Source organism: Xyrauchen texanus, chromosome 38, assembly GCF_025860055.1.
Source record: "Xyrauchen texanus isolate HMW12.3.18 chromosome 38, RBS_HiC_50CHRs, whole genome shotgun sequence".
NCBI lineage: Eukaryota > Metazoa > Chordata > Actinopteri > Cypriniformes > Catostomidae > Xyrauchen > Xyrauchen texanus.
In genome coordinates this window covers 14,853,562-14,925,650 of record NC_068313.1, presented here as the reverse complement: position 1 = coordinate 14,925,650, position 72,089 = coordinate 14,853,562, and the positions used below count along the sequence as shown (strand labels likewise).

The window sequence follows — 72,089 nt, the reverse complement described above, 5'->3', positions numbered from 1 at the left end:
TACATGGGGAGTTGGTATGTTCTCTCCAAGAGTTCCAGTACCCTAGGATAAGCCACATTAGGCCGACTCTCTGACAAGCGGCATCTCCTATCCAACTTTTTTGCTTTTGCTAAAATATATTTATTTTCCCCTGCGGCGTGACCGGAAGCGTGTTGTGTGAGCAGCATGGGACTGATGGTTTTATTCCACTAATGGTTAGGTTCAGGTTTGGGTTGGGTGTATAGTTATGAAAATATACATTCCTCTTCACTCTATTAAAGTCTGGACAGCTGAAAAGACCTCACTTCACAACTCGCTTTTTGCGGCCCTCCGTGGATGCATTTGGTATATATACTCAGTGACCACTTTATCACTTTATCTAATCAGCCAATTGTGTGGCAGCAGTGCAGTGCATAAAATCTTGCAGATACGGGTCTGGAGAATCAGTTAATTTTCACATTATTCATCAGAATGGGGGAAAGAATTATCTCAGTGATTTCGACCGTGGCATGATTGTTGTTGCCAGACGGCTGGTTTGATTATTTAACTAAGTTTACTCAGAATGGTGCCAAAAATAATAAAAAAAATTCAGCTCTGTGGACGGAAATGCCTTGTTGATGGCAGAGGTCATTGGAGAATGGCCAGACTGGTTCGAGCTGACTGAAAGGCTCAGATAACCGCTCTGTACAATTCAAGTGAGCAGAATAGCCACTCAAACCTTGAGGCGGATGGGCTACAACCAGGGACGTACTGGGACTGAAATTCAGCCCGGGACTTTAAGATGGAGAGGCCTTTTACGCAAGTGCCCTTGGTGCACGAGCAGAAGGATTTTTTGCAGTTATTTTAATTCTAATAGTGTTTTTATGGTATAAAGAGAATCAGATTACACTGAAGACCTTCAAGACATTTTAGGATGACACCTGCCTCTTCAGGTTGTATAAGCAAGTCACCACTGCACTGAACACAACCAGGTCAGCAAAACCTAATCTCGAACACATAAGTCACAGTATAGTTAGTATACTGCTAACTACCAGCATGTCATGTGTACAGTCAGTCGGAGTGATAAAATGGTTACAAATACTAACAAATACCCACTAAGATACTCAAAAACCACAATGCAGTCCCATAAAATAGAGATTTGTGTGTGTGTGTGTGTGTGTGTGTGTGTGTGTGTGTGTGTGTGTGTGTGTGTGTGTGTGTGTGTCCTCACTTTCAACTCTCCCTGGCTCAGTTTCCCCTGTGCTGGACCCTGCCTCTGCTTACTGATTGTACAGCTGAGAAGAACATGAGAAGAACATTAGTAATAAATATGACTAAGAATAATACATTTTCTAATTCAATCTGTGCTTCAGTCAGGTTATTATCTAGTATGTGGAACTATTGGCATTTTATCCTATATGTAAATATGTAATATTGTGCTGTATTTTTCTATTTTGTGTGTGTGTGTGTGTGTGTGTGTCCTTAATAAAGCTTTGATTGATTGATTGATTGATATGCCTAATATGATTGCCTACCCAGCCTTGCACACTGCCCCTCTACCTGTCTGTTTCCTGGTTTCTGCTGCTCCTCCGCCTCCTCCTCCTCCTCCTCCTCTCTCCTCCTGCTCCTCCTCTTCTCTCTTCCTACATTGGAATTCTACCAAGCCATGTAATAAATGCCTATATTTAAATGCAAATATAAACAATTTCAGTGTATAATAAATCACTAATATATCCCTAATCGTGCACCTGTCCTGTCCATGCTGCTGGGTCCTTCCTCATCTGCACCTCCGGCTGCCACAGCACTCTTTCCACTACGGAAAAGGTCTGTTAATTTAGGCATTTAGCTGCCTCTTGTGCCAAAATTTTTTTCTTTTTAATTCTTATTTTTTCAGCCCCACCCATTTCTTTCTCTTCTTTCCTTCTTTTTGCCATTTTTACCATTCAGTATCTGTTGCATTCACACAAACCCGCCAAACATGACCAAAAGTAAACTCCTTTGATCGGCGCCTAGTTTGAGCCAATCGGATGTCAGGAAAAGCGAGGATCAGTCCAAGTTGGGAGGGGCCGCTCAGTATCCCCTCAGATTGAAAGTATTGGTCTGGCCCGGTCTGAATCACACACACACAGCGTTCCGCTGCAGCTGAGAGGCCGGTTAGGCCGGTCGCGTATCATTAAAAAAAAAAAACTCTTTGACCACCGGCCGGTCTTCGGCCTGAAATGGACCGGCCGTTCGGGATTGTTCCCGGTATTCCCGATGGCCAGTCCGCCCCTGGCTACAACAGCAGAAGACCATGTCGGGTTCCACTTCTGTCAGCCAATAACAGAAAGCTGAGGCTGCAGTGGGCCTCACATTTATTTCTTCATTCTGATGGTTGATGTGAACATTAACTGAAGCTCCTGACCCATATCTGAATGATTTTATGCACTGCACTGCTGCCACACGATTAGCTGATTAGAATATGTAGATGTACCTAATAAATAAAGTAGTCACTGAGTGTATATACAGTATGTACAGTATACTATATACACACATTACTTGCAGTAACGGAGACTGGAGGAAATTTTAATGCACTACATTTCTTTAGCTAAAACATAATTTGAGAACATTTTGTTGTGCTGTACTTTCCCTTTGCTGTCTAAATGTTTTGCTTTTGAATATCATCTATAGCCATTTCATCTCTAGATTGTTGGTAACAAGTTAAAAGTTAAAACAAGAATGACAGATTTATACACTGTAGCTGGCAGCTACCATATAAAATGTTATATTTGCTGAGTGGTCAGGAACAATTGAAACAGTGGTATGAAATAAAAATGGTAACATACATTTAAAAAAATGTGTAATGAGTATAAGATATGTGCTTTTATGTGAAATACATTCTGTCAATGTAATTTATTTTTATGTAAAAATGTTTCCTAAAATTAAACTAAAATACAAATGTTTTGTTAGATTTAGCTAACTTCTGGGCACAAATTTGTAACTAAACTATAGTTAAGAAACATCCACACTCTGTTTTTGTACTCACAAATTTTGTAATTATCCACTATATCCTTCACCCTTGCATAATACTCATTCTAAGATGTGTGTATTGCGAAATCCTTCTCAGTATGTCTTGTCTTGAGGTTCTCACCTGCTTTTGTCCACCTGCCATTCAGTGTATGCAGCAAAACCGGTGGGAAAAACACATAAAAATGGCTTGGTGACACAAAGCATTCTTCAAAAGGAAACTTTGAAATGCTTTACTGGCAAAATAAATTAAATGAGCAACAGATGGTTGTGTCCACAGTATCTCATACATTCATCCAATTTCTGTTTGAAACAACAAATCAAAAACAAGGCCAAACCATGAACTTAATTGATCTCTCTCAGGAATGGGGGTTTATAAATTGTTGCAACATGATTTAAATTTATGTAGGATTATATCTACTTTAGGACTGGAAACACTGTGGGGCATTTACAGTGTCAGTTTTCAACAAAATCGTTGCCCACCCAAAGTGTTCACTGGGCTTACATGCCACGATCCCAATTAAAGCTCAGGTCATGAGAGAAGCTGTAAATCACACATTCTCATTGCCAAAACCACAAACTACAGAACTATATTTTTTAGGTTTGGTTCACAACAGATTCCAATATGGGTTGAATGGATGATATTGAACTATTAATCTTCGAAATATACAGTATTTTACCCTACAGAATAAACACTAAAAAGCCTCCAGTATTCAATGCAATGATGAAACATGTCCCTTTCATTGTCTTTGCACTTATTTCCAGTAGAGTTCAAACACAAACAGGCTTTTGTTTCTTTGGCTTCATTAAGAGTTTCTGCTTATAAAATGCCAATTAGTGAAAACAATTAGTGTCCACTGGTTCATTCTAACATACTGTATCATGTATAGGTTGTATACTGTATAGGTTCATTCTTAACAAAATGTTGGTTATAATTATTGTAATTTTCACAAAGAAATATTAACAACAATGCTGCAGTAGAAACGTTTTAATTGGTTTGTCAACATACCAGATACAGTTGGGAAAGCATCTAATTTTTTATCAAGACAAAACATACATTTTACCATAAAACATTGACAAAAAATTATGTTTTTAGAAGATAAAGTTTGAATTACCCAACCAGGTCTCAAGGAATAATAGTATGAATTTTGTTTTTTTTACTCTCATTTTTTAAAATGTATTTACAGATTGCATTTTTGCATCTTTTTATTATATTTTTTATATTTATTTATTTAAAATCTATATAGAAACAACTTTGTAATGCTTTGGCAATACTGTTATAAAACTGTCATACCAATAAAGCTGAAATGATATTGACAGAAAAAATAAAAAAATTAAAACCAAACTTCTAAAACGAACAACTTTTACTCACATAGAGAAAAAAAAAAAAAAAATATATATATATATATATATATATATATATATATATATATATATATATATATATATATATATATATATAACAGTATAAGGTAACTCTAAATAACAAACAGTTGTGGGAGTCATTTAGGGAGAGCAATTGAGCACCCAGACCTGTCCTCCTCAATGACTTGCCCCCCTTTAAAGAGTGCAGCAAGCCAAGTTTCTATGGAGACAGCATATTTCAGCTGATGAAAGAGGAAACTCTTCAAACCCCCTACATTCTCCCTGTTCCCACCAAAGTCACATAGACATGAAGCATTGACCCAAAACTGGTGAGAGAACACCGTTTCAAAACAGCACTTGAGTGTAACTCAAGTCTAACAACTTTGACACCCAATGATATTGTTATCTGGTTGAACTTTCCAGCCAAAGTCACAAAACAAGAAAAGGCATTTCTTCACAGGACATCACTTTGTGTTTGAACTAAGCACCATCTCACCCTCTGAAGCATTTCATAATTTCCAAATCCATGAGCTCAAACAATTTGTTTGTTCTGCTGTATTAGTCGTGGCCTTTGATGTGAACTCCCGATGCTAGGGTTGTGTTCATTAGCCAACAATGGTGTGATCTCTATTTTTTTTTTTTCTAGGAAGAACAAGAGAATGGCGAAGGACTCCACTATAACCTATAAGCTACTGGAATCCAGCAGGAGTTCTCATTTCTGACCTGAGGAAATTTGAACAACACTTGAGTAGTTACAGGAGTGCATGGTGCAAAACATCCTGGTATTAAATGGGTCTACTCATCTTTTGAGAACATATAGAGTGGGGTCCAAAAGCCTGAGTTCTGGGATTTAAAATCAAACTTAAAAAGGGCTGCACGATTAATCAAATAAATAATTGATATACAATTATAGCTGCCACAATTAACTAATCATGTGAAGTGTCAATTATTGCAGTCCACGTAGATTACGTCTAGGTTGAGTCAACATTTTCTATTTATTTTCTATTTAACATGTTTTTGTATAGAGGGTGAGCATTCAATCACTGAAAAATCCTTTGCTCACTTCTGTGTAAAATGTATTCAAAATCTGAACAACAGCTTTGTTGTTTTTGGGCCAGTGTGAAGTTGACCATTTTGGTTGCAACTTTTTACTGATGTAAAATATACAGTCATACAGGAACACAGTTCTCAGCTTGTTTTGGATGTGTAGCCAACATAAAGAAGAATACGCAAGAGAAATTAGTATTTCAATGTAAATACTCTTAATTAAAATGAATCACAATTAAAAATATTTAGCAAAACTATCATCAGTGATATGGAATAAGCAGAAAGTTAAGGATTTTGAACATTAAATTGTTTTTGACGTAAAATACACTGCAAAAAAAAATATATATATATTTTCAAGACAAGTATTTGTGTCTTGTTTTCCAGTAAAAATATCGAAACATTCTTAATATGTGATTTATTTACTTGACAAGTGTCACGATTCCCTTGTTGTCTGCCCTGGGTCTCACTTGTCTTTGTCAGAAACTACACTTCCCATGATCCTCGGCCCTCATCACTGCCAGCCCTGTGTCATTGTGCTCACCTGATTGTAGTTTGTCTTCATCATGTCTCCAGTGTATATAAACCCTGTTTGTTCTCCATTCCCTTGTCGATCGCCGATGTATATGGATGCTTGTTTCCGTGGTCTTTAATGTTCATCCTGCCAGTTTTACCTTTGTATGTTTTTCGTGTTTTTGTTGTGTTTCCCCATTGCGGGTGTTTCCTTTGTTTTTGTTTTGTCTCTTTAGTTGTCCAATAAAGCCTACCCTGCATTTAGATCCTCGCCCCTCGTCTGCCTTCCTGTTCATCGTAACAACAAGAAAATGTGCATAAGATTTTAAGTCTTTTTAAATCGAAGTGAATTTGGTGAGATTTCTGCTTAATACAAGAAAAAACTGTTTGCCAATGGGGTAAAAAAATAAACTTAATTCTAAGGGAAAACAAGTAGATTTTTCTTAATCCATTGGCAGATTTTATTTTATTTTATGTCTTTTCTTGTTTGAAGTTCATGAAATTTGGTCAGATTTCTCTTAAAACAAGACATAATATCTTATGCCATTTTGTCTGACAAGTGAAAATGAATCAAGTTTTATGGAGTGGTGGTGGTGGTGGTGGTGTAGTGGGCCAAAGCACATATCTGTTAATCAGAAGGTCACTGGTTTGATCCCCACGGCCACCACCATTGTGTCCTTGAGCAAGGCACGTTGCTCTGGGGGGATTGTCCCTGTAATAAGTGCACTGTAAGTTGCTTTGGATATAAGCGTCTGCCAAATGCATTTAAATATAAGTTTTAAGAATGTTTAGATATTTTTATAGGAAATCAACACAAAAATACCCGTTTCGAAAAATAATTTCAAATTTTGTTTTGCGGTCTAAATAAAATGTCAAGATTCTGCACAATATCGCCAATCAAACGCAAGAAAATTAGTGACATTGACCATGCTCACTGCTTTGTACAAAAGGCCAGATTTCCTTTATTTCATTGAAGCAGACAAGATGCTCTTTGAATCATTCTCAAATCATGCTGGGAACATCAAGTTTTGCACACAATTGTGTGGCGTCAATGCCTGTTTGAGTGCATGCTGTCATTAAAGCGAAGGGGGGCATAAGATATTCTAAAATTCATGTTCATTTTTCAATTCAACTTGTCACTCAAATTGTTTTGAGAACACATTCTCAAAACGATACGTCCCCATAGTGACTTTTTGCCTGCACCACCAAAATGTCACTCTGATGGCCTATTCAATTCATTTCAATGGAATGATGAATTTTGCTGATAATATTATTTGTAATGACAAAATGAGTATTACATTTGCCATGTAATAAATCTAGTCTAATCTCAGACCTTTGGACCTCACTATAGACAGATGAGGGAACATAAGGAAAAGAGTAAGAATGATAGAATAGAATAGAATTACTTAAAGATTTTTAAACCAATTGAATATGGAATAGGAGGTGAAGCTTTTGCAAGATAAATTAGAGAAGTAATGAGAAGTTAACACAAGCCCACCAGCAGAGATATTTTTACACAAAGTGGACGAAACTGTGGCTGAAAGCAGAGATGGATGGGATTGGGGCCACTGAGGTGAGGCAACAAGACAGCACAAAAGCTGTCCCGCTGTAGAGAAGACACTAAAGCCACTTAAGTGTTGAAAGCATGACAGCGGATAGGACATGAAGGGTAACTGAGAGTCCGGTTGTCTCCTGTAGCTTTCCTTGGACAAAAACTGGAAAGTTTCTGATTAACTTCAAGAATTAATTTAATGTGAAAGTGTCCTTTCCCATATCCATTCTCATATTCTGTTGAGACCAACTTTACTGATTTTAGGTTTGGGTTCCCAGAGTGCTGTAAACACACATAATAATAATAATAATAGTAATTTCTAAATTATTCTCTTATTTTCTCTCCTTTTACAATTAAAGTTTGGTTTAGGGTTATGTTAATGAATGATCTCGCTGGACTGTCCATGTAAATGCTGATGATGTACGATAAGCAAGCTCCATCCAATGATGTTCTTAACAAAACAGATAATTGATTCTTACAAAATATATATAAATGGAAATTATAAGAATAATTTGATTCCTTCAAAAACAATTAACACACACACGCACACACATGTTGGTGCAGCTATCCTTATGAGGACTCCCCACAGACATAATAATATTTATACTGTAAGAATTATAGATTCTGTCCCCTAACACAAACCCTACCCCTAAACCTCACCCTCACAAAAAAAGTTCTGCATTTTTACATAAGAAAACATCGTTTAGTATGTTTTTTAAAGACATTTCAATAATAGGGACACTACAAATGTCCTCATAAACCACATTTATAGCATAATTCCCTTGAAATTACCAGTTTTTAACCTAAAAAAAGAAAGTCCAACGGGGTTGAAACGGCATGATGGTGAGTAGCCTAAATATTTGGGCAGTCTATCTCATTAAGGTGGTTGTTATTCACATATGACTCTGTATGACTCCTATTGTAGGTCCTGAAGTTTAGCAAATCATTAGTTCTTGATTAGTGCATGCCTTCATTCATCATTAGTTCTTGTTGTAAGTAAAAGTTCAGATATTATTTAGTAGTTATATAAAATTTTATATATAGGGTATATAAAATTAGATCATAAATACTTTGATAAGTAGATCGCATTTATGTAGCCAAGCCTCATTTTAAAGTGTTACCACTAATGTTATCAGAGATGTTGTTCAAGAATGTGTCTTTTAAAACACTGTCAAATGTCAAATGGAACACGACTGAAGCTTCTCGTTCACAATATCCAGAGGGGGTCTCAATTTACTAGGATCACATTGCAAGATCACTCAACAGCTGAGAGAATTACTCAAGACTGTATTAGTTGGGTGGATCCATAGCTGACTTGGTGTGTGTGTGTGTGTGTGTGTGTGTGTGTTTGTTATGTCTGTGTTTTGTGTGGATGGAAGAATAGACAGTATGATGTATCAGGGCTGTGCTGATGTGATCGATGACCTCCCATTGCCAAAAATCTATTTTCCCTTGCAGTGATGGAAAGGGTGCTGAGTTAGAACTAACGGAGGGTGATGCGTTGGGTCAGTAGCCAATAATCGCAGGTGTTAGGAGTGCTTATACATGGAGAATTTGGAGACGTGACTAATGGGGACTATTTTATGGTAAAGTTCAGTTTTTGAATCTAGTCAGCTCCATTGAATGGCCTTCAGAACAAATACTTGATGCACTGTAAAAAGTGAAAATGTGTAGTTGCTGCCTTAAGTATTAGTTCACCCAAAAATGAAAAGTCTCTCGTCATTTACTAACCCTCATGACATCCCAGATGTGCATGACTTCCTTTTTTCTGTAAAACACAAAGATTTTTAGAAACATATCTCTGCTCTGTAGGTCCATACAATGCATGTGAATGCACTTCGAAGCTCTAAAAATCACATAAAGCCAGCATAAAAGTAATCCATAAGACTCAAGTGGTTAAAACCACGTTTTCTGAAATGATATGAAAGGTGATAGGTGAGAAACAGATTAATATTTAATCGTTTTTTTTTTTTTTTTTTACTACAAATCTCCACTGCATGCATATCACCTCCCACTGGGCAGGAAAGATAATTTATAGTAAAAAAGGACTTAAATATTATTCTTTTTCTTACCGACACTTATCATATCACTTCAGAAGACTTGGAGTAAACCACTGGAGAAGTATGTATTACTTTTATTTCTCCTTTATGTGCTTTTTGGAGCTTCAAAGTTTTGGTCACCACTGTATGGACCTACAGAGCTGAAATATACTTAAAAAAATCTTTGTTTGTGTTCAGCAGAAGAAACAAAATCATACACATCTGGGATGTCATAAGGGTAAGTAAATGACGAGAATTTGCATTTTTGGCTAAACTATTCCTTTAAGGAGTTGTTTCTCTCTGATGTGATTTTTAAAGCTGATTTTTGTTTTTCAGCTTGATATGAGGAGTCAACTATAAGTAAACCTGTATATGTTGATTTCACTTAAAAGTGTAACACTGTGGCTCTGTGGTGATATTAAAACATTTGTCTGTTTGTTTGAGCGACACGTCAAACCCAGTACAGCACAAATGGCTCAGCCTGTGGTGTGAGTTTAGGGTGGGACTATGTGCTTGTACAACCTATGGAAGATGGGGTGAGTTTTCAAGAATCTGTTTGAAAACAGAGACTTCAGCTTTAAAAATCACTTTCACTGGTGTAAACTAGTGCAGTCAGGTTGATTCTGTCAGGTTAAACAGTATTTTTGACTTAAAAAAGAAAACTAGCTAATGTAGATGTTACCACATGAAGCACATTTTTAGGTAACCTGAAAAAACACTTTTAATTTGTACATATCTTTGCAATGAAGAAATAGAATTCACAGTTCACAGGCATCAGGGTTTTCCTTTGTTGATATTCCAAAGCACAAATATCTGTAATCCTTTTAGGGGTCCTTACAGTTTTTTTTATTCGCTTTGGTACTATTTTCACAAGTAAGGTGTACATTTTCAAAACTCTTAGTACAAAAATCCAAACTGATCACACTTGTAACACAGCTAGTCATTCTTTCAAAACATGATCCCATGCTTTCATTACAGTTATACATTTTTCAGTCCACATAATCATTGTTTCAAAAGCAAGATTATTGTAATATGTAATGAGAACATTTGGTTTAATCACATAAACACAACAGTATGATCTTCTTTCAACTTAGTACTTTTAACAATCAGTTCATCCAAAAGCAAAGAATGCAAGATACATGTTTCAAATCGGCCTTAGAAGTGCTGAAATTAATATGCTACAGTACTATAAAAGACAGATTACACAGTTTTCACATTAGGCAATACACTTACATTACCCAACATTTACATAATCTATAATTTCCAAAATATCCATCATATGTGTAATCAAGTGAAGGATCAATGAAGACATCCTCTACAATCATTTGGGCAAATTACTGTAGTTTTTATTTTTCAGATATAATTGTAACATAGGTATACTTTCTATAATGAAATGTAACTAAATGAGAACAAAACATAACATTTAATGCACACATTAAATTAATTTGGATCAAGCCTGTCTTGAGCATTTGGCCATAGATTCTCGTCCACATCACAATGAATGTTATCATTGTTCATGCACCTTGGGAAAAACCTTTTGGCGTGACGAATCCATGCTTGACATTGGTCTACACTGATGTCATCACATGCATCATCCATGGCTTGAAGGAGGGTGGCACGCTCAAGGGGTTGGCGATCATAGACCTTCCACCTCCATGCTGAAAAAAATTCCTCAATAGGGTTGAGGAAAGGAGATTATGGAGGCAGGTAGAGGGTCATGAATCGGGGATGGGCTTCAAACCATGCTTGAACTACCTCTGCGTGGTGGAACCTCACATTGTCCCACACAATTACATAGGTGACCCCTTCACCTTGACAGGCCGGCTCAATTTCATTGAGAAACTCAATAAGATGTGCAGCATTATAGGAGCCAAGTAATGGCCTACATCCTACGACACCATCTTCAGAGCTGCGCACATGGAGATGTTTCCTCCACGTTGTCCAGGCACTTGGACAGTGGCCCGTTGGCCGATGATGTTCCGTCCACGGCGACGAGTTTTGGCCAGGTTAAAGCCCGCTTCATCAACAAAAATGTACTTGTGATGGTTCACATCAGCGTCAAGCACCATAACCCTCTAAAAAATATATTTTGGTTAGTTCTTTTTACAGTGTTGTTCCAATATACATATGACGAAGCATCAAATAGTAACAGTAATACAATATATAGTGCTGTACCTGAACATACTCAGCCCTTAGTTGTTTCACCCTGTCATTGTTTCTCTCAAAAGGCACCAGGTAAATTTGTTTCATTGATACCTGGTGCCTCTTTAAAAGGTGGCCTACTGTTGGTAGGCTGATGGATGCCACATTGGCAAAGGTGTCATTGTTCTCCTCAATTGCCTGCTTTATTTCTGACAGCCGTATATCATTCCTGGCCCTCACCAATTCCACCACTGCCCTCTCTTGCTGGTCGGTCAGCACACGGCTACGGCCACCACTATGGGGTTTTCTGTCAATTCTAAGCATAAAAGAGTATACTGTCAATAAATCATACTGTACCAATACTGTAACATGTCTGATGAATTTACATGCATTACAATTTACTGTAAATTTAATATAGTATACATCCTCCACACTTACCGGTTTTCCTGGCGAAAAGTTCGGATGATAGAATTGACAGTTGATCTTTTTAGATTTGGATCAACTAATCTGGCAGCCTCTGCCATAGTAAGGCCTCGGTTCACCACATGATCAACGATGATGGCCCGGACTTCATTAGAGACAACAGTTCTGCCTCCCTCTCTCTGATGACCAACCCTTTGATGGGCCCCATGCCCACCTCTCTGACCTAGCCCATGCCCACCTCTCTGACCTAGCCCATGCCCACCTCTCTGACCTAACCCATGCCCACCTCTCTGACCTAGCCCATGCCCACCTCTCTGACCTCTCTGATGGATCCCTTGTCCACGAGCTCTTCCTATTCCTTGCTGTCTATCCTGCTCCATGTTGAAAGAAAATGCCAGTGTTTACACCCCCACTTTTACAGTATATAGTGGCCAATTGTGGTTACCACTATGTGAAATCAATTAGCAATAACGAGTATTCATCATGTGTGGTTACACGTAATTTACGTAAATGTTCATACAAACACACATTTTATTTCTGTAGTTCTCAAAATCCATATACTGTATATTGCTGAAATGAAAATCTATAGGTTTACCAAATGATTAATTGATTAATCATTAAGATCAGTTGGATTAAATAATAGACAAATGTATTAAACTGAACAAAAAGAGATGCAAATCAAAAGTTTGATAGTAAGAGCTATATGAAAGGCAGTTACTGTGAATGAAACAATAATGTAGATGAAACACTTATTTTGTGTTGTGAAAAGGATACTTTGTGATTTTGTGAATTGTATTAACACAATTGAAAACATGATGAAATATTTGAAAAAAGTGCACTTTTGATGATCTGTTGTGATATTAGCACTAAGAGTTTTAAAAATCTACACCTTACTTGTGAAAATAGTACCAAAGCGAATAAAAAAAACTGTAACATTCTGCTGACTCAAAAGGTACAAATCAATGACAACCGGTACTAAAACAAAAGTCTTTTCCAGGGGGAAATGTGTCTGAAGGTGAATAGATCTGTGAACCTCCAAGAAGCACCAATAAAATGCATAAAAACAGAACCTACAACTTGTGTTATATATTACAAGTTGTGGCAGGGGGCGGAGGGCGGGGCCGGGTCGTAATCCTACACACCCGGTCCCACCCTTGCCCTCCGCCCTGCCACACAAGTCTTTTAAAACCATACAATCGCTTTGTGTGAGGAAAAGGCAGAATTTAAGATTAGTTGTGCCAGGTTTAACATCAAACATCATTGATTCTCGCATGTCTCATTACCAGCGAATGGAATGCAATGCATTTTAGTGCTTTGAATTGAACAGCAGGGCAAATTTTAAGAGCGAAAAATAACTGAAAACGTGAAAAAGCTGGAAGAAAGTGCACAAGTCATATGGAATGACACCATCATGTTTGGTATGACATAAAGGATAAACAATGAATATTTAAATTTTTGGGTGAACTATTTATTTTAAAGTAGAACTCCATAGAGCAACTTAATTTCAGTGCTTTCAAATATAAACAATTGCCAGGATGAATCAAACTGCAAATACGTGGTATAAAATATGTTACTGTATTAGTGTGTTATGCCACATGGTCTAAATCACAAGCTAGTTAACATGTTCAAAGAATGTTTTTTTATTTATTATAATTATAAACAGAAGGCATTAAAAACAATGTCTGTCCCTCATTTTCAAAATAATTTACAAGTCATCAATCATTTGTATACTTCTAATATGTACAAAATAATCTTTCAAACTCCTGAGAACTAAATAGAAAAGAAAAACATGAGAAGAAAAAGCACATTTTAACAAATTGTGAACATTCTCTGCTCAATGTTGTCTGGCCTCATATAAAAATATGTATATTCCATAGACAAATATCTCCCACCAGAATATATACAACAAAAAAATAAAATAATATATGTACTGCAACTGGTCAACGTAACACTTACAAGTGCGACTGTTCTAAATTTCCAATGAGATTTCACCATTTCAGGTGCTTTCAAACTTAAAAGACAAAAGAAATTACAAATAAAATAACAATTCCAAAAGACAATTAATAGCAAAAACAAATAACACTTTGGGAGCAAAGTGTGTCTTCATTGAATCTTGACAGTCTAAGCATCTGATGCATATCTATACTGCCAATGGTGCGTTTCTTGTAAATATTATAAACACCGATGCACAAAAGTTTGGAATAATGTACAGATTTTGTTCTTATGGAAAGCGATTGGTACTTTTATTCACCAAAGTGGCATTCAACTAATCACAATGTAGCTGTCAGTTTTTCCAGATACTCGCATGACATTTCATCCCACACTTCCTGTAGCACTTGCCATCTTGTCAGGCACTTCTCACACACCTTACAGTCTAGCTGATCCCACAAAAGCTCAATGGGTTTAAGATCCATAACACTCTTTTCCAATTATCTGTTGTTCAATGTCTGTGTTTCTTTGCCCACTCAAACCTTTTTTTTTTATTTTCTGTCTCAAAAGTGGCTTTTCTTAGCAATTCTTCCCATAAGGCTGCACCCCTGAGTCTTCTCTATACTGTTGTACATGAAACTGGTGTTGAGCGGGTAGAATTCAATGAAGCTGTCAGCTGAGGACATGTGAGGTGTCTATTTCTCAAACTAGAGACTCTGATGTACTTATCATCTTGTTTAGTTGTACATCTGGTCTTCCACATCTCTTTCTGTCCTTGTTAGAGCCAGTTGTCCTTTTCTTTGAAGACTGTAGTGTACACCTTTGTATGAATTCTTCAGTTTTTTGGCAATTTCAAGCATTATATAGCCTTTAATCCTCAAAACAATGATTGACTGACGAGTTTCTAGAGAAAGCTGTTTCATTTTTGCCATTTTTGACCTTATTGATCTTAAGACATGCCAGTCTATTGCATACAGTGGCAACTCAAAAACAAACACAAAGACAATGTTAAGCTTCAATTAATGAACCAAATAGCTTTCAACTGTGTTTGATATAATGGCAAGTGATTTTCTAGAACCAAATTAACAATTTAGCATGATTACTCAAGAGTAAGGTGTTGGGAGTTATTGCTGCTGGAAATTGGGCCTAGATTTGATAAAAAAAGTATTTTTTCAAATAGTGATGATGCTGTTTTACATCAGTAATGTCCTGACTATACTTTGTGATCAGTTGAATGCCACTTTGGTGAATTAAAGTACCAATTTCCTTTCGAAACAGCAAAATCTGGACATTATTCCAAACTTTTGGCCACCAGTGTATATATAAAAAGGAAGTAGGGTAGTCTTTAACACTATAACCAAAATGTGTCAACATTCACTCAGATTTTGACAGTTTCTGAAAATGTATCAACTCATAACATCTAACTTAATTTCCATGGATATGCATGAAAGAATCTGAACTGTCTGATATCAACAGTATTTTTTTTTGTTGTCTTTTAAGAACGCATTCTGGACGAAATAAGAAAAGCATGCAATGATAATGTAGATGCTAAGATGTCCTACAGATATGGCCTTTTTAACAAGAGTTAAGACTACCTTTATGATAATTGTTAGTGATACAATCTAAAGAAGAGAAACAGAGCAATATGTTAAAAAAAATGTCCTGAAAAATTAATATTGACAGGAACACAGCTGTATCAACAGTGCTGCAGATTTATGAACAATGAATCAAACTGCAACTGCTGTATCTTTTTCAACAGGCGCGCCTGACCGTTGAGACCTACAAAGAAAAACAACCTTGTATGCTTGCAAACAGATGCTCAGCACATCTCTAAGATCGAATGAAATGAGGTCTATTTGCAGGAGGGCAGAAAATATTAATGACAATGTTCGATCTTTGTGCAGCATGCTAAAGGAAGCACATGCAGCAGATGTACTGCTTGCCAGACAGTTTATTCTAGGAAATCTGTATGTCTCGCACAGGGATGGATGTGCATGAGTAGCAAGGGTGGAGAGAGGGAAAGAAAAAAGAAATCAAAACGAAATTAAAAGGAGTGCACTAAATTGGCAAATGCCACAAGGCTTTGGTGAAACCTCAGGGGCAGACCATGGTCCTTTTGATCTGTCAAATTAAACGTCAACCCCCAAATTCCCCTTATGACAGGTCTTCAATACAGCCACATGAAATCGCTCTTTCAGGACTACTCTGATTGCTCACTAACTTGTTCATTTATGAAAAAGAGATATGCTGAAAGAAGGGTGTGTGTTGAAATGTCAAAATATAGACCAGCTGGGTTAAAAAATAATACACATTTGCAAAAAAATATTTTCTAAAGCAGTATTGTTGCCTTATTTGTCAGTAAAAATGTCTATAAATATTTTTCATTGAGAGGAAAAAATTGTGTATTATAATAAGACTTGCTTTCAGAGAATATATCTAGGATTACCTTTTTTTCTCACCCAACTAGCAACATGTCTCTTGTTTTGTGTTGGCTGAGGATTAAAACAAAAAAACATATATCCCAATGAAACTCATCTTAAACAATTTTGTTTAAGAAAAAGTTAATTTATCTTGTTTTAAGTAGGTTTAGATATTTGTATCAGAAAAAAAAAAAGTATTTTCAAGATGTTGAATGTTAATGTATTTTTGCGCGCGCACACACACACACACACACACACACACACACACACACACACACACACACACACACACACACACACACATATACACACACATATTCCCTGCAGTCAAAACATAAGACTTTCAAACTCTGCTCTCTCAGCTATTAATGGAGAAGTCATATAACTAAAAAAAGCTACACCTGGTTTTAGTTGCTACTGTAACAATCATGTAATTAATTGTAGCTTAATTTTACCAGACTTGTTTTCTTTGTGTAAGTCCATCTGTGATCTTAAACCACGTACACCTCTCCCTTTACATCCTGGAGTCTCACAGCAGTCCACTGAACGAAAACCCATCCCAAACAGATTTGCAGTAAATTACAGGCATTCGCTACATACAAATCGTGACGATGAAATCGAAAACTGAGCTAGAAGCATACATATTTACAATGTATAATTTCTCAACCTCTGCTGATTTAAATAATACTTTCTCCATAGATTTTTTAATTATTGTTGTCCAGTAAAGTTCCCCTGCTTTTTTTCTCATTCAAACATACCATTCCCTGCGTGAAATCACGGATCCATCCACATGGGACACATAATCACTGTCTGTGCCATTCTCATAGCAGTCATCCTGCAGGTAGGGGGAGCCATTGAGTAGTGGAGGCCCGCTTGGGTTTACGTTGTGATGGTTGTGGTGGTCAGAATAATATGTGCCCACTCTCTGAAGGCTAAGATTGTCACACCAGCCCTCCATGTCTTTATGGTCATTGTCATAATCGGGATAGATAATGTCTCCTTCGGGTTTGGGCTTCAAATCCTGGCTGCCATTGCCCGAGTCGTCTCTGTACACATCCTGCAGCTCATGGGGTTGAATTACGTCCAGTTGCGACTCTTTCTGCATGTCGGAGGGGCCCATGTATTGCTTGGTGTAGTAGTCGCCTCGAAATGTTCTCCTTTGACGCATGTAGAAAACTCCCGCCAATGCCATAAGCAACACAAGAACAAGGGTCCCACCAACAACGCCACCTACAATGGTTCCCAGGCTGCTATCAGGTGAAGGAGCCTGAGTCGGGGAGGTGAAGTGAGCACGTCGCTTGATAGGAGCCGAAATGGTTACGCTGGTGTCAGGAAGAAAGTTCATGGTGGTAGTGGGTACTGCAGTGGTAGGTGGTGGCTCTGAAAGGTAGAGGGCAAAAATGAAACAAGACAGATATAAATATAAGCATTTGGAACATTTATGATTGTCATCGCATTAAATAAAAAATATCAAACCAAATGGAATCCATTTTAAAGAGTACACTTTTCAAGCAAAATGTTCATAAATGTTTAAATGTGACTTAAATGTCCAGATATATTTTGGGGCCTCTGTAGAGACAATCAGTGTTTTTTTTTTAAATATATATAAACATATCAATCTTCCATTAAATCTAACAGAATAATCATTCAAGATATTTGCTGTTTGCATCCTGATGTGATGTTGTACTTTTCAGGGGACGTTCAAAATATTGCTCCTTCTGCTGATATCAATTTGGAACTGACTGGTGTATCCATTGTATGAGATGTATACTGCAAACAAAATATGCTTTTCAAAAAGTCATTCTAAATTTCCCTTTAGAACAGGAGCTTCCTTGCTCGCACATGCTTTTTCAAAGGTCAGGGCTTTGTGGTGGCCACTCCAATACCTTGACTTTGTTGTCCTTAAGCCACTTTGCAACAACTTTGGAGGTGCTTGGGGTCATTGTCCATTTGGAAGACCCATTTGTATATACATCCACATCATTTATCAGATGTTTGGAAATTGCTCTGCTCCCAAGAATGAACCAGACCTGTGGAGGTCCACAATTTTTCTTTGAGAACTTTGGTGATTTCTTTTGACTTTTCCATGATGTCAAGCCTTAAAATACATCCACAGATGTACACCTCCTATCAAAAGCTAATTGGCTAATTGTCTAAAGTCTTGACAAAAAATGTTTGGCATTTTCCAAGCTGCTTAAAGGCCAGTTAAATTAGTGTATGTAAACTTCTGACCCGCTGGAATTGTGATATAGACAATTCAAAGTGAAACAATCTGTTTGTAAACAATTGTTGGAAAAATTATTATTGTCATGCACAAAGTAGACGTCCTAAATGACTTGCCAAAACTATAGTTTCCTAATCTTAAATCTGTGGAGTGGTTAAAAACATGAGTTTGAATGACTTCAACCTAAGTGTATGTAACTTCTGACTTCAACTGTATTTCGCAACTAACTTGCAATTTTATGTTTCAATCACATCTGTTGATAGAGAGCCCAGAATTAAGTAGAAAACATTTAACTAAAATGTTGTCATTTAGTTTTCCTTGGTAAAAACGCATGGTAAAAAGCACAGCTGCAAATAACTGGTTGAATGGAAACACTTGTGAGAGTGAGCGTTGCTCCAAACTTTATTTACGTCATTCCAGAAACCTCACGGGCCAAGTGTGGACAGTTTGCCGTGTTCAGCCAGCTCTCAAAAAGGCATCATGTTAATTGTTTTCAGCATGGGACTCATGAATGCAAATATTCAGTAACAGGAAATGTAGAGACAACAAACACACACCTGACACACACTTAAAACAACACAACGATAAACACAGCAAAACATCCTGTAACTAATTTCACATAAGAGACGACTATAATGCTTGTAAAAAAGTATTTGTAACAAACACTGTCTAGTGCGAGATTGCATCATTTGTGGAAAAATTTTTAAATGTTATGTTCTCATGAACTAAACCTTCAACTCACTGTGGACGTCCAGCTGGACAGAATGTTAAAAAGTCAAAATAACAAAAAAAGGAAACAAAATGTGCTCTAATAGTAACCATACTATACAGTGTGTTTAATTCTTGAATGAGTGTCTAACCTGTGCTAGATGATCTTTTGAAAAACGTCATGTTGAATGAAAACATTTTGTCACATTATATGGGCTTCAGTCCCCCATGGAGTAAACATCATCACTGCTATCTATGAATTTCTAAGTTTAAAAGAGACCTCTTACCTACTATCAAGATTCTTACATCCTGAAAGTGCTGCCCAATATCGTTTTGAACGTCACACCTGTATTGTCCAGAGTCACTCTGCTCTACAGGACGAGTAAACACTAGACTGCCATTAGATGAATCCACACCTGCAGGCATTGGTGCGTCCAGCCTGGGAGATGATAAAAGACAGGATGATCAGTTTAAAATTGGTTGACAAGGTTGTTTTTTTGCTGTTGCAGGTAGCTACTCTGAAGCAACCTGGGGTTTTGTACCTTGCTCATAGAAGTATGACACAGAATGATTCAGAGTCTCTGTAACTTCCCAGTTCACATAGGCTTTGCTCACATTTTTTTAATCCAAACTTTAGCACTAACAATCTGCACTATGTTTAGCAAGTTATGAAATCAGGTAAAGGTATATTAGTTGCCATTGTAATGACCTTATACAACAAATTATGAAAAACTTGCATTCTAAAGCCAGGCCTACATTAATACATTTTAGTGTGAACAAAAAAGCATGTCAGGCTGTCAGTGTAAACGAACCCATACTGACCCAACAAGCGATCAAATCTGCAACCTATTATCCTAAATTAAAGAGAGTTTACCCTCATGCCATCCCAGATGTGTATGACTTCGTTTCTTCTGCTGAACATACACAGATTTTTTGAAAAATCTTTCAGCTCTGTTGGACCTCATAATACAAGTGAATGGTGGCCAGAAATGTAAAGCTCCTAAATGCACATAAAGACAGCACAAAAGGAATCCACAAGACTCCATTGGTTAAATCCATATATTCAGAAGTGATATGATACAGTAGGTGTGGGTGAGATACAGGTCAATATTTGAGTAATTTTTTACTATAAATTCCTTCCTGCCCAGTAGGTGGCGACATGCACAAATAATATGAATCACCAACACCAAAAGAAGAAGAATGTGTAAGTTAAAAAGGACTTAACTATTTATCTGATTCTCCCCCTCACTTATCATATCACTTAATACGTAGTCTTTTGGATTACGTTTATGCTGCCTTTATGTGCTTTTGAAGCTTCAAAATGTCTCCATTCACTTGAATTGTATGGATTTACAGGACTGAAATATTCTTCTAAAAGTATTTGTTTGTATTCTGAAAAAGAAAGAAAGCCATACACATCTGGAATGCCATCGCGGTGAGTAAATGATGAGAGCATTTTTAGTTTTGGGTGAACTATCTCTTTAAGGGCCATTTTCACATGAAGTGCTATTTTTAATGACCCCTGATCCAGACATTGCTTTACTACCACCCATAATGCCCACTAAATCTGCTGGATCATCCATACATCCTCAATACCTGCCAAACCTCTAGATATCCTGCTTTCCCAATTGTAACACCCCTGTTCTTTAGTATTACTGAGTTAGTACTTAATATGAATACACTTTTGGTCTTCTCAGTGTATTTGAAGGATGCAGAGATGAATGGACATCTTACCTATTATCATTATGTGCAGTAAACCTTAGTGTAAGTGGGAGCACATACCTGGTCCAGAGGAATAAATGAGCAGGTGGGTTGGCGTTGGCTATACAGTCCAGCTTTACATTTTCTTGTCCCACATACCACACCTCCTCCTGGCCCAACACCATAACATCTGGAGCAACTGTAACAGAATTTAAATAATTGTTCCATTTAGCTTAAAACAAAATAAAAAATCTGAATATTCCCTGGCTATTCACCATTATATTGTTTGAAACCTTTTTCACTCTGAAAGGAATCTGTGTTATGATAAATAGAGGACCCAGATGCAGGAAACAGTTCAAATTATATTTAATGGAATATAGAGGGGTTTAACAGCAGACAATCCAACAGCAAGAGTAATCCAAATGTTGATGATGATGATGATGATGAAGATGACAACGAAGCTTGGCAGGCAATGAAAGTAGTGATGTGGGATGAAGAAGGCAGAGATGACCAAATTCAGGGGGTACTGAGAGAGCTATATGACTGGAGCACAGGAAAACAGGTAAAGGCAAATCCAACTAAACACAAGAAAAGACCGTAAGCATGAGAGAGACAAAGCACAACACACAAGAACGATCCGACAAACACAACTCACACAAAGGGCTGCTTGTAAAGGGGAAAGGCAGAGGCTGGTAATAAGCATTACTGAGCAATGCCTCCGCGTAATTAACGCCACACCGGGGCTGAATAATCCCATGATAATACCCCCTCCCTACGTACGGCCCCAGGCACACTCAGGGCTGGTGACCTGGCGTTGGTGGAAACTGTCAATGAGGGAATGATCAAGTATGTCCCGTGCAGGGATGTAACATCTCTCCTCTGGTCCGTAACCTTCCCAGTCCACCAAATACTGGAACCTACACCCCCTCCGCCTGGAATCCAGAATACGCTTGACCAAATAAGTGGGTTCCCCATCTACGAGACATGGTGGTGGAGGAACAGGAATGGGCGGATTTATCAGAGAGTAAAAAACGGGCTTAATTTTAGAGACGTGGAAATTGTGGAAATTCAAAAGACGTTGTCAATGACAGCAGTCGCTGTCTCTCTAGAAGAAGGTAATTTAGGTAGAGGAATTAAATGTGCTACATCGAGAACCAGTCCACTAAGGTCAAAACGAGTGTAAATCCCTGGGAGTGAGGGCAGTAACAAAATCGAGGGAAATATGGGACCAGGGTCACGAAGACAGCAGCTAAAGATGTCCCGCTGGGGACAAACTGGAAGTCTTAGAACAAGCATAGACGAAAAGGTGACCACAAACTGACAAACATCACAGGCCATACATGACCACCAAAATCTCTGTCAGACCAGAGCCAGGGTGTGCCCAAATCCAGGGTGACAGGGTACTTTAGAGGAATGACACCAACGGATAACATCTGGACGGACAGACCCTGGCACATAAAAACAGCCCAGTTTTAAGTAGGGGCGTTACCCCTTGTCAGGCCATGTGGACCTTCAACTCAATCTCCTAGGACACTGCCACCACCACCAACTTGGCAGGAAAGATCCAGAAAGCTTGGTCGCTTGGAACGATCAAAAATACGAGACATTGACTAATGCCTGGAAGACTGCAGGGGCATTGACTAAGCTGAAAGGCATCACCAGAAACTGAAAGTGCCCCCTAGGGGTGTTAAAAGCAGTCTTCCACTCATCTCCCTCTCTGATGTGGACCACATCAGTGAAATAGTTGGCAGCCCGCAGATGCTCGAAGGCTGATGACATCAATGGGAAAGTGTACTGCCCTACAAAGGCAAAACGCCGTAACATCATGTTTGGTCAAAAATGAGTTAATGTCATTTCTGGGGTATTCAAGACCTCCTTTATCATGTGAATAAATATCGTGAGTCAATTTGATTGTTTTAACGAGAAATTAAAGGGCTATGACAACCGTAACATCCAAAACCATACGAGAAACCACAGCAGAATGCCGTAACAGTTGTTACGGCTCTTAGCCTTTGTTCCGGCACGCTTAAGTTGAGTTAAGGTGTTCTGACTTTGTTTCGCCTGGCATCAAGAGAGATGTTACGGTGCCGCTGTGATGATACTGTACTGTGGCTTTGTCATACTGTAAAAGATTACCGCTGTTTTATTGTCACCAAACCGCGTAACATACACACGACACATCTTTGAAATAAACTGTCAATGTCAGTGACAGCCTGGAGCTAGCTAAATTTAATCTGTATCACGTAAATTAGCGCTAACGTTGACGCTGACACTCGCCTCACATCAGATGCTGAAAACCAAATATTAAATACAGAGGCATCCTACCTTTCATGCAATTCGATATAATCCATAGAAGATATAATCCATAGCAATGCATGTCATCTGCTGTATCCACAACAATCCATACGTGTTTGAGCCATATTTCCTTCTTGCAGGTGTTCACGTCAGATTTTACAGCTGGTTAACGCTAACGTCCGAACAAAGTAGGCTAACCTAAATAGTAAAAGTAATTCCAACTTTTTTTCTGTATACTCTGTCTATATTATCTCAGAATTAAAAAGTAGTAATCCAAGTCGAGTTCGTTGACTGAGCATCTTGAGCAGTTTGGTGGCCCTTAACCCTTAACCCTTTAACTGTCATCTCTCCCCCTTTTTTCGCATAGACATGAAAATCACTATCCAAACTTAAATGGTTGTATTTCAAGAATGCTTTGTCATATATACCTATGGACAAGTTGTGTTCCAAATTTTAGGTTGATATCTCAAAAAATTAGCTTTCAGTAAGATTTTATTTGAGCAGTAAAAAACTTGGAATGAGCAGTCTCTAATCTCTAATGTATTGGTCCAATGTTTAATTAATTATTACTCTATATCTTGCATTTAAATACATATACCTTTGTATTCAGTTATAATTAAATTATCTTTATTGTGAAAATATGTATTGTATTTATTCATACTGTACATACTGTACTGCAAAGTAACTTATCTGTTATACTGTTTAACTGTGTTAGTGTTGCCGCACTATCCTGATCATTATAGCACTAAATAGGAACAACCAAAGGTCTTCTATATAATTTAAAACAAAACCATGATGACTAGACCTTGGTTAGGTGTTCTTATAATGGATGTAAGTATGGTGAACAGCAAGTAAATATTGATTATATGTCAGTTACGGCCTTTTGCCTTTGCATGACTCCTGATTTTTGGCACATGATACAAAGGCAGAGTACAGTAACTGCCAAACAAGGGTCAAAGGTCAATTTTGAGCTCAAGCTTTTTGCATACAAACATTTCTTCAGTATAGCAACTAGTTGTGAAATTTTGGGAGTCCTACCTATAATACTTTTGTCTGGACAAAACAGAAACTTTAAAGTCATTTTTCTCAGTTTCACACTCTAGTGAGTTAAGGTCTTTTGCTTTTGCAGGGCAGTGTAGGTGTTCTTAATGGTGAAGTAATTCAGCCTCCGATAGTCAATACAGGGCCGTAGGGAGTCATCATTTTTTTTCACGAAAAAGAATCCCACAATTGCAGGAAAGAAGAGGGCCAAATGATCTTGGCTGCCAGAGAATCAGAAATGTATTTCTCCATGGCCTCCCTTTCAGGGGTCGTGAGCGAGCATAAACCACCCTTGGGGGGAAATGTACCTGATTTAAGCTCTATAGCACAATCATAGGCACGATGATGAGGAAGAGATGTAGCCCAAGACTTACTGAGCACCCCTCTCAGGTCGTGGTACTCCATGGGCACACTGGAAACATTGATGAGTTCATCCTGCAACACAGAACAAGAAAAAGGGGAAGGCGCAGACAAAATTCAAGAAGCATGACAGAAAGTACTCCAAGCCAATATCGTGTTACCAGACCAGCAAATGTGAGGATTGTGTGTGGATAACCATGAATGTCCTAGGATGACTGGGGTGAGCAGAGACTCAGTTATGTAAAATGAGGTGAGTTCAGAAGGATTACTTGAGACTGTAATGTTTAAGGCGGTGGTGCAGTGAGTTATTTCCATAAAGTGAGTGCTTCATCGAGTATTGACCAGAATATTGACATTGAGAGTAGAAGTTGGGATCTTGAGAGCCTTGGCCAGGGAAGTATCAATGAGATTGGCCTCAGGACCACAGTCGACAAGGGCTTGACAGGAGTGATGCAGAGAACCCCACTGCAGTCGTACTGGGAGGAGAGTCGAAGATGAGGAAGATCCACAGTAGAGACACAGACCTTGTGTGCATTCCTTGTGTGTATTGGGTTCTTCTCCTCGTGGAACAACTGAGCCCACCTGCATGGGTTCTCCCTCAGATAACTGGCTGACCGCAACCTGACTCAAAACTCACCTGGAAGTTGACAAAGCATATGGCAGATGCTCATGAGCTCCAGTAGATCATAGACATGAGTGACGCTGAAGACGTGCATCCACTCTAATAGCAAAATCAACCAGTCCATCAAGAGTCTTTGGTAGATCCAGAGCAGATCTAAGCGTCCGAAACTCTCTGCCATGAGCTGCATGGTCGAAGACCTTCCAAAGTTCCTCAGTGAAGGACTGGAACAAGGAGCAACATGGATGTTTCTATTCCCACACTGCCATCCCCTACAGACATGCCCAACCAGTCAGCAGTGAAATAACATAGCCACCTTTTATTGCTTGGTGGGAAATGCAGACGGCTGCAAGGACAAAAGACAGAGAGGATAAAAAAACTCTGCAATAGCTAGGCTCCCGAATAGGATGCTGGAGGGTTGATCCAAGGCTAAGATCATGGAGCAGTGGGTGGTGCTGACGCCGGCGGGGGTTGCAGTGTCAGTGTGGGCACAGTGGACTCATCTTGAGATGAGTCACCGGACGAGGGAGGAGAGCTCGGTGAATTGCGCTACCAAAACTTAGATGGCTCTTACGTGGATCTTGTGGCCTCCTCTTGCTGAGCGAGACGGGAATTCTTACAAGAGAGAAACTGCTATATCATGGTGAGTCCTGCTGGGTCCATGATGTTGGTCGGATTATTATGTTTTGATAAATAGAGTACCCAGATGCAGGAAACAGTTCAAATTATATTTAATGGAATATAGAGTGGTTTAACAGCAGACAATCCAACAGCAAGAGTAATCCAAATGGTGATGATGATGAAGATGACAACGAAGCTTGTCAGGCAATGAATGTAGTGAGGTGGGATGAAGAAGGCAGAGATGACCAAATGCAGAGGGTACTGAGAGAGATAAATGACTGGAGCACAGGAAAACAGGTAAAAGCAAATCCAACTAAAAACAAGAAAAGAGTGTGAACATGAGAGAGACAAAGCACAACACACAAGAATGATCCGACAAACACAACTCAAACAAAGGGCTGCTTATAAAGGCAGGCAGCAGATGGTAACACACAAAACAACAAAACAAAAAAATAAACCGGGGCTGAATAATCACATTACAATCTGGGCCTGTCAAGCTCCTCTTTTCTTTCCTATGATAATTTATGTCTATGCAGTTAAACTTAAAATGTATTATTTTAATATGATATTGTTTAATGTTAGACAATACAAACACTGTGCATTAAAAACAGTGTTACATTAAAATTTTATCATATCACAATAAGACCAAACCACAATAACACAGAAACCTGAAAATGACACGATGAAAACAATACTGTAGAGTCCCAGAGACTGCAAGGGGAGATGTGACTGACTAACCGAATTTAACAGAAACATCAGGATACTGATGCATAGCTGGGGCTGAGAAAATAAAATGAAGAGTGAGATGGAAGAAATATCCAGGAGTGAAACAGGGAGTGCTGAGATCCAACCCCAGCAGTCTATACAAAACAATATCATCAAATTCTTATCAACATGGGAAGTGTTCATCTTATTATTGAACCATGCAAACCACAGTATCTGCAATTACCTGAACTCCTCAATATGTCCAGAAGTTTCAAACTTACAATGTTTGAAGCAGTCAGCGTTTTATTTAATCTTGAACAATAAAAATAAGGAATAGTTCAACCAAAAAGAAAATGATCTCATCATTTACTCACCCTCATGCCATCCCAGATGTGTATGTCTTTCTTCTGCAGAACACAAATTAAGATTTTTAAAAGAATATCTCAGCTCTGCAGGTCAATACAATGTAAGTGTATGGTGACTAAAACTTTGAAGCTCCAAAAAGCACATCCACAAATGTAATCCATACACTCCAGTGGTTTAATTCACGTCTTCTGAAGTTATCCAATCAGTTTTGGGTGAGAACCGACCCAGTGTAATCAAGCTTGAAATCATGATCACCAAGGAAGTCAAGATTTATTGTAAAAAGGAGTTATATTTGGCCTGTTCTCTCCCAAAATCCATTGGATCACTTCTGAAGACATTGATTTAACTATTGGAGTCTTATGGATAACGTTTATGCTGCCTTTATGTGCTTTTGGAGCTTCAAAGTGCTGGTCACCATTCACTTGCAGATGATACGAGAATTTTCATTTTTAGGTGAACTATTCCTTTAAAAACTTTTCCTCCTCAAAAAACGCTACAAACCTTTTAATTCTGAAATGACATCAGCTAAATGGATACATTCAACACATGACAGCCCATATTTGAACATTATCAAGGCCTATTTGGTATTAAGACACCCAGTTACGACATCAATCTTGAGTAAAATAATTAATTGATATAATAATTGTATGACATGACCCCTTTAAAGAAACAATAGGTATTGATACAAGAATGGGGTTTACAGGCTTAAAAAAACGTTTTCTCACTTTTAAACATTTTGTTAGGCAGTCTGTGATTTATTGAGAACTAAAGCCTCTGTCTGTCAGAATGGACCTCTCCCACTTGTGTTTCCACTCTTGTAGCTGCCCTTGCTGTGCTCAGATCAATATTTCATAAAGCACCTCCATTAAGCAGTGCTCCGTTCAAACAGAGAGCAGCCAACAGTTCAAAATGCCAAGAGAAAGCATATTGAGGATTAAGATGTTAAAACGACTCCTAAATTAAGGTTTCATGAGAGTTTGAGGGTCACAAATGTGAGCTCATAAGCTATCTGTGCTTCTCGTTTCATTCAGGCCACCATTTAAAAAAAAAAAATATTTGATAGAAATTGCACTCACAGAGAGAACTTTCAAGTGATGAAATATTTTACAGCTACAAAAAACAAACAAAAAAACAGGAACAAAACAAACAAATAACATAATTGGAAATAACAGACATTTACATGACCTCTAAATTATGTCATAATTTACTCACCCTCATGTTGTTCCAAACCTGTATGACTTTCTTTCTTATTTGGAACACAACATTTGTTTAAATGAATAATTAAGTTCTCTGTAGGTCTACACAATGCAAGTTCTCACATGAACATGCGAGCCCCTCTAAACGAGCATCTCTAATGGCGCTCGTGAATGTGCAACGGACAAGATATTCACTGCAAAATGGTTTCAGTTTGTATGCCTTCAGAAGAATTGGAATATGACTACTTTTACAATACTTTTGGGTCCCTCTTAAAGCTTTAAATTTAGTTCCTATCAACTGTTGTTGTACTGAAGAGATGAGCCGTGATATTTATTCAAACATCTCCTTTGTGTTCAGCATAAGACAGTACTGTAAGTCATACGTGTTTGGAACAATATAAGTGTTACGTCCCAAACATGTGTCTGTGTTTTGGTTTGTTGTTGTGTTGTATTATGTTCTCTCTCTCTCTCTCTCTCTCTCTCTCTCTCTCGCTCTGTCTCCTTCTATCGTGCTCACAGACACTCGCTACTGGATCAAAGAAGCATCCATAATTTTTACTAGTCTGACTTCATCACCAAATATTGCCAATTCGCCTGTTTAAAAAACAGTTAAAAACTCAATGTCGACAGTCTGTTGTTGGCTCTGCTTTGTTTCACACCATTGTAAGATATCTGCTCATGTAAAAATGTTAACTTTAACTGTATATCATTGTGCCGTAACACAATGATATACTAGAAACACTGGGTAAGGAGTAAGTGTCACCCTTTGTAAGTTTTGTGTTTGTGTTAGAGCAGATTAGTAAGGTGTCTTGAATGCTGAAGATTGATTTTGTTTCACTTTTTCTTTTGTTACTTAGTCTAGAGCAGTGTTTCCCAACCTTTTTCCAGCCACGGCAAACTTTTTATGACTACAAAATGATATGGCACACCACTATCCCACATAGGCTAACCATCGTCAATATTTTTCCTTTTCAAGAACATGTCCGTGTTTTCTGTCCATCTTAGTAGCAAGTTTACTTTACTGTAATGTTTGAAATACGGGCATGCAAAAAAAAACACACACAAGTCACGTAGGTAGGCTATGCTGTGTGAGGTCACAGGTGGCAAGAGCGCTAAATGGGTTATGAAAAAACGACATTTGCTTCTTTTCAAAAATTTTTATTTATTCTTGCAATGCCACAACAATTTACAGGGATGCAAACTCATCAGGGGTGAAAACGTTAAGACAATCACTGGTTCATGGAGTTTTTTTATGGGGATATTTCTTTTAAAGAATAAGCTAAAAGCACCAATTCAAGCTATTTTAGTCACTAGGTGTCACCACCTAGTGACTTATTTGTCACTAAGTGGTGACAAATAAGCATCTTATGTGCTATGAGGGAGTCAGTGAATCATTTTGAGTCATTCATGACCGAAATCCACCAAGAGACTTTATAGTGTTCAAGCATTAAAAGAACAAAGCAGATCTATAGTCTTGATTCAGTCTGAGCATTATTTTTCATCCATAAATTCAACAATAATAGTCTAATATTGAGTTTCAATAACGTCCTTACCTTCTCCTTTATTAAAACTTGCATGGCTACAAATCTACTGACTTCAGTATAAGAATTATAAACCCAAAGCTTATTTCAACTGCTGAGCATGGCTTATTTCAGATAAGACCACAATAATAGACAAATAATAATAATTTAGAGTTTCAATAATGTTCTTTCATCATTGTAAAGCGAATTTCACAGGAGTTGTGTCGAGGTGTCAACGCTCAATGCCGTTCAATGCCAGAGTCAAGTGCCACATTGCCCTCCACATGACAAGAGTTACAGAAAGCGTCACAGAGGGGTGATTTTACAAGTTTGCCATGTAAAAAAGCAGGAGGTGTGCACAATTGATATTGAAAACATTTATTTTCAAGAGAGAAAAAAAAGCTTGCAGTTGCTTTGATAGCAGAAAGTAATAAAAGGACTCGTTTATGTTTAGATCTAAGCGTTTTCTTGGTGAATTTAAATTAGTTCAATAACCGGGGTCTCCGATATTCATAAAAGATAAGATAATATTTAATTAAAAGAACTTATGACACATTCAATGTCTCTTCACAAATTTGGACAGTTTTTAAATATTTCTTGTTGCTTAGTAGCCTAATCTCAAAGACATTATTAGTAAAGCAAAAACATGTGTGTGAAAAACACTTTGGTGTAAAGTGACGTCACTTCATAGACTTCAATGTATTCTGCAGCGCTGACGCGAGTCATGTGAAAGACCCTTAATGCGTATAAATATCAGTCACTTTTGCACATTAATCGTTGCTCTTCACAATCACATAAGTGACCGATTATGGTTTCAAAATGACAAATTTCTCCGAAAGGTGAGGAGTTTGGATCCCTGAAATTATAATTTTTTTTCATGCATTTATTTATTTTGTGGAGTTTTATAATATTGCACGGCACACCTGAAATTCTTTCACGGCACACTAGTGTGCCTCGGCACAGTAGTTGGGAAACACTGGTCTAGAGGAATTTGGGTAAATATAGTGGATGGTTTTTGTTTTGTTTTGTTCTTTGATTTGGCTCACATCCCTTGTCTCCCTTTGTCCATGTGTAATGTACAGTTGAAGTCATAAATTTACATACACTTAGGCTGAACTCATTTTTAATCACTCCACAGATTTAATATTAGCAAACTGGCAAGTCATTTAGGACATCTACTTTGTGCGTGACACAAGTATTTTTTTCCAACAATTGTTGACAGACAGATCGTTTCACTTTTAACTGACTATATCACAATTCCAGTGGGTCAGAAGTTTACATACACTAAGTTAACTGTGCTTTTAAGAAGCTTGGAAAATTCCAGAAAATGATGTCAAGCCTTTAAACAATGAACTTCTGATAGGAGGTGTACTGAATTAGAGGTGTTAAGGCCTACCTTCAGTGCCTCTTTACTTGACATCATGGGAAAATCAAAAGAAATAAGCCTCTTGGGAGCAATTTCAAAATGCCTGAAGGTACCACATTCATCTGTACAAACAATAGTTCACAAGTATAAACACCATGGGACCATGCAGCCATCATACCGTTCAGGAGGCAGATGCAACACATTCTGTCTCCTAAAAATTAAAGTAGTTTGGTGGGAAAAGTGCAAATCAATCCCAGAACAACAGCAAAGACCTTGTGAAGATGCTAGAGGAAACAGTTAGACAAGTATCTATATATGCAGTAGAACGAGTCCTATATTGACAACCTGAATGGCTGTGCAGCAAGGAAGAAGCCACTGCTCCAAAACCACCATAAAAAAGACAGAATACAGTTTGCAAGTGCACAGGGGGGAAAAGATCTTACTTTTTGGTCCCCTGGTCAAAGGAAACAAAAATGTAACTATTTGGCAATAACGACCATCATTGTGTTTCAGTCAAATCACAGGCTAATGTAATCTCTCAGTAAGGATAGCATAAACATATGTGGCTTGCTGTCCCTGGCGGAGGGCTCGAGGCTTGACCTGAGCTTGAATGCACCACTGAACTGGATTAGTATTGATGGAATAGATAGGAGGAGATGGGGAGGTGTTGGGATGCCAGAAGCTCTCAATTCTACGTAGAGGTAAGCTGTTGTATATATACTCTTACTCTGGCTGTGTGATTGGTCGGATTAAATGAACTTGCTCTGAACTTTGTTAATAAAACACCATTTCAGTAGTTTGCAAGTTAAAGTATTACTGAGGATAGTGTAAACATATGTGGCTTGCTGTCCCTGGTGGAGGCCTCGAGGCTCGATACTTGACCTGAGCTCGAATGCCCCCCCAAAAGAAACCAAGAAACGGAACAGCAAGTCACTTGCGTTGTAGCCTCGTGAGACGCGGAAGTGATGTTTTGGAAGAATAAGAGGAACTGATTGATTGTAATGACAATACCCCCCTCCCACACACACACACACACACACACAAAAGAATGGAATCTGAAACGATGTACTGAAAGGAAAGGGGTGCGCTTGCCTAGACCTGTGTGCAGGAGTGGGCAGAGTTGACAAGAAAGATAGAATGAACGGAGCTGCTTGAGAAAGCAGCCTTATGCTAGGGTCCGCATGGGGGTTAGAAAACCAATAGGTGTAGAATAGGGAGGAATTGGGGAGTGAAATTTTGTATGAAACACTGAAAGACAGAGGAGGTATCGGCAGCAGAGAAATTAGCTCATGGAGAGCTATTGTGCACAGGAGGGATCCTTACACCTTAATGCATGAATCCTGGCCGCCCAGGCTGACCTTAAGTCTCCCTACTGGGTTGGTTCGACGGAAGGGCTTAAGTGGTGAATGGTTCGAGCCCAGAGTACATAACTACTATCTAGATTAAGTGTTGGTAACACAGCAAATTGGATAAATAGTGCTCCGAAGGGTGCTTTGAAGGGAGAACAATCATGATATTCATGTTGAAAGATGACTTCAAAATGGAATCACGAAGGGATCACGCCCTAAACGAGCTGTGCGACGAGGTAATGAGGCTGATAGGAATCACCTGTATGGGAAAACCAAATTAAAATGCTGGGGAGCGTTGGCATGATGGTTGAATTAAATAGTTAATCTTTCTTTAGGAGGTTTAGACAAGAGAACATATGAACAGTCGTAGAGAGTGGTTTCATGTGTACGAGTCACCAAAGTAGCCGGATTGCAGAAGCAGCTTCACGTGAATGAACCACTCTGCATGGAAAAAATAGATTAGGAGGAAAGACAGAAAAAGTAGTATCAGTCGATGTTGAAGTTGATGAGCTGCTGTGGCAGCTTCTGTAGAAACACCCCAAGACTTGTCCAGGTCTGTAATAGCAATTTTTTTTTATTCCCAGATACTGTATTTCCAGGTTTTACATGTCTGTGGAAAGCCTGAATCTAAATACAAAATCTAACAGTGGTGGCAACCGGAGAAAAGTTCTTCTACAAGGTGACCTTTGATGAAAACAATTCATATTCATACTCACAAAGCACATTGAGCCGATAGGGAATGCGGAATTCCATGGACAGTGCCGGGTGACGAACAATGCAGCTGAGGGCGTGGTTAAACGCATCACGGGTGGGGGCCCATGTGTAGCGCACTGAAGTGGTGGAGGTGCCATCAGGCTCCTTCTGTGTAATGACCTCCGTGCTACCCAACAGGTCTGATTCCCAGACCACCTCTGCTGCTGGGCGACCCCTCTCTGCTGTACATGTGGCCACCAGAGTTTCATCATCTCCATCCAGCAGGGACAAGGAGCCAGGAGACACATATACTTTTGGCTCCACTGAAGAAGAAACCAAGAAATAGAAAAGAACAGAATTAAACAGAGGAAAAATTAAATAAAAATATATATGAAAGTCTTCGCATTATACAACAAAATATCAATTCAAGAGTCATTTATTTAAAACATGGCAAACACCTTTTCAAAACATTTTGCAACAAAATGTTTATAAGGTTTTAGACTATTAATACAATTGATAGGCTATGCGGTGCAAAATTCTGACTAAAAAGTGCAGTATTTGTGCACTCACTCTGCTAGAATACCTGTGTAAACTTGAGGTGAATTACTTTATACAAACACTAAAATCGCCTTGGGACCAGTTGGTTAAAACTTGTTGCAATATTTGCTCAGAAAAAAAAAAAAGAAAAAAAGCATAACTTAGCATAACTAAGTGTTCTAATACTTCTTGGGGCCAATGTATATTACAAAATTAGTTATTGATATTTAATCTGCAGGATATTGCACTAGTCAAATAAATAAAAAACATGGATCTTGGTATACTCAGGAAAAAGGAGAATTTGATTGATTAAACCAACTGTACGAATTCACATTTAAAATGGATGATGCCAACACTCTGAAACTACTGTTTGCTGAGATAGAAGTTCAACCAGCCTGAGTGTGTCTGAGTGGCATCGGTCAAAAAAAAAAGACATATAAGAGTCTTAATATCGTTGTGAAACTCTACATGGGTTTTAAAGAGAACAAAGACAAGATCCATTATGTATTACAGATGAAGCAATCATTGTGATATGTCAGTTTTGTTGCCATAATTTGTTCAGCTGCCTTGAGCAACAAAACCCAACACTGATTAAATTAAAAACATTGACTCGATTTCAACTATTGTTTTCTTTCTGAAATAACATTAGCTGAGAGACCATTCACCTGAAAGGCTATGTTTAAATGCCCAAATCCATTTTTTGTGAGGTTGTTCACATGATCTTTTGAGACATTAGATCCCAGGAGGGGAACAGGCTTGGCCGGGAGGGATTTAACCTCCGGGCGCCTCTTAGGAACCTGATAATCAAGTCGTGCTTACCCAAAGACTTGCCATCTACTGCGTCGTGGTGGGCTGCGATAGCAGCTACATACACCTTCAAGGTGGACGGGGACAGCCTCCCCTTCAACCTCTCTTGCAGAAATGAGAGCACTGACCTGACTGCAAACCTTTGTGGGTCTTCGGCCCAAGAAGAACAACAATTCGTGAACAAGCGCCACTTTAGGGTGTAAAGATGCCGGGTAGAAGGGGCTCTGGCTTGGTTGATTGTGTCTACGACGGCAGGTGGTCGATCAGTGGGGAGCATTCCTTCGGTTGAAGGAAACACAACGTTGCCATGGTCATGTTCTCGCAGTGAGAACATGAACCATCCACAAACGCTGCCTCGGTGTGATCGCAGCCCAGACACACAAGACAGAGCCTGTGGCCGTCTGAAGTAGAGCACTCTACCGCATCCAGGAACTACACAGTGGCGGAAAGGCATCTTTATAAAGACGTGTCCTAAAAAGGACATTCAATGCCACTGTGTATTGCTCTTTTAGAGGAAAATACTCTTTTAGAGAAAATCACTCTTTTATAAACTCTTCTAGTTTGCGCTGTCGAAGCGCCCAGAGAAAGTCGCTGAAGTGCGCCGTAGATCCAACAGCAGATCACCAGAGGTAAGAGGAACAGGTGTGTGTGTGACTCACAGCTCGCTGCATACACGACCATCGGCTCCAAAGAAAATATCTGAATGAAACAGACGTATTTCCCTGCCTTTATACCCGCATGTCCAGGGGCAGGACATGCAAATTCTGTCTGCCAACTTCTCATTGGCCTTTTTTCATAGATCAGAGGTATATTCGGCGCTCAAGAGAGACACCTAGCATCGCTTCTTCGACACAATGTTGAAGTGAGCGACAGACGGGGAACAGTACTTATATCTTGAATTAAGTACATTTTATTACCCAAATGGAAAATTGAGTTTGGTGTTTTAAATTAAAACTTTTAAGCATAAATCTCACAAAATGTTGTTAGGGTTTAAAAAAAAAAATTGTCCTGCCAATGCGGAAAGAAAATTAATTAAATATATTTATGAATCCAATCTAGTTTTAAAGAATGTTTAGATTTTTACTGGGAAAAAAGACAGAAATTCTGATTAAGATAAGTTGTAAAAAGGTATGTTCATCATCCATAAACATAAAAATATACTTAAATAAGTATAAATACCCATATTTTCTTATTATATAAATACGAGAAAAATTTCGGAATTTTAGTCTGAAAGACATTAACATTTTAATTTCTATTGTCACAATTTATGGTCACTGTTTAAAGCAAAGTGCAACAAACTTATTTCAACAATATTTTTAAACAAATGAAGTTCCAAATGTAAGTTTGGAAGAACTTGTTCGTCTAGGCCTGCCAATCATATCCCATAGATATACTGTATAAACAGCTGCTTCCCTCCGACTGGAGATGATTCTTCTGGCATCCCCTCCACCACCTCATCTCCACCTTTATATTTCATAATGCTTTCATTACCAATTTTTCTACCCAATTATTATTTTAAAATGGTCTTTCTATTTCTTAAGTCAGATAATCCAGGAGGGGATCTCAGAGCTCAAATCCAGTCCTGTGCTCGAGCCTCTCCGTTTTCGACAGCACACCAAATACGTTTACAAGGTGTGCTCCAGGACTATATGAATCACTGAACTCGTGAAATATATTTTGCTACTTTTTTGTTATATTTGTTGTGCAATACATTGTAGTGCAGTAAATATAGTGCAATTCATAAACAATTTTTCAGATTATTCACTGCCAGGTTAAATCAAGCATTCAATTATGACAAATGGAAACGAAAATCATGAATTCCACTGACAGTTACAGGTCACATTGCAAAAATCAGCTACATATCTGATTTATTTCCACATCTGAAAGTGCTGCAGATCATAACTGAAAATATGATTAGAAAAATCAGAATTGAGCCACTGTTGTATGATCGTATGAACGTAGCCTCAATCTCTATTATTAGAATATGTGTATGAACCTTTTTAATATAACCTGTTCCCGTCTTCCAATATCCATCACCCTCTTTCTAGAGAATTGCAACAGCTGCACTCTTGCCCGTAAGAATCTGTTTTACCATGTGGGCCAGAAATGTCCACTTAATCCTAAACACAAGGCCATCAGCTCCACACACCTGTTCTACTCTTTTTACAGACCAATCCTATGTATGACAAATCTAAATAATGCCTGAGACCCCTAATGCTAAATATAACCCCATGGCATCTTCACGGAGGGACCCAGTGCATTAGTGAGCAATGACATTTGACTGTGAAGATCAAACCCTGCTTGCACTCAACTAACCTAAACCATATACCATAAAGCCATATGCATCACGCTGAAGCTCTGCTGACTCAGGACTTGCAGGAGCATCTTGGCAAACTATTCGCACCCAGCCCCCTTGAGATGAAAGAAATGTGGCTGGTTTGACTAGACGGTGCAGGGCTGCATTTCCCAAAGCATCACAAGCTTTAGTTGATCATAGAGAATATTGGCGCCAATGGTTTCTATGATCTACTTAAGCTTACAATGCTTTTGGAAAATGCAGCCCAGGATGGTTTGGGCAAGGCACTAGTTGTGGGTATTGATTTCTCATCAGAGTGTGCTAGAATCAAGGCTGGGTCACTATCGCCCACATAAATCCACTAAGCTCTGCTCTGGCCAAAAATGCCACTGAAAGTGAATAAAAATGGCCAAGATGAAAAAGAAAAGGAAAAAAGGCCTTTATGATATCTAACTATGATATATCCATTTTAGGCCTATCTAGCGATGGCTTTAGTGCTTCTGAAGACACTACAGTGACCTGTTGTCAGATACCTGCATTCGCTGTCTCAGAGGCAAGTGTTGTTGAGAGTGGAGCTAATACGAAGTGGCTTATGATGGAAAAATGCTAGAAAAATATATGCTAGAAATAAATATGCCATCATGAAAGTAAGTCTATAGGACAAATATTGATCTTCAATGACACCGCTTCTTAAAAATAAATACATTTTAGAATTATTTTTTTTTTTTAAGATAAATTAGTCATCCACACTAATAGACTAGTCGGCTGTTGGACAACTAGTTGATTAATCGACCATTTTGACCCATCCAAAATAAGCTCCTAATGCCTCCCTAGTTTTCTGCTCTGGGATGCAGTCAGACTGCATTAAAACTGATGCTCCTAAAACAATTTTTGCCATTATAATAGACTCCAGCACCACAATCAATGCCATTATGATAGTAAAAGGAAGAATGTGAATTGTGGGTGCAATCATACAGCTTGGCTTGCGTGCCACATCTTATGTGTTTTATTGTACAAATTCACATGGACATTGAGAATTCCTGTGATGATTCATCGTTCTTAAATTTACGGGTGGGTGCTTCAAGCCAGTGTGCTAAAAGTACACAAGCTCGAAACAAGCTGATTGGCCAGTGACTTTTTTTTGACGGTTTTGGTGTTTGAGTAAATTTCTCATTTTTGTGTGAAAATGCCACAGGAAAAATAACTCAGAACTTCAAACTTCCTTTCAAACTTTTCAGACTCTTTCCAGTTTTTGCATTCAGTCGACTCTGTCAAGGTTAATACAAAAAGGAGAAACATAAAATTAGCTTCTGTCATTCATGTTTTGCTGGAATACAGGAAATAAAGAAGGAACTGACTAAAAATTCCTCACAATACAAAATAGAACAAGGAATGTACTATCAGGCCAGTGTGTGATTTTTATCATCTCAGTAACTGTTTGACTTCATTTCTCTGGAGCAGAAAAAGGGGGCACTGTGAGGGGTGTTTCCACAACTGTAATTACAATCTACAAACATAAGCCATTCCAACATAAGTTTTACTAAATCACGACTTCCCTGTATTTCAGTCTTGTTTTCAATGGAGAATTTATGGAATGCTTGTTAATCATGTTTTAAACGCCTTGTATAATTAGAAATGATACATATATCTGCATTCTTACATTTCTGAAGAAAATGTAAGTGGCCACCACAATGCTATGGTGTTGCAGGTAGATGCAAGGGGTTGCTTCGTGGCAACTAGGGTGCTCTGGTTGGTTAATAGGTGGCTACTTATGGACCCATATAAAAAAAGCCCACCCCCAAGTCTCTAGATATTCTTGTCCCTACCCAGACAGCACACGTACGTCTCTGGGATATCTGTTTTAAAGTGTTTCATTAGGAAAGCATCACATTCTAATTCTAAACATCTTAAACAAATCAGATTTATATACATTCTGAATCATAAACGTCTGAAAGACATCTTCCGCATGTTTTATTGGCATCCGAGTTTTAGGTTGTTTGCTCATTGCAGATGAGCAAACAACCTAAAAAATGTGTCTTCCAGATGTAAAGACATACATCAAATAGATGTCTGGGTGATGTACATGTGCTATCAGTGTAGATATGGCTTGGGCACCTCATTCCAGTGCTTCCTACAGAATTCAGATTTTTGCAGTGGCAAAGCTCCATATGTGTGTATATATTTATCGAAATAATTACATGATGTGCCTTTGAAAGTTAAAATATTGTTTTATTTCCAAATCATTAAATTTAACTCTATTTTTGACCAACTTCCCTCTGCTCTATTTTAAATTGTTGTTCTATGTACTCATGCATCAGACGGACGCTTTGGAGCATCTCACTTTGGTTGTGTCGCATCTCACTACCTTTCAACGCATGTAGTCATTTAACGCTAGTCAAGCGTTGGGTTTTTAGGATGTTGCTTCAGGTTAAACGTAGTTTGAACCATGAGAAAAACGCATCTCGAGATCTCTGCATTCTGTTTTGCTTGGTCCAGCTGTCTTTGACTGCAAAAGCGTATCTGTGGAAGGCTGTGCTTCCTTCTCTCGTTGGTTTGACGAGGCATGTCGCCTGTACAGCGGGAGCGCTGACTGTCCCCTACTGCCAAATCAAGGTGGTATATCAAGCTTGAATTGCTCCGAGGGTATGAACATTCCTTGTTACTGATTTTACATATGGATCAGGTGCATAATTAATTATGTTAATTTATGTGTTTAATCAATTTCTAATGTTTAAAGTAATTTTTTATTTTAAGGTTTAAATTGATTTTTTTTATAAATTCAAATGTGTATCTTTATTTACACATTATCACATGAAAAACAAGTGTAATGACTGATTCTTGCTTCAGACATAAATGGCGTAAAGACTTAAGGTTCCTTCAGTAAGTCACTTTAGATTCAGTAACAGATCTAACTGATTCAGGGAGTTCATTCAGAGTAGAGTTCATTAGACTGATTCAAAACAATTACTTGTCAGTTTATGTGTCATTGGGATTGATTCACTAAAAAAAGGATCATAAGAGTCATTTGTTCGTGAATCGGACTGCGCTATATGTTTGTTATTGAGGGCAACCAAGTTATGAACACAAAGCAATGGAAAGATGCGTTGTTTTGCAAAGTCTGCAGGCAAAAGTCGTTAGTCTGATCATGAAACGTAACAGGACATCTCCTCTCAACAAACATCACAATTTGAATCATTCATGTCCATAGGACAAATCATTCAGGATGAGTTAGGTGTCACATTTTCCCACATTTTTAAGCTATTTTCAAACTGAGTAGATTTAAATAACTTGTGATTATTTTCAATTATCTTAAATTATGCTGCTCTATACATGAAACTGATGATGTAACCATTGATCGCAAAGGTGTACCCACCCATAATGTCCACATTTGTGGAGGCCTGCATGTTTCCAAGTTGGAAGGTAACGACCTTGCATGTGTAGGTCCCAATGTCTGCAAAACCCACACCCTCCAGGACAATGGATACATCATGCACCGAAGGATTGAGGAAGTGCACTCGTTTGCTGTACTCCTCAGCGATGGAGGTCCCATACTGGGGGTTGTAGACAGCTAAAGTAACGGTGCCGGAGTGCAGCCGGCGCTCCCAGGAACTCTGGGTGAGGCTGAGGTTCGTGCTCACATCCACCCTACAAGTCAAAGTGACGTTCTTCCCCAGCACAGCGATCACATGCTCTGGAACCAGCACCTCATTGGCCCGCACACCTGGAGAGAGATACATCATCAGGAACAATGATACAGGAAATAGATAAACCATCAAGAGGCATAAAGTAGACATATAATGAAAAACAGTTTTAAAAGGAAAAGAGGCAGGCGACCACGTATGACAAAAAAACGTATATCACATCATATGATATATGGCATATTTATATCACAAAACTATGAGCAGTTTTATATTATAATAACAGTTTAGGTCTCAATATAGTTATTTTTGCTGAAAATTCAACCTAAAATGGTGTATGAATGGTCAGCTGAATTCTATATTAAAGACTGCATGAATTCAAAATGAGTTTCGAGGCTTCTAGCCCATGTGTGTTAGCTTTGAGGTACCCTATATGTTAGTGTACACCTAAACGTTGACAAAATTCACTATTATAGATATATACATTTAACGTCTTTATCTTTTGGGAAAACAGACCAAAATATTCATGATATTTTTATGATCAAATGCTTAGAATGGCCCTCCTCCTGATACCACCTGCAACAGTCTAGAAAGTAGCAAATCATGGCTTGTGGCTGTGACGTAAACAACATTTAAAATAAGGTGACAAGCCCTTCGATATATATGAAAACTCTCAACAAACACAAGGGGGAAAATGTACTAATCAATTAAATACACTGGGTCTTCATTGCACCAAGTTGTAAGTTCCGTCACACGGTATATACGACACAGCCCTAACAAGGAAAATATCAAAATAAAAATCTTATATTCTTATGCTCTATTTTTATATTATTATTGTGAATCACTTCAAACTTTTATGTGGGCTTAACCAGCTCCATCTGTCTAATCTTGCTGACATCACTTCCATCAGAGGAACCCTTGAAAGGTCATACTGTAACTCAAGTACAGTTGTGGGAGATCTATTAAGGCAGATAATGAGGGCTTGTGTTTTCCCCAGCCGTAATTACACCCCATGCAGGAGGCCTTCCCTCTGAACTGCTGCAGTCTGCGAGTGCTGTGCCACACAGCCTGTGCTTCACATTCATAATGAGCAGCATACAGACCCCTGCATCACACCGCAGGACGCTCTTACTGTCCTCTCTGTTAACCATCTGAGCACCTTGCCTAATAAAAGCCTCTGGAACAAGATGAAAAACACCAACAGCCAATTTGGGAGCTTTTTTACTGTTTAATGGTTTTCTTTAATCTGCGTCTGTGCCCTTTGCATGTTTATTTGAACACACTGCAGTTATTTTCTGAAACATGTAAAGATGATTTTCTGGTGAGCTTGCAGTTACGATTACAATAGATGAGCCTGATTAAATAAAGGTGGAGGGAAGAGATGGAGATAGGCTTAATAGGTTCCTATTAAGCTTTAAAGAAACAGCTCACATAAAAATGAATATTCTCACAAATATTTACCCACCCTCATGCCATCCCAGATGTGTATGACTTTCTTTCTTCTGGACAACACAGAGAATTAAAAGGTTTTTAGGAGAATCTCAGCTCTGTAGGTCCATACAATTCAAGTGAGTGGTGACCAAAACTGTGAAGCTCCAAAAATATATACAGTATAAATATATTGGTCTGTTCTCATCCAAAATTGATTGGATCACATCAGAAGACATGGATTAAACCCCTGGAGTCTAACAGCTTACTTTTATGCAGCCATTATGCACTTTTTGGTGCTTCACAGTTTTGGTCACCATTCACTTGCATTTTATGGACCTACAGTGCTGAAATATTCTTCAATAAAATCTTAGTTTGTGTTCTGCAGAAGAAACAAAGTCAAAAACATCTGGGATGGCATGAGGGTGAGTAAATGATTAGGGTAAATCAAAACATTGCTACATTGGTTTAAGTATTCTGACCAGCCTAGCTCAAGCAATGGTACATCTGACTGAACAATGTGATTTGCGGCAGCTTGCCTGCTGGGCTACGATTGAAAGTGTATTACTGTTTATGCACATATATATATTATAATTATTATTATTCTTTTCATTGAATCACCATTATTTTCTTTCTTTATTTTTTTATTATTTGTTGTAGAATTTGGCTTAATCAAGGCAAATGCCTCAAGGCTACTTAATAATAATTTCCAATATTTCTCAGCACAGATCAAGGCTTGGAGGTGTTAAAAGTGAATCTTAAATAGTAAACAACAACATACTAGTTTTTGCAGCTTATTCTCATGCTGGAAATCATGGTGTTCGAAAATCAAATCAAAAGAACACGTCCCATGAAGATCACTGGAAAACATAGAAAAATTATAGGCTATAGAAATGGAGTTGTGCAAAACACATTCTGAGAGAAAAACTGAGCAGTCAATATATAAATCTCCTCAGTCATTAAAACCCACAAATTGCTGCATATCAGATGGAAAAATGGTTAATAGGGATGCTAAGCTTTCCTACCTTTAAAAAGCAGTGACAGCATTCAATGCTGTGTGTACAAATGAACTATTCATATCATTCAAAACAGTCAAAAGGTAAAGCAGTACTATTTAAAATACAAAGGCTGAGTATACAAGACCATGTCATAAAAAGTGGGTCTATGAAGGCACTAAATAGTGGCTGATATTTTGAAACCTTGGCAGCTGCATACTAGTGGTAAACCTCTGCTATTATCTCATGCCTATATAGGGGCAGGCTCTCCCTGTGCCTTTTCCCCTGCCCACCCTGTAATTGCAAAAATACCATCACAGACACAAAGAGTGAGACAGGGAGTAGAGAGAGAGAGAGAGTGCTCAAATATCAAATTTGCTTAGAGCAGAGAATCACCCATAGATAAATAGATAAAGATCTAGATAAATCTGAACTTGATGCCACCATGAAAAATAGATAAGCCACAATAATATCTTGTTTACTTGCTACTTACTACATCAGACAAACATCTTTCCAAACCATTTCAAAGACTTAATTCCATGAGGTTTGTCAAAGGCAGCAAATAAAGCCTCTATATTAATGACTACATGTCTCATATTCTGAATAAAATCCACATGAGTTAGGTAAAAGTAAGCAATAAAGGAAGCCGTTTTAACCATAACAATATATAACATATACAGTATATGCATTAAATAAAGTGTAAGTTGACAAGTTTACATTCTGCATTTATAATGCTAACCAACTATACGTTATGTGGTCATAATACACACCGGTGATGGTGACTTTAATGGTGACTTTTGTAAAAAGAATCCAAGTCATGAAAAATGTATTTTTATACTTTACAACATTGACACTAACATTCTTAGCAGGAAACCGATGGAGTAGGTACTCCAGGTAGGGAAGGAGGTATTGCCCCAAGTGAAGGAGTTCAAGTACCTCAGGGTCTTGTTCACGAGTGAAGGGACAATGGAGCGGGAGGTTGGCCGGAGAATCGGGGCAGCGGGGGCGGTATTGCACTCGCTCTATCGCACCATTGTCACGAAAAGAGAGCTGAGCCGGAAGGCAAAGCTCTCGATCTACCGGTCAATTTTTGTTTCTACCCTCACCTATGGTCATGAAGGCTGGGTCATGACCGAAAGAACTAGGTCACGAGTACAGCAGCCGAAATGGGCTTCCTCAGAAGGGTGGCGGGCTTCTCCCTTAGAGATAGGGTGAGGAGCTCAGTCATCCGTGAGGAGCTCGGAGTAGAGCCGCTGCTCCTTTGCGTCGAAAGGAGTCAGTTGAGGTGGTTTGGGCATCTGGTAAGGATGCCCCCTGGCCGCCTCCCTAGGGAGGTGTTTCAGGCACGTCCAGCTGGGAGGAGGCCTCAGGGAAAACCCAGGATTAGGTGGAGAGATTACATCTCCACACTGGCCTGGGAACGCCTCGGGGTCCCCCAGTCAGAGCTGGTTAATGTGGCTCGGGATAGGGAAGTTTGGGGCCCCCTGCTGGAGCAGCTGCCCCCGTGACCCGACTTCGGATAAGCGGTTGAAGATGGATGGATGGATGGAACATTGACACTACTGCAAAGGGTTGCAACTCTGCACACCAGTGTGTTCAATTTGACTGATCTTGACTAAGGCCCTGTCTCAAATGGTACACTTGATGTGGACTTGCGGTCTCGTGGCCTTCATTTGCGCATTCCTACGAAGTCCATGAGACCATACGGTGTCCCATTTTGCAGTTTAGCAATCAGAGGGGTGATCACAAGCGCTCCCATTGCACCCTCAAAGCGCTCTTTGGCTGAGCCTGTATCAGTGCAAGTTCCACAGCAGACTACTACCCAACAGTCCCTGCTGCTGATCCTCATGACCAATCACAGCGCACTGGAGTTTCGTTCCAGAGGAAAAATCATGGCAGACGAGGCAATATCAATTGCTGATTAAATATTGATTTTAAAAATAATTTAGTCTGATTGTCAATGATGGATCACTTGCTTTTCTTGTATATATAGTATCACATTTTAGTCTGATGTGTATAACCGGTTCAAACCATTGTTTTATTCAGTTTTCCAGAGATGTGCTTCTATTCAGTTTTTATGGAATAATTTTTCTTGACGAAGGTTTACGTCCATTAAATTAAGTAACTCAACACTAGCCTAAACCTTTGTTATTGTTGTTTCAAAGAGTATTTTACAATTATTGTTAGTCTCTAAACATTTAGATATGAGGGTGTACATTTCTGCACATAGCTGTAGTTTGTAAGATTGGTTATATTTATTGATATAGCAAAGTTAGGTCTAACAGTGATATACCTGAAGAAGTGTGGCTGTGTACATAAATATAATGAGTTTTCCAATCTAATCTCTGGTGTGTGAGATGTATGTTCTCCTTTCTATACATCTGACTGCTTTGTAAGCACCTGCATGTAACCATCCTGAATCATGTTTATTTGTTTTCTAAACTGCACCAAACTCAAAAACACGTTTTGCTCTAAATGACATCATACCCATTGTTAAGCTTTTAAACAACATTTTCTGGTGAACTAATAATAACCAGTGCATCCCTAGTTGTGCAGAGCCAGACTTATGATTAGGAGCATAAAGTCTGGATCACATTTCAGTTTATTCTGCCAAGAACCATCACTTGGTTATAATATTACATCACATGGTTATAACAACCATCACTGTGAGAAAAGAGCCTGAAATTGTGCTCAACTATCAACAACAACTTAAGATATGGCAAACTTCAGATGCGGTCTGACATTTGATGTAGGGTTGCAACATCATGGTGCCAGCATGATTTTTACTCTTTCATTAGTCCTGGGCCTATTTTAAGAGTGCTAGTGCTAAGCGTACCTTATGCAAAAAACCATTAGTGCAAAGTCAATAGGCATGGTCATGAAGATTTGCTATTTTCGTGCAAGCATGCGCTAAGTCCTAGACGCATGTGGGTGTGACAAAATTGTTTGCGCAAAGCACTAATGGGCTCAGTAAATTGCTATTTCATTTGGTAGTTTTTCTCCGGTTATTGCACCATCTGCGTACTATAATATAGTCCATTCCCTCAAGCACCAGCGATATAAACAAAGACAGCAGATTCATAAGAAGTTGGTTGTGTGAATTGGGTTGTATGCAATATATTAGAAGAATAGAAATATGATCTTACATTCTTTTGTCAGGCATATTTTTATGACAGTGACAAACTCCTTTTATTTGCATGGAAAATGTGGTTCTCGTCAGGATTTGGATGTTGGCTCCATTAAATTATAGAGAATGTATGTATTATTAATCATACTGATCAAGTGACACATCATAGCTAGTATTAACAGTGATTTTATCAGTCACCCAGCTTAGGGTGTGGATTTTTGCACGTCACTTCTACCAGTGGATTTTGCTTTAACATTTTTATTAATTTACTGAAACACAAACAGATTTTCAGGAACTGATTTTAGACTTTGCGCTGTGAATAGAGGTGCTCCACAAAAGTCTTAGTTTAAAGACCTATTTCTCAGGAAAATAGCTAATTGTACATTGCAGCACTTTATTAAATACACCCACAGTTTGCGCTCATACAACCACTGATAGCGCATACACTCCCATCCACATTAAAAGTCCACACCCATCCACACCAATTTGCTTTGTGCTGGCATGAAAACTTAGCTAAGAATTAGCATTTTCACAAAAATTGGATACGTAGTAAAAGGTAATTGCACACATAACGCTGTGCTTAGCACTCGTGAAAATAGAGCCTGTTGTTACTGTAATCTATTTACTTTCATAATAAAAAGTAGTATAACATTAAATATTAAATTCTTGTAATAAGAATAGTTACAGACTTTCAATTAATTTTATTTAAGTACATTTCAAAATAATATTATTTATGTAGAATACATTTAACATGAATTATGATCATATGTACAACTGTTTGTGCTTCTGTGAAGGCAGAAGTTAGTGCACCCCATAACGAGTCAATGAACAAGGAGGAAATATGTACATTGTTTTGAATTTGCTGAGTGACATTATTAGATGCTCTCCTAGCAGTAATTTTAACTAACTAAACACAATGGCCATAATGTGCCTTTGGCAAATTAGTCCCAATTATCCTTTCATATGATAAAGTTTGCCAAGTTATTTATGCTTTATGTTTATGGTTGTCCTGTGCATGTTTGTTGTGTTTAGGGCAGAACAACATAGCCTGTGCTGTCTCCACTTCACTGCAGTCTGGCTGTGGGAGCAGCTGTCACCTGTCTGCCAGCCAGCACACAACTGACCTCCCAACCATGCCCTGTCACGTACACACATACATTCTACAAACAAATCCTACAGTGCTCATCGGGGGAGTAAAACAAACACACAATGACAAAAATATCGGCCTGCAGTCGGCTGCGAAAACAACCTCCAAAACCTATATGCAACACCATGAGAAATGCGTGGTATGCTTCATGGTTTGGACATCCAAAAATGGCACAAGTTCCGTCTTGGCGTGTCTAGGATCTGTGTAGAAAAGTGAACCTGAATCCTGCCACAAAACCTTAGTGATTACGCTTGCATTAAAGATATGTTTAGACATTTACCACTTGAAAATTACTAATTTCACATACAGGAGGATTTAAAAGCAGAAATGTGATGCTTGACATTTTTAAAAGCACTTCCACTAATTATTCTGTAAAAAAAATGTAAATATGATTTGATCTGGAAAGTTTTGTAGATGGATGAATTTTTGAGTTACCAACGTAATTATGTGGGTGGAATAGGGATGCCACGTGTTTTTACTACACGCAAAAGAACCGCACGCTGTCAACAAAAAGATGCATCTCTCAATTCATCCCTTTAAAATCATCACATCTAAAAACACAAAAACTCACTAGTTTGTTGTTGGACAGATAGTAGAACATCCTGCCCCATTAGTTGGAAGTGTACAATTAAATTACTTCTGTCTGCATGTATTACATCCGTCATCTTCAGTAACCCTCAGTTATTTAAATGCTCTCAAAAAGCTGATTTAAGTTGCTATTTTCAGCGACACCTGGCCAAGCACCACTCGTATACCATCCATAACGATAGTAATAGCCGCAACAACCACCCAGGCACAAGCACAAGATTTTTCATATTTAGGCTTACATCGAATATCTATTTTACATTATACATTTATATATTATAAATATAATACTTTAGCACATGTAAACAAAACATTTCACAGTTTTTAACCATAAATGTAAATTATTTCGGGTAAATTTACCATGACATTTTTAATCGCAGTTAATAGTGAAACCGTATATTCACAACATCTCTAAGGTGGAATTTGCTCCATTACAAAGTGCTTCATGCATAACTGTCACATCCCTATTTACAAGGGCTGCCCCCTGATAGTCGACTAACTGTTAGTCGATGAGAGCATCTTGGTTGACCAAGTTTTGATTGGTCAGTTGGTCGAGAAAAAAAAAATAAAATCTGCAGGAAAATGACGAACATCTGTATTATCGCTGGCTGGACGCAGGTGGTACTATGGGGTAATTTTCAGGGTTAGTGTTAAGACTTCACAATAAAGCAAGACACCTTGATTTCAAACTTTGAAATTTATTTTTATTTATTTTAACTAAAAGTTCAAATGAAACTGGAAAAAAATAAGTGCATTTAAAATGTGTTGTTCAGCTATTTGAAAGATGGCTTTACAACCGTTGTCAACAAATTTCTGGCAAAGAACCTACTTCATCAGAGTTGTACGGGAAAATTCATCATGTATGTGAATAAATTAGTTTTGTTCCCTCCTTCAGGATATATATCTGAGGGATCAGTGAATTTTCTTGATTTAGTGATTTTGCATTGATAATTAAATTCATTTATTGAAAAAACTAAAAACTTAAATCAAATACATTTCTAAATTCAAATTGCACTCCAAACGAAACGAAAAAGCAAAAAAAGTCTCCATCTAAACATGCAGGCGGAAAATTACTTACACAAATGAAGACATAAAAACAATTATAAATGTACAAATAATAATTATAATGATGATAATAATCACTGAAATATAAATCATGGTTTTTGTATTATTTTATATATTTTGTTATTTTACAGGCCGCAGAGTTGCGTTCACAATGAACTGCTCTGTGGAAATAAAGTGAACTGAACTTAAATTACCTCCTGAGCTGAGATGTCTGAGGTCATTTGCAGCACTCTCAATGACAATACAAAAAAATTTTAATAAAAAAAATCGGAAGACAGAAACAGAGTGAGATCCTTTTAGATGTGCGTGTTCCACGAGACTGCACGCCTCTGTATCAGCGCGTCATAAATGCGCATAGACGGATTTCTATTATCTGTTCTTAATAATATAATAAAGTGTTTTTTCAAGCATGTGTCTGTATGTCTAAGGGCAAATTATTGTAATATTAATTTGATGATAATAATAATAGTCTAATAATTATTATTATTTAATAGATTAATGGGAAAACAAGCCAAATATCGTCTTGACATGGTCAAAGGCATCAGCTATTGATCTCTCTGACCATCATTGATCCTGAGATCATCGTCTGTTTGCTCAACCCGTATGTGCATTTCTCTCTATAAATTAACAAAATGTTCAGACAGTCTCTTGCTGTTTTTTCCGACACATTCAAAATCATTACCACTTTTGTTGGTGTCACTGCGGCTCACTTCGTGCATGTGCGTGCTTCTAAAATTGAAAGGGTCATTATTACGGTTTAATATTTCTCTGTAATATAGAACAATGTTAGCAATGTTACTTATAACGGTCCTGGAACTCACACCATTTTCTGATGCCCCCCAAGTAATTAAATTAATATCATAAACGTGCGACGACTAGTCACCTAATGGCTTAATCTAATGCCTACTAGTCGACTAGGAAAATGTTTGGTTGGGGGCAGCCCTACTACTTACTATCCCTGCACTGATATCTTTTGAAAGTTACAAGCCTTACTGCCTTTGCATGGTCATGACATGAGTGGAAAAATTGCTAGTATGCAATTTTATCATTCAGAACAATGTGGTTGGATCATTTTATTGCTTCTCTTACTCACTCATGAACGTGCATAGACATTAAGATTTTCACTGAAAAGTTACATTTCGCTGTGTTACTCACCAAAACCTAGCGAATACCTTCAGGAGACTCAGAATGTGATGCATGAATCCCATGGACTAATTTATGAAACCTTTGGGTCCTTTTTTAAAGGTGCACTCAGTATTTTTTCCATCATTAATAAGTTGTAGCCTTCTCTTAAAGAAATTAATTTTAAACATATAAAATCATGAGCTATCACAAGATATATAGACTCCAGTCATATGAAAACAAATGTTGTTTTATTCTACACAGAGTGACTTAATGTCAGTAACAAACTTTAATTGGACACTTTCAGTCTTGGATTAAATTAATTATGGCTGACTGTAAATAGTGATTTTCTACAATGGCATCTTTAACTGAAAACTATTGATTTTGAATAAAGCTGCATCCAAACCGCTAGGTGTCATTGTAAATCCAAGATGACACATAAAAAAAAGTTACTGAGTGCACCTTTAAGCTTTAACCTTCTGCGACCCTGCATCCTCATGTGTGGATTGTGTGATTTGTGGTCGCAACATGCTATAATTCAGTTTAATTTAAACCGACAGGACAATCTGGGCTGTTGGTAAAGGGTTAAACTTTTGACAAACCAAGACATGTGACAAAACAACATGGCACTGATCTCAGATGAGTTTGTCTTTGGAAGAAATGACAACAAAACTACGTCTTGTAAGAAACCTCATTAAGTTTTTACATTGAAACCAGTTTGATCTCTAGTTTCATCTGATATTTTTGTCACAATACACATTTTTCCTAAAGCAGCTTTACAGAAAATCAGCTGTAATGTCACAAAAACATGAATAACTAACACTAATGGAAACAAACAATTTCATAAAAAAAATGTGCTCCTCTATATATACATTTTTTGCATGTTTATTAGGGGCTAGTAGTAAAAAAATTAAAAAGGGAAATGAAAAATGAAAAATGCACACAGCAGTCACGCTTGTGTCTCAGGAGGTTAAAGTAAGACATAATCCACTTCCATTGTATTGAAGAGATGGGCCGCAAAATTAATTAAAACATCTAATTTTGTGTTCCGCATAAGAAAGAAAGTCATAACATTTTGGAACGACATGGAGGTGAGTAAATTATGACAATATTTAGATTTACTCCTTTAAGATGCATTTAACCAAGAACATTCATTTAATGGTACAAAGCTCTTTAATTGGAGCTAATGTCAGTCCTATATTCAAGTAAGAGTATACAGTCCCTCTTTTCCGTAGAGGTGAACAGATGGCCTCTGAGGGGTTCTATCATTACCTCAAACCAGGCATGTCTTAACAATAAGTAAAACTTCAAAATGGTGTTGGCCAAAGCTATCTGAGAGCAAACCTAGCTCTACCAATCAATTTTCTTTTCTCTTTAAAAAAAATTCAATTGGAAATGAGAGTATTGTGTGACTGCATTAAACGGAAGAATTTGGCAAAGGTAGAGAGGAACAAATCGAAGGGTCACAGCACAGGAAAATGAAGATGAGTGAAAACAAAAAAGGAAATGAGGAGAACCAGATCAGAAATGAATTAATGAAAGAGGTCTGCTCAGTCTTTGAAGCGTTCCCTGTGTTTGTTTTCCCTCTCCTGACATCACTAACTGCAACAAGCTGTTCACATGGTCCAACTGTATATCTGAGCCCTCCACTACGCATTCCACTCCTCGTCTGTCGCGCCAAATGCCTCAGCGTGAACTGAGATCACCCTCTCCTGAAACATCTTAACTTCATTTCGGTGTGGTGAGACATGTCCCAAAGCCCCTGGTCTTTGTATTAGGTCACTGGGAGGAGAGAATGGGCTGATGAATCCCACACTTTCACATTTAAGAAAAAAATCAGGAAACATCTGAGGCCAAACTCATCTCTTGCACGCAACAGCTCATTCAGATTCCAGTTGTTTTTAAAGATCTCAGTGATGTGGACATTGGTGTGGCAGGACAAGACAAATGAGAGGATTCTAAATGAATACTGTGTTAATGTCATAATGGTGGTGAAGAGGTGCTAAAACTTTTAGGAAGTTCACTATTAAGTATATAACAGACTTTATGAGTAAGCAAATTAGGTTAAGGGGAGATTCAACATTAAATCTTGGCATAATTCTTAAAGTAGTAGTTTACCACCATTCATTCACCCTCATGTGTTCCAAAACTCATTTGAGTTTCTTTCTTTCATAGAACTCAAAAAAGATATGTTTAGTTGAATATTATTCACGCTGCTCTTTTCCATAAGGTGAAAGTGATGAAAGGTGAAGACCAATGAAATATAATTTAATAATGAATTATATCCATTTATTATACTATCATGGTACTCCAAATTACTTTTAAGTATACCATGGTTTTACTATGACACATCTCAAAAACATGGGGTTATCACAGACCAAGTCTGAAAATAATTAAATGCAATTCCATGGTGCTTTTTGTGAGAAATATAACAGAATAGGCTATTACTTGTGATCAAGGAAAATAAAAAATAAAAAAGTACAGTATATAATAAAAGAAATATATATAATTACTAATTCAAAAAAAAATATATATATATTTCATCCTTCCGCCCCATCCCTGCTAAGATCTGTGCAATGTCACTATACAGTACCAACGATAACTAGATATAGTAGGTAAAGTTTGTCAAGACAATCTATAATTTAAACTTAACAAAACCTTGTCTGAAAGTTTAAACTAGTTTTAAAAGTTTGAAGTTTGACATTACAGTAAGATACACCAGCTATGTAGATAATAATGTAGATATATAATGTAGATATATAGAGAATAGTAAGAGTAACTTTAAGGAGACTAAAGGCATTTTGTGGGTTTGTTTACATTTGAATGTTTTGGCAGTTGGAGTTTGAATTAACGAGCATTCTGTTGGCTTGTTTGAACATTCCGTCAGTGTAAGTCTATGGAAATTTTCACATTTTTAAACAACCGCTGTGTGAAAAGCATACATTTGATCAGTAAGAAAAGACAAAGCACTTTATTACATAATTATCTGAAGGTCTGCTTAGAGATTGGTGGCTGTGTCTTGAAAGCTCTAAGAGATTTTAGTGCTAGAAATGTTGGTTTTAATTTAGGAATTTTGAAAATAAAACCTAAACCAAGTTTGTAGTATAACAGTGTACTAATAAATAGCAAAGAAGGTCTCACTCAATAACTAGAGTAACCATCAAACACTGCCAAAAGAGGAAGGAAAATGAAGTTATCATAGTCTGTGACCCCTATAGGAAATGACGAAAATGAAAGTAATTTGTTAGTACTAATGTTGAATGCATTAACCTGTTGATACACACCCCCTTTTTGAGCACAGACCCTGCAGTATCTTTTGAAAGAAGACACATTGGGCTTTATTTCCCAAGTTTCAGAATTAATATATGTTGTTTATTTTTTTAAAGTATTGGAAATGGAAATATTTAGTGCTGACCATGTTTTTATAATCTAAAAAAACAATAATAAAAGTGCCAAGACTCTGTAAAATCGCTGCCGGTGTACAGAGTAAAATTAAGGCTGCGTCTCATTTCTCCCCCTTACCCCTTACCCCTCCCCCTCGGTTTTGCGCGTTCATGTGAGGTGAAGTGGCATCTCAATTCTCATTTTGATTAAGGGCTAGGGCCAAGGCGTAGGGCTACATAGCCCTTGAAACGAAGAGAGGGGTTACAACGTATGAATTTCTCAATAGTGCCGGCATCAAACTTTTTTCATGGCTGAACGGCGAACTGAATCGCACAAATGTAAGTATTTTCAGCAGTTTAATTGATATTATAATTATGACACTCGTGTTTTATGATACATTTAATAAAATGTTCAAGCGGTTTTAATTGTAATGTTTTTGTTTTGAATCGCTATTTAACTGCCAGCTAGCAGTTATGCACTATTTGTCGAGCTAAGCTATCTGATAATCCTTGACATGACACTTCATATTTATGTTTTTTAGTTGAAATCAGTGTGAAGTGATGACGGCATCTTCGTTTGTTTATGTCAGCGCTTGTCGCCTCTGTTGACGTAGCAGCCTGCTAGCGGCAAGGGAAGATGACGCAAACGGTAATCAAGTGGCGTCTCATTTCTTAGAGTTCGTTCTTACCCCTACCCCCTTCACTCGATATTGAGGGCCAAGGGGAAGATGCAGACAAAGGGGGAGGGGTAAGGGGGAGAAATGAGATTGGCCCTTAGGCTCTGCCTTTCAAGACAACACAAAATCTGACTGCACTGCTTGGCTACAAAACTACACCACATTTTTTAAAATAGACTTTGGAGGCAGGCTCATTTTGTTTACGAGACTCTAATATATAAGATCATATACAGTTTTACAACATGAATGCTGCTCAGATTGCATAATTTGTTGAAGAACGATGATGAAGGGTAACTCTTTCAGGCGAGATCTCATGTAAACAATGGAAAATATATCAATATTTCTCAGAATTATCACTTTTATGGACAAAAAAGTGCAATTGGATGTTTTTCAATGAAGGCTTGTCATGGACAATTGACCCAAGTGTGGCGGACTGGATTCATCTGGCGATCGCGTTTTCATAACAAAGGTATGAAGTCCCGTTTTGATATTGCATGTTTTCAATTGTACTCCTGGCACAAATAACTAGAGCATTGCTATTATGAAACAGAGATCGGATATCAATGTTGAACACTTAGAACTTTGAAAAGATGCATAATTTGTTAACATTAATTACATTTATAGATGGTAAATTATATATTATGTGCGCTTAGCTCCTTGTCTCTGTGGTAACGTGCTCAACAAGCCATGTGAAGATGCATGGATTGACGGTCTCAGATGCGGAGGAAACTGAGATTTGTCATCCACCACCCGGATTGAGATAATAATAAAAAAAGATAACCAACATTAATGTGCTTTATAAAAGTAATGTTCATTGTTAATTAAAGTTAACTAAATAAAATCTTCACTAACATAAAATGTTATGTAACAAAAACATTTTTTGTAAATTTTTTGTAAATATTGGGTTTGGTATTGGCTGTTGATAAACCCATTTGGTTGGCTGGTGATAACTAACTTTGATCATTGTTGTTCGTTCTACTCTCTTTCCTAAGAATCTATCTGTGAATGATAGAAACTAAGGCAGTGAAACTAATGACATACAAAAAAGGGATATTGGGGACATTGGCCTTGCTAGGAAACAAAATGTTGACAGGCTTTTAAGAAAAAAGAATAACCTGAGTCCACTGAACCAACAATGCACTATCAAGTCAAGCTTCTAATCTAGACAATTTAACTGCTGTGTTTGAGAACAAAGCTCTCTATGTGCTCCCTCTTTAGAATAGACCTACAGTAGATTGGTTTTCAAAGCCACTTGACCCATGTTTACTGAAATGTTGTGGTATTTGTTAATCATTTTTTTAATAGCCAGGAAACATTTGAAAAAATAAATGTGTAATTCCTTTAAAACAAAGAAACAATTAGGAGAGCACAGAAAGCTTCTGACAGTTCTCCCCCCTCAGTCAGAGCATCTGAACATTTCCTTCTTTCTGAGAATCTTTTTGACCCATCACATCTGATTAAAGACCAGCACTTAAATGAAGAAACTAATCGATAATGTTAGAGTTAAAGGTGTCACATGTAGCTGCCCCTTCACACCAAACTCAAGAACCAAACAATGGAACTACAGAGAGACTTTCCCAAGACTCATTTGTCTGCAATAAGCACAAGCAACACTCTACTTGTCATCTTGACATCTTTAGAAACAAAACAAAGAATGGCTTCCATGAGATGCTATTAACATTATGAGAGCTGAAAGCCAGGGTTCAAAGGCAAACAATGCAAGGGTGAACTGCTTATTAGTGGAGGCAAACTCTTCCATGCTTGTGTTATTCATCCTATTCTGTGAATGAACAGTGGGCAATTTAGGAGCTGGGGACCAGAGGTTAGAAGAAAGACTTAACTGCTGTGATCCAACAGACTAAAAGAGTGTCTCTATGTTGTGTGCTGGTGACAACATTCAGTTTCTCAAGCCTTTACTAATTTGAAGGTGGCACGTTCGATGCTTGCATATGGAGTAACAAGGTTCACTGTGTTTGTGAGGAAGAGAGAGTATGTGTGAATTTCCAAGTGTGCATGTTTATGTGTAAATGACTACAAGTCACATTGTTACATATTATTATAGTATTTTTGGATGGACAGTAGCCCTATTCATCTTTCATCCAACTGCTGTCGTTGCCGTACTTGTTCTTAATATTGAAAGGAATTTTGGGGAAAATAAATGTAGTCATTTTTTCTTTTTCTTTTGTTATGGTAGGCTGTATGGATCTTCATTTGAATTAATTTGAAGTGTATAATTTCTGCGCCATTAGCACCACCGAATTGCAAAAATAAACATTGTTTTTAAACAGCTTCCATTGGCCTTGAAATCATCTTCGTCTCTAGTGTCTTTCCAGGGAGCCTTAAACATGTATTTATTTTCCCTAGCTTTTAATTAATTGCATTATAAATTGTACTATGTCAATTTCTCTTATCCTGTCTATGTCTGTTTTAAATGCTTGTTGTATTCTTAAGCTATGTGACTCCATGTACAGCACTTTGGTAGCCAATGCTGTTTTTGAAAGTGCTCTATAAATAAAATTGAGTTGAGTTGAGTTGAGTTGAGCTTTCTTAAATACATTGAACCTTTTGCCATTGGGGCTGGACCGGCCTTTCAAACAAACAAACAAACAAAAAAGGAATTTTTGTAGCTTCACAGAGACACGTTTTAAAATTTTAAAGGAATTCAACCGATGAATGGCTGTGAATGAATGAATGAATGAATGAATGAATGAAGTTTCTCTGCATAGGCTATTTCAATAGGCTATTTTGAACAATCATCTAATCTAAAGCATTGCCATCACAACTGCATTATGTCCTGCATATTTCTGCAGCAACTTTTAATGACCAACTATACTTGATTATCATCTAAAATTAATTTTAGCATCATAATGCAATTTACATTTTCTGAAGAAGCTCAGCAAATGTGAATGTGTAAAGAGGGTTAGATTTAAAATATTTAAAAGTTTTAAAATGTTCAAAATCTCATTTTCTGAAAGTGATCTCAGCATTGGACAAATAGTTCTGATAGTTTATAGTCTTGAAAAAAGTGTAGAACATTTTGAAAATGTCATTCAGCTGACTTTTTCATCTATAGAACATGGCAAGGCTAATTTAAGTTTGTGTAAATAAAATCATATATAGGCCTAACAATATAATTTATTAATTTGGTAAGCTAATTTATTTAATTTAACAGGGAATTTTTCCATAATTTTTCCAAAAGTAAGCTAAACAATGATTTTATAGAATTGGGCTATAAGTTAGTGGTCCAAAAAAGCACACAGATGCTTTTCTCTTAGTATTGTGTATTTATTTGTAATTTAATCTTTAATCTTTTATATTCTAATCTTATGACTGCCGTCTATTATTTTGAATGGTGTGGAAAAGCAACTTTAATAAATAAGCAGATGTCTACTGCGATTAATCATAAACAGCGGCCATTAATTTGTTCTCCGTGCACTTGTTGATGTGCACAATATAAGATATTTGTGTTGGCACTCCTGGAAGTGTCATGTTTGCAGCATCGGATCTATATGCCATTAAGATCAATCCAAAATCACGCACAATTCTTTTTTCACAAAAAATCCTTGGATGGAAACGTAGTTACAGATATTTTTGACTTTCTTTCTTTGGCTGAACACTGCTATCCAGCTTGAGATCACAATCATGCTTAGAGATTGCAATGACAAGATGTACAGTGAAAAAGGAGTTACATTTTGTTCTTTTGAGGATCTACAGAGTTTAAATATTCCTTTAAAAATCTTATTTCATGTTCTGCAGAAGAAAGAATGTTGTACATATCTGCGGGTTGGCATGAGGGTGATTAAATGATAAGAGAATTTTCATTTTTGGGTGAACTATTACTTTAAGTTAACACAACAGCAGTGTCTTATTGTTTGACACAAGGTAAAGAAACAGCAATTGGATAATCTTCAGGTATATCCAACAAGTCCCAGCCCAGATAATTATATGAGTTCAGGAAGCTCTCATTCACAATGAACTGGGAGACCCCTGATTTACCACCTTCCTGACCTATACAAGTTCTTCTCACAGTTTCTAAGGAAACACTATTCTTCTGCTTGGAGTAGAGAAGACAACTTCTTCAGAATACCAGATTGTTCTTCAAATGGAACCTAATTTGAAATCCATGCAAGAAACCAATTTTAAATGCACCACATTAAACATCAGGCAGTTCCTCTGGACCACTGATTAAAATGTGGTTTTCAAAACAAGGTGAATAAGGTAAGGAATGTGAGCTGTTAATGAGGCCTTACAGAGCAGCACGCTAACAAAGCATACAGGGCTGGGTTTTTGACTTCCTTCCCAAAACTCACTGAGAACGGTTTTACTTCCCCTCTGAGTCTTAGTGTTCATGCATACACTTACAGAAAGGAGAGCTCAGTTGGAGTCTTTTAGAAAACACTGATAAGGCTATTCAAACAGAAAAGTGTGAATGTATGTTCACATTCATCTGATCAGAACACAAAGATAGACCTAGAACAGTTTATGCAACAACTTTACCAAATGGAGGTGGGGGGGGGGCATTTCTCCCCTCAATTTGCCTCGAGCCCCTGCCCTGCCAGACAGCAAAACAATCAAGGGGATATCTGCCCCCCAGAGTGACAGTGAAACAGTCAATGTTGATACCCAATACCACCCACGTTGAGGATTTTGTCCTTTAGTTTTCTTTGCATGTCAAATTTAATTGATTTAATAACTTCTCCACCTTTTTGTCAACAAGTCAACAAACAATATTGGCAAAAGTAGGACACATTTAGCTGCCATACACTGTCAGGTTATCCAGCAAACTCCCACGCTTAGCAGGGACACACCTAATTTAGGTGATTAAGCTCACAAGATATCTAAATCCAAGCATTCTATTTTCAAACAACATAGTAACAATTACATTATTATTATTTTTATTTTTTTTGCAAACAGATTTTGATAAACCTCTAGGAGAACACAATTTACAGTAAGATCAGTGTTGATTTAGCGATGTGATAAGTCCTTATCAAGAATTATTTGAAAATAACAGTCCCAACAGTAACCATGTTTTCTGAGAAAGTAATATTTTTTTGCAAGCAACATAGATGCAAGAAACATTGTTATTTTAGGTCTCTTAAAGGCTTGGAGCACTGTGTGCATTCTAATGTTACCATCAGCCAATCAGCATTGTTATGACATCTTTGACTGTGTCTCAAAAAGTGTTAAGTCAGATGGCATTTATATCTCAGGTAATTGTCTTGAAAACGTCCATGCCCAGAATTAAGTGCCCATGAGCAAAGATGGCAACAGCCAGAGAAACTGCCATCGAAATAAAATGGGAATGTTAACAGAAAGCTTTATCCATGTTTTATAGAACTCCATGGGTAATAAAGGACATTTAGTCAAGTCTCGGAGTTGCTTTCTGAGGATTCACCCAGCAAAGCTCATTTCATCAAAAATTCAAAAAACAGCGCAACAGGAAATCCATATTTAGGTTATGTTCTAGATTACAACTTCCTTGTCATAAGAAAAAAAATTTATCCATGTACTAGTGCTTTCATGCGGCAGTGTGTATCATGAATATCATGTAGCAAAACCACAGAATCCTTCATATCTCTGTAGGACCATAATGGCCTTACACCACCCATTGTCTCTATCATCAAACATCAACATCTAAAGAGAATGCAGAGGAACGATTTTAGGCCTCATCACCATCACAGCACATGGACTGCACTCCTGCCCGGTAGCCTTGTTAAAAACTTCCACAGAGACTAACAATTACAAAGACAGCATGGAAGCTCATCGGACATAAAATACCCTCTTTGTTCCAATGCCCAGCCAGATGGGGCTCAGAGGCACATGGGAACAGATGGATTTGCTTCTGTAAGGGGTAAACCCATCACTGAGAACTAGGGGATATTCAGCAACAATCACACAAAGAAGAATCTGATTATTCAACTATTAGTTCCAGTCGTCTAATTTGATTGGATAAGTGCTGCTCCAAGAGTGCTTACATTCAGTATAACAGCACAGGGATGCTTTACTGTTTGTATCACTCTGCATGTCTTTGTTCATGACATTCCAAACAGGCTGTCAGTTTGCACTGCTCTGAAACCAATCTCGTAACCCTGAGTTTGTTAAACTAACTTTGTGGTACAGGCCCCAGCCTGACATAGCAAAATTGGCTCAACCAATGGCATGAGTTTGGGGCAGGAATATCTTTTTGTCTGACCAATGACAGATGGGGGAGTGTTTGGGAAACCTTTTTGAAAACAGTCATTATTATATTATTTTTTTTATCAAATTGTTTATGTTTCCAGGAGTGCTGGTTATTCATGTTTTTGAGATCGTTACAGACACCACAGCTGATTTTCTGTAAAGATACTTTGGACCAATGTGTATTGGGAAAAGCACAAATAAAAAGAAATGATACAAATAAAAATAATTTGACTTGATTTGACTTTTAATTTACAAGGTTTTTTTTCTACTTGGCAACAATCCAATCAGAAATTAGCATAATTATTATCCTAATTGTCAGAAATTGTCAGCATCGTCCAATCACTGCCAACCATGTTAAAATAAAATGTTACAATTCACCACTCAAATGTACAATATGTCATATCGGATGAAACTAGATACTCTAGGAGAAATACAGTGAGCAGCAATATAGATGGATGCTTCCAGAGCACCTTTAGACTAGTAGAAACCATTTTTCCCCCATCTAAAATAAGCTTTATTAATCAATGTTTCGAGCCTATTGATAATGAACAGAGATGTTTGTTTACATATTGTGAACATTAATTACAATGAAGATGATAACATCGTCTCTGGCATGTATGGCAAGAAAGGATTTATGAGTTCTCTGCTTATGAAGAAAAACGTTTTTAATTATTTAATAGTCAGCCCATTTATACTTAATTATAGCAAACAGTCTTTGTAAACTGCACTATTTAGATGTACATTGTTTGTTTGTTTGTTTTGGTAGATTTGTATTTTAAGGAAAATTCAAAAATGTTTCAATAAGACTTTTACATTACCTACATTTTCTCTCATTGGTTACCCCTGAACCCCCATACAGTATATTTCCTATATACTATATTTTTATACAAAAAATGTGCATTTGTTACACATTGTCATAAGTCAGAATGACTACGAAATGATATGTTACTATTGTCTGGACCTTTGGTGGGATGGAAATGTCGAGACCCCTGCTCTAGTCTTTTGACATAAAAAGGTTCCAATGTAAAAGCATAATGAGGTTTCTTAAAGGTGTAGTTTTGTTGGCATTTCTCCCACAGACAAACTCCACGGAGATCAGCGCCATGTTGTTTGGCTAACAAGTTTAACCTTTTACTGACAGCCCATAGTGTTCTAAACTAAGATCAGTTGGTTTTAAATTAAATTAAATTATGCACAGCATATAGCGAAGACAAAACACAATATCCGTGCATGGAGGAAGCAGGGTCGCATGAGGTAAAATGCTCTATGCATGTGTTATGCTGCAAAAAAACAGTGACATCACTGTGTAAGCATTGTATCTGGCAACCAACACAATAGGATACAAATTTATAAATTCAATGAAATTAAATGATTTCATTTCTACAGGGATAGAAAAATCCTGAAGTGCTACATAATAGCTGTCTATTTAATATCATACTAAATGCATTCATAACAGTGATCAGCACTTTTCCCGGGGCAGGAGGTTACTGCATTACATTCTTTAATGGAGAGCAGCCCAGATACAGAGTCTCTGATTATCACATCTTCCTCGATGGAAGGCATTCAGTGCAAAATCCTCCTGCGGTCATGGCTTGTACCCCTCTGTGCTACTTCAGCTCAAAAATAAAGTCTAATAGTAATTTCCTGATGGATCTCATTCAAAGGAATCTTTTAATGTGATTGGCAGATCTCAGCCTTCGGTTATGTAGGCTAAGTGAGATTAAAATAAAGTACAAAGATGGGGTAGATGTTGCAGCACGCATAATAAACACTCAGTCAGTCTAAATTAGTCTGCAAAAGTAAGCCTGCATTTTGAGCCACTATTGACTTGCCTGAAACGTGTTATATCTTTCACATCACATTCATGCTATTTAACCTGAAAGTTAAATCCACAGAAAGTAGTCAGAAATATAATTCATATATTTACCCAAACATTTTTATTCTGTCATAATATACTCACCCTCATGTTGTTTGAAACATATATGCTGTTGTTTTTTGTATGTGCTTAAAATGGTTACTTACTCTTTAATTAAACCAGCAGAGTGCATATTAATGAGAGAGGATTCAAATGGCTTCTTTACCTCATCCGTGCTATTCGTGATTAGAATTAAATGTTTCTTTTTTGTTGTTTTTGATGAACAACTTACGGTAATTAGAAGTAGGGTGTTAAAAGAGACATTTTTCAATGACTAATGGATTGCGTGGACCTCATCTTTGGACACACATTACACAGAACAAGTCAAACCAATTTTTTATTCTTAACAGGCAATGAAAGGATGCTGCATTTCTTTGCTAAAATAGCTACAACTCAATCATTGGTGAGCGAAATTTAAACATTTACCAGCTTGTGGCTAATCGTACACATTTTTATTTGCATAGCACAAAACTTGGTCTCATTTGCAATTGATTTACTAGCATTGTAGAGAGTTGCACAGAGAGCAAAAGATCGATCTTGAGATTTAAGGATTAATATCATGAAAATCAAAATTTATACCCAGTACCCAGTCCTACCCAAGCGTTGTATGGATGACTAGCCATAGTGATAGTAGTAATGAACAGGGTAGGGTTGCACCAGCTATGCGTAAGATCTCACATAAGTTGGGATGTAAAGTTCACACTAAGGGCTTAGTAACTACTAGTCAGTTTGTAACTGAAGTCAGTGCTTAATTTGGTTACACCTCCTGTTCTTAAGGCAAGACTTAACTAGTAGGTCATAAGCTCTAAAAGTAATGCATAGTGATCCAATAAACAACCTTCAAATTTGTACACAGAAGTATTAAAAAGCCACGCACATCAGTTTTATCTCGTGATGGTTGATGTTCAAACCTTGTTTGCTCATGTAAATGTCAGCTGTAATAAATTATATCCCCATTAAAATACAATACGTAATAAAACAAATTTCATTAATGGTATATGTACAACCGTGGCCAAAAGTATTGGCAGTGACATATATTTTTTTTTTGCGAAGTTTGCTGCTTCTGTATTTGTAGATCTATGGTTTCTATGGTATACTGGAAAACAAAGATAAGCATTTCATAAGTTTTAAAGGCTTTTATTGGCAAACACGTTCAATATATGCAAAGAGTCAATATTTACAGTGTTGACTCTTGTTCTTCATAACCTCTGCATTTTGCTCTGGCATGCAGGATATCAGATTCTGGGCCAAATCCTGACTGATGGCGATCCATTCTTGCCTTATTAGTGCTCAGAGTTGATCAAAATTTGTGGGCTTCTGCTTGTCCACTCGCCTTTTGAGGATTGACTACAGGTTCTCTATGGGATAAAGATTATGGGAGATCAGATTTGTAATGATCTCCGTGCCAATTCATTATCACTCTTGCCTTGTGACATGGTGCTCTGTCATGCTGGAAAATGTACGGATCATCACCAAATTGCTCCTGGATTGTTGGGAGAAGTTGCTCTTGCAGGAAGTTTTGATACCATTCTTTATTCGTGGCAGAGTTTTTGGGCAGAATTTGTGAGAGAGCCCACTCCCTTGGATGAAAAGCAACCCCACACATGGATGGTTTCAGGATGCTTCACTGTTGGCACGACACAGGACTCATGGTAGCGTTCACCTTTTCTTCTCCGGACTATCGATTTTCCAGATGTCCCAAACAGTCGGATGGGGGCTTCTTCAGAGAAAATAACTTTGCATCAGTCTTCTGCTGTCCAATCCTTGTACTTCCTGCAGAATTTCAGTCTGTCTTTGATGTTTTTATTGGAGAGAAGTGGCTTCTTTCTGCCCTTCTTGACACCAGGCTATTGTATAAAAGTCTTCACCTCACTGTGCATGCAGATACACTCACACCAACCTGCTGCCAATATTGAGCAAGCTCTGCACTGGTGGTGACACAATTCCCTAGCTGACTCAGGAGGAGACGGTCCTGGCACTTGTTGGACACTCTGGGACATCCTGAAGCCTTCTTCACTGCAGTTGAACCTCTCTCCTTGAAGTTCCTGATGATCCAGTAAATGGTTCTTTCTGGTGCAATATTCTTTGCAGCAATTTCCTTGCATGTGAGGCCATTTTGATGCAAAGCGATGATGGCTGCACGTCTTTCTTTAGAGGTAACCATTGCGAACAAAAACACAAGGATTGGAAGCACTTCTTCCCTCCTTTTATAGCAATCAGTCGGCTCTTATAATCCAATCAGAATGATAGAGTGATTTCACATGACTAGTACTCATTCACACTTTCCCAGGTGCTGCTGATATGATTAGTGTAATGATTTTAGCTGGTCATTTTGTGCCATGGCCAAAAAACAGAGAAATTTGGGTTTTTGTGATAAAGTTAATTTTTTTGGCCAATGAAGCTTTTTGCAATTATTCCAAATGCATCTGATCACTCTGCACAATAATATAGAAACAATGTGAATCAACACCACAACAACTGAAGCAGAAAACTTTGTGAAACACAACATTTATGTCACTGCCAATACTTTTGGCCATGGCTGTAAATAACAATATTTAATATTGTTATTTAATATTTAACTGAATCTAAAACGAATAAGGCATAATAAATAAATAATTACTTATAACAGGCTGGAAAAATAGACATTTATTCATTTTAATATCTTATATATCGTATATGACACCGTACACAGGAAAGTGCCCCGTTAGATCGGTTTCATGCTGAAGAGGTACGGTTTTTACATAATGTTTTCTCCCTTAATGTAAACGATTACAGATGCCAAACTAACCATATACATGTCGAAATTATTGGAGCCTCTCACGCAAAATATGAGCTCATTGATGTCATAAAATATCAGTCTGCTTTATTATTCCATATTATTTCCTATCGACTCCTGGTCGGAGGCTTCCGTAAATATCTAGTTTATACGTAGGGTTACATTCTACCTAAGTTTAATGGTGCAATGCTCAAATATTTAGTAGTGTGTAAATTGTGACTTAGTGCCCATATACGCCACAACTAGGCTAAGTTGTAACATACGTATAGCTGGTGGAATCGAACCCAGGAGCTTAGAATCAATAAAAATGTTGTTTTATGGAAAAGACCAGCTTGAAGAATTTTTTACAATAGCTCCTTTTGTGTTACGTGAGAAAATAACAGGAAATAGGTTTGGAAAGACACGAAGGTGAGAAAATAATGACAGATTAAAAATTTTTGGGTAAACTATTCCTTTAATAGTTTCCGAGTAGAAAGTCAACAGACATGGAAAAACTAAATCACAGTATGGCTAACCCATTCATCATGTATCAATGAAATAACATAGGCTAACGAATATTCTTGTAATGCATTGCCTCCATGATATGCAACCCTCAAAGTGAAGTTGCTGTTTGTAGATGCTGAGCATGCAAAACGCTTCCAATTTGCCCGATCAGGGTGACACTTGCTGACTGTATTTCCATAACATTAACTCTCTCTCAATCTACACAGTGAGGCAATCACAGGCACCCTCTATGCCCCCTCTGTCCTTATGTGACCCAGAATCAACCCATATGTCCTTAGCCGATAGTGATTGCATTGAAAGCAATATGACATGGACTCTCTTATAAATCTATACTTTAAAATATAGAAAGAAAGACTCTTGACCACTGCCCTGCTGCTGACTCACATATTCTCTGTTAGAGGTAAACAGCTGATTTCACCACACCTATAAAACACTTAGGTTAAGTATCATTATCTCTTAAAATGAAATAGACTTTGTGATACAAACACTCATGCACACAAAACACAATTATTGCATTAAAGGCTAAACATTCACCAACAGTATCCAGACAATTCACCTTAGATAAGAGAGTAATAAAATATACTCTTTGTGTTTTAATACTCACTGCATGCACAAAGATGTCCTGGAACCAAATTTTCAGATTGCATTTAATTAATTTAAGCTTTCACCCACAAATGTATTTCTACACCACACTAGTCCAAATACATAAATATTGCTAAACTCATATCAGTGATGTGCAACATAGTCTGTCATACTCTGGTAATAGTTTATTCTACATTCACTTATGTTCCTTTGTACTTATGAACTTTATAATCAGCATGTCTCTTGTTTAACTGATACAAGACCTACATTAGTAGCTGGTCTGTAAAAACAAACTACCATGACATTAACAGTGCCAACCATTTTGCAGATGCTTTATGTAAGTAATACAGTTAAAGTTGCTCGCTGCATCCATCTTTGCTACAAACGGTATGATTATAGTCATTTTGTTTAACAGACCACTTCCTAATGCAGTGTTTTTCTAAGGTTCAGAAATGGATATTCTTCTATTTTAACCTAATATTTAAAGCAACATAAGTGGAGGGAGTCCCTGGCAGAGTGCCCAACAACAGGTCAATACTGACTCTGCGGCTGCAGTTCTTTTCTATTTTCCTCTCGGGTGCAGAAGTATACCCTTTACTCCTTGCCTAAACACACCCAAACCTACAAGTGTTTCTCAGCAGATGAACACAAGCAAGAATGCCATTTTATAAACTTTGGATTCTGGTTCATCAGTCTGAGTGTTTCCCTACACACTATACATGAGACGGTGGAATTGTAATCTTCTCAGAGACTACTTATGCAACCAATTATATGTTACCCTAATGGAATATAAAGCTGTATTGCCATTGATTGATAGTCTGATAATAACATAAAGCTGTATTTTGTCAAATCTCTATTCAATTTCATTGCAATGCAGATGCAAATAATTTTTTTTTTTTAATTATTAAAAATATGGTGCATACAGAAAAAAGGTTATATTTGTTAACATAACAAACTGCATAAGGCAACATGAACTAACAATGAACAATGTTTGTTTTGTCTTTACAGCATTTATTACAGCATTTATCTTGGTCAATGTTTATTTATGAAAATGCAATTAGTATTTAGTACATTAGCTCATTATGCAAAACTAATTTTCATGTTAATGTCGAGAAACCACTTTTAATGTAACATATTACATGATACAATTGTACGTGCATTGTATTATAGGCTACGTTCAAATCTTTAAGTTTCATATAATAATATAAATGTAAATACAAATGTATTTCCGATTTCAATATACTTGGACACTCTTGCATTCTTAATAGTCATCTTAAACCAAGATGAGTACTAGTTCTAAGTAAAAACCCTTATTAGTTGATAATAACGTCTAACAGTAATTAAACTGGCAATAACAAGTTATTCAGTGCTAGCTGTTCGGATCATCGTTTACATATTTACACACGATCGCATCCCATTCAATTCGATCACTACTTCCACCACAAACTTGCACGTTATCTGTAAAGTTGAGTCCAATTCAAGATGAATGACCTTCATTCTGAAAAAGGAAAAGTACCCACCAGTAAAAACGCAAAACAGAACGCAGAGGAAAGGCGAAAGTCCGAGGAAAATTTTGCACTTCCCAAAGATGTGTCTTATTTCCTTTGCCATGATTTCTGACTGCAGGCGCAGCTGAGTTCCTCCTCGCTGAATCAACTCGCTGTCTGAAGCTTCAAATGCCGGACCACGCGTGGGCGGTACCGTTTAGTCCGACTAGAAATAAAAGGTCATCAATGCGGAGCAGCATTGCAATGCAGTTATACGATTTACACTCAATCAGAGGCTAATTAAATTTACATTATCCCCCCACCAGTTGGCTAGTCTTAGCTGGTCACCCAGCCTGGTCAGACTGCTCCACTGGCTTGTTTTAAAGGTTGTTTGGGCACTTTTTAGCTGGTCAGACTGAATGATCAGCTGGCATCCCTGCTAAACCAGCTTAGCACTAGCTTGGCTGGGAGACCAGCTTTAACCAGGTAAAACTAAGTTCAGCCATCCATTTTTGTCTGGTTTTAGCAATGTATTTTTTTTTACTCTGTTGTTTGGTAATGCATGAGCCAAATGCAATGGCTAAAGAAATATAAGGCTACGCAGAAATGCAAAACAAAAAGCTAAAAAGTATTCCAGGATAGTAAGGTTTTGAAGCTAATCGATCAATCGTAACATAGAGAAAATACTTGACCAATTCCTCAAATTAGTTAATGTCGCCATGCTTTAGAATGCAGTTGCTTCTGCAATAGTTTGTGTGTCATTGCAAAACGAGTTATCTTTTAATGAATTGACTCAGGGCTAGAGATATTCTCTCAGAGAATGTCACCCAGTTCATTCAGATTAAAGCATGAGCCATGCTGGGCACGCATTCCATGATCCTTGTGTTTTATTTATGTCCTCCCTAGAGTGATAAATTCCCAGCTGAGTGGTGCCATTTACACCAATCAATCATTTTTATTGGCTCTCCTCTGAATGTATGTGACTTCTCTCTCACTGAAATGCAAAAACATCTGGGAAGTATTGCACACAGTAAAATATTTTATTCATTGATGACTTTTGAGATTTTCAGTGTAAATAATGTCCAGCCTTAATTATCAGAATGAATTCATGCCAATAGGAGAGTAATGTTGCATCCGTAATGTTAAATATATGGATTTGTCTAACTGAGGTCAGGTCAGGTCAGGTCAGGCTTGTTGTTTTCAAGACAGCCAATGTTTTAAAATATCTCCAATATCTCTTATGAGAAACTTGTGTTAAATCCATTTGGGAGCCTACAGTATCAAATTGCAAAAAAGTTAAACTGTTGAAGCCAGCTCTTTTGGCCCTGTTCTTAATGTCATAACTTTACCACGTTTTACCTGTAAGGAATGACTGTGAACCTAGTGTAAGTTATTACTTCACACTTAAATATTCTGATGCACATTTGTAACATTTTAAATGGGTGTTTACTAGGTTACTATGGATTAAAGAGGAAGGACGGATTTAACGGATGGCATTAAATTAGACTTGACTTTTAAACTTTATTTTTAGCATGTGTAGAACAGTACACACTTCCAAGGATTAGCCTTTTCTATAAATAGCATGACATTGCCACCTGCTGGTGAAGAGTACACATCTGAAGTTGTCTTTGTCAAATGTGCTCAGGGCTGCATATGTGTAACCTTGAAAAAAAAAAAAAAACAAGTATAAAGAAAATGAAGTCTCTTTCAGCATAATTAGGTTTTTGCGTGTAGGTTTAATGAGTCACTGTTAAAAAAATAAAAGACTTCAGCTTTAATTTAATTCTAATCGATTCAATACAAATTACTTTTGCATTGCACTTAATGAAAAGCAATCATACTTCCCAAGACAATTCAGCTCAAGAAATTTAATTGAAATTCACACTTTACAAAAACTCTTCTGAACAAAATTTCCATTTATCAATTAGGGTAATAAATAACAGTTGTTTTATTACATGTTCTTTAAAAAATATAAAATAATACTGACTGTAACTTGGTAGAAATATACAATTTAACACCACAAAATCCTGCAAAATTATTTCAGTGAGGCCTTAACACAAGACAATTGCACATCAAAAAGTAAACAAACATTAAATATGGAAAATATATACATGTACATACATATCAATTCAATACGATTTCCAAGAAATGTTGGGTTCTGTTCTACATGCACGTTCCACAAGCTGCATTATCAATAACTTTTATTTTTTTAAATAAATGAAACTTGAGATGCTCTATTGTTAAAATAGAATGTAATGACTGTAATGACATTTGTCATACAACAATACAATCTTTGCCTTGCTAAAAATGGCTACAAATACTAACCACAACATTCAACTTGATTCAATAAAGCCTTTAAAAACATAACATCTGAACATTCCATAACCAATATCCTCTGCAATTTCACATCAAGGTGCATTCTAGATTCATTGAAATATTTACTGCTTGCAACAGAATTATAAATTCAAAAAGAATTTGTTCTTTAATACAGCCTGTTACACTTTTATTTTAGTCCTCACGAAGATATGCCTCTGGAACATCCCCCAGGTCGTGTATGTTAATGCTGGAGGCATACTTAGCCATTCTCTGGATTTCTTCCGCTTTAGTTTCTGCCAGTTTTTTCTCAGCATCTTTTGAGATCTGTCTAACCTCCTCCACTTTGGACTGTGCGACCTGCAGATTAGTCTTTGTGGTTGTACCTGTATGTTCAGCTCCTGCAAAAATATTAGGGCTGAATCAGTTTACAGACAATACCTTTTTTTTTATTTATTATTGCAGAGGAAATATACAAAATGTATAAATTTATGCAAATGATTCAAAAACACACCTGAATTGTCGGCTGCTTCTACTGATAACTCACAGATGTTAATGGCATTCATCCAGTTTGACTCAAATCGTTTACATTCTTCAAGTCTATCACCAACCTGAACAAAAAAAACAACAACATTGTAAATTCTGTAATTCTCAGTGAATTCAAATTGATTTCCTCTTCAAGTAGCCATTAAATATTAACAAGGTCTGTTATGGCACTTTTCCACTGCACGTTACGGTTCGACTCGCCTCAACTCTACTCGCTTTTCTTTTCTGAGCTTCCATTTCCACTGCAGTTTAGTGCCCCTCAACGTGTGTGGGATTATAGAATTATCGTCATAGTTGCGCCGCATCTACTGCTGCGACATCATTTTAAACACGACACAAATGGACCAAAACAATAATACAACCGTTAGCTGTTACCTACTAGCTCATTTTGCTGCATAAAGCAGTTGTTGCATGGTGATTTTACACAAGTGTAACAGTTAAATTGGCCTGGTTGTTTTAGAAGCAAGCTTCCAGTAGCTGGTCAACTAAATAAAGTGAAGCTCTCAAGTAGATTATAGAGTTTACATAACAAAATTTACCATCCTCTATCGTGGCTGAGTACAGGGCACTCTCCCTCCTATTGCTCGCCGGTTTAGATAGCGTCCATTTGGTTGAAACACTTCAACTTTTCCTTGATGGTTCTGTAGTCACTTTTAAGTTTTTGTTTACTTTTCCCAACTCTGTTGGTCCGGTGGTAGACGTGTGTGGCCAACAGCTGAGACACTTCCTGAGAGACTTTTTTGTTAATTGCTAACGAGTGGCTCGTCTGCACCTCGTTTATTGACCACGGCGTGGTTTTGCACACAGCCATTTCTTTTTTCACTATCCGAAAGTCACGTGAACAAATTATACTGTTATCGCTGTTGCTAACTTTAAAACTAGCGGGTTAATGTCACGTGTCGGAAATCCAGTGACGCAAGTAGTGACGATTCTCCCTGACCAGTCAGTAATCTGCAGGAATTTGACATCACATTTAGTATCGGCTCGGCTCGCTTGGAACCTCGACCAAGGTGGTACTAAAAAAGGTATCAGGTACCAGGTTCTATCCACAGTGGAAAATCCCAAAAAAGCAAGCAGAGTCAAGTTTAGTCGAGTTGTACTGTGCAGTGGAAAAGCCCATTAGTAGTCTTGAAAATCATGATGTAAGCTCAGATATTGTCATTACTGAAAAAAATGAAGTTGTCTTTTTTAGTGTTAACTCGTGATTGAGTATAAAATGTACCCTATGGGGAATAGGCTACCATAATCCCTTGTGCTAGCATTATTTAATGATGTTTCCCTGGTTAAAGGGAACTTATGAGGGAATTTAAATAGTTGATATTAAGAGTTCATTCAGGTTTTAGCTCTTTTGTAGTATTATTTATGTTGTTTTGTTGCAAATAGTTGTTTCATGTGATGACACCATTAGGGTGATCTGTGTTCCCTTTGGTCAAAGTGGACCCTGTTAACTCTTTTTCAGTTCACCTTGAACATGTGCAACGGAAGTACAAATATATACATGTATTTAGGTGAAGAATTAATTTCATTTAATGATTGACATAGAATTGGTTCTAATCTTTTTTATTTTGAGCTGTTTTATTGTATGATCTAAATTTGAGTCAATTCAACTAAAATTAATAAGTAGAAAAACAACAAGATTTAAATAGAAAATCTGATTTAAGTCTACTTGCAACTGGTTACATTAACATTAAAAGTTCATTTCATTTTATGTGAACACCAAGTTATTTTATTTTCAAACGTTTTGCTGACTCCTTTACTAAGTTGAATTGAGGGAACAAGTTTACTCAATCAACAAAGTAAAGTCAACATAAAGAGATTTCTGTG

General features: G+C 37.5%; 2 protein-coding genes across 2 annotated transcripts in view; both read right to left on the bottom strand.

The window, feature by feature from the left end:
• Nucleotides 1-16,614: 16,614 nt before the first annotated feature.
• LOC127631750 (nectin-3-like protein) lies at nt 16,615-67,646 on the bottom strand. Its single transcript, XM_052110057.1, has 6 exons — nt 67,440-67,646; nt 40,169-40,516; nt 33,179-33,478; nt 21,106-21,223; nt 19,611-19,762; nt 16,615-17,771 (listed from the first exon to the last, which is right to left on the bottom strand). The coding sequence occupies exons 1-6, from the start codon at nt 67,528-67,530 to the stop codon at nt 17,140-17,142; spliced, it is 1,641 nt and encodes a 546-aa protein (XP_051966017.1). The 5' UTR covers nt 67,531-67,646; the 3' UTR covers nt 16,615-17,139.
• A 1,478-nt stretch (nt 67,647-69,124) lies between these two features.
• The window catches only part of diabloa (diablo, IAP-binding mitochondrial protein a), a 4,746-nt gene continuing 1,781 nt past the window's right edge, over nt 69,125-72,089 (bottom strand). The window contains exons 5-6 of the mRNA XM_052109535.1: nt 70,234-70,330; nt 69,125-70,120 (exon numbers count right to left, since the gene is read on the bottom strand). Coding sequence (XP_051965495.1) covers nt 69,915-70,120; nt 70,234-70,330 — 303 coding nt within the window. The 3' untranslated portion in view covers nt 69,125-69,914. The remainder of the gene's footprint in view (nt 70,121-70,233; nt 70,331-72,089) is intronic.

Excerpts from the sequence above, each read along its gene's own strand:
- LOC127631750 (XM_052110057.1), bottom strand. The coding sequence starts at position 67,530 with ATGGCAAAGGAAATAAGACACATCTTTGGGAAGTGCAAAATTTTCCTC. Across the intron at positions 40,517-67,439 it reads TCTGTTTTGCGTTTTTACTG|GTGTGCGGGCCAATGAGGTG; the intron begins GTGGGTACTTTT and ends ATCTCTCTCCAG. Across the intron at positions 21,224-33,178 it reads CTATCGGCTCAATGTGCTTT|TTGCTCCAGATGTTATGGTG; the intron begins GTGAGTATGAAT and ends ATTCTGTTACAG.